At 45.3% G+C, this 72089-nt stretch overlaps 1 protein-coding gene across 4 annotated transcripts; it reads right to left on the bottom strand.

Annotated features, from left to right (window-relative positions):
• Nucleotides 1–17303: 17303 nt before the first annotated feature.
• On the bottom strand, nucleotides 17304–67207 carry LOC142803290 (evasin-1-like). Of its 4 annotated transcripts, XR_012894041.1 has the most exons (6): nucleotides 67178–67207; nucleotides 65266–65334; nucleotides 55595–55619; nucleotides 41145–41209; nucleotides 24552–24620; nucleotides 17304–17473 (listed from the first exon to the last, which is right to left on the bottom strand). XR_012894041.1 is itself a non-coding variant. In XM_075888417.1 (5 exons), exons 2-5 carry the CDS (start codon nucleotides 65318–65320, stop codon nucleotides 17321–17323), a joined length of 342 nt encoding a protein of 113 aa, XP_075744532.1. In that variant the 5' UTR covers nucleotides 65321–65334; nucleotides 67178–67194; the 3' UTR covers nucleotides 17304–17320. The 4 variants fall into 4 exon arrangements, 2 of the variants coding, with proteins under 2 accessions (XP_075744532.1, XP_075744533.1); XM_075888417.1 differs by lacking the exon at nucleotides 55595–55619 and having other exon boundaries at nucleotides 67178–67194; XR_012894042.1 differs by lacking the exons at nucleotides 55595–55619; nucleotides 65266–65334 and having other exon boundaries at nucleotides 67178–67194.
• Between the last annotated feature and the right edge of the window lie 4882 nt (nucleotides 67208–72089).

Raw genomic sequence — 72089 nt, 5'->3', positions numbered from 1 at the left:
CTCAGGTATAGGTTCATGTTAAAAAAACCCAAGTGGTCGAAATTTTCGCAGCCCTCCACTACAGCGTCTCTCATATTCATAAGGTGGTTTCGGGACGTTAAACCCTACATATCCATCAATAAAACCTCGCTATCTATCGCTCGTGTCTCTCAACTCACTACACTCCCCTAGTAGGGTTCCTAGAACGAATATGTATACCACCGGCAGCGAATAATGCTACCGACTGGAGAGTAAAGCCCCGCAAAGGGGGCCATCTTAGCAATTCTGTGGTGCAATTATGTACAAATTCCAAATCCGGACAGAAGCGGTCTGTTCCATTGCGTCGCACGCGATTGGCTCATTCGAGGCGTGACGTATGCTGTGACGTTCTCTGTGACATGGACCGAGGGGTCACGTAACTATTTTTTCCGGTTTTCGGATGAAGGCGAAGGAACGGCCGGAGTGACCGTCCGAAAGGAACCGGATGGATTGAAATGGCTGCAAGGTGGCATAGATTAGATTCAAATATAAGGGCTCAGCAACTTTTCAGCATCCGGGCACTTAGACAACATGGTGTTTCCCACTGCCCCGGTTTTTCGTCTCGCCTGTGCGGTAGCTGCAGCCGAGCAGAGACGACGAAGCAAGGTTAAGATGCATTTGAAAAGTTCTCTGAAGAAGAGTCCCGGCAATTTTCTCGTTTGTCTGAAGGAACAGTACATAGCTTGTGCGATGAACTTGTATCTATCGTCGAATGCCAGCGAGCCAGTGGCCTTTCCACAGATAGGAAAGTGCTGTGTGTGCTGCGATTTTGCATCGCCGGTTGTTTCTAGAGAAGTATTGGTCCTGAGGAGCACATCGGCAAGTCTCAGCCGGCCGTGAGCAACACTATCCATGAGGTGACACAGGCCATCATCACCGTGGCTGCTAGTAAAAAAGCTGGCGGACTTCCCACCGACAGCTGCTAAGTATATGAGGCAAGACGAAGTTTGTGCTACGCGGTTGCATTTCAGGCGTGCTGGCGTGTGTCGATGGCACGTTGGTCCCCATTCACAAGCCAGAGGGATTCGGACTGGCTGACATGGCAAGCTTCATGTCCAGAAAAAACTATTATGCCCTGAACGTAATGATGGTAAGTACCATTAGGATCCTTTCTTACTCGCCCAACGGAGCAATTGTTCAGTTGTGACGCCCAAGCTGGAAGAAGTAATCAAGCAACGAATATAAGAGAACCTGCTGGGAACTGGGTGAGAGCTAGTTGGTGGCTCGCAAAGCCTCGGTAATAAGTGGCAAGTGTTTTATGCGTGAGCCAGTTGCTGTTTTTGTACTTGCGTGCATGCGCAATTGAGGTTTGCATTTTGGAGGTAATCAGTATTATGGGCCGCAGACGTAGCAGAAATATAGACACGACAAGGAAGTATTTCAATCACGAAAGTGCTTACAATCACAATTGCATGAGCTGGCTTTGGCATTTACGAGTGTTCTTTCCCAAGAGCAAGGCGTAGGTTTTCACTTATCAATCATTCAGTGGAAGCCGTAGCCATGTGTACAGCAACGGAGTGGTCATTGCCCCCCTCCTCCTTTCTCAGTTGCTACACCCTTTGTTTCCTTCTAAGTGAAGCTTCTTGTACCAACGACTGTACTAGTACGCATTGTTACCTGCATACGCGTAGAAAAAAAGGATTTATTTGGAGCATAAATGCAGTACTATTTTATATCGCTCCTCATCGCAGGTGTGCACCGCGTAGCTGCGCATCCTTGTTATGAACCCATGATTCCCCTGTTCGTGCCACAACTCCTGGGTGTGGGAACACAACCTACTGTGCGCTCGCCTAGCTGCACATCTGCAGCCTGGCGAATATCTGCTCGGTAAGTATTAATGTGTACTAACTGGAGCAGAGTACTCACCTTATATGTTTCTATTGCAGGAGACGCATGGTATCCCCTCGAGCCATGGCTTCCAATTCTAGTCCCTGGCAGTCAACGCGCAACACCTCTGAAGGCCGATACAACAAGGAGCAAACATCCATGCGCAATGTGGCAGAAATATGTATCGGAGTGTTGAAGAGCAAGTTCCGCTGCTTGCAGCACTTTCGAACGATGCTCTCTAACCTTAATCGGGTAGCGCAAGTCATCTATGCTTGCGTTGCATGCGGACGACTGGACCTTGGACGAGTATGTTGTGGACATGCCACCAGCTGAGGATGAGGAGCCAGACGAGAACATCATGCTCACACCGCGCAACGTGCTGCTCAGAGGCCAGCAGCAGTGCAGGGCTGTCGTGGGCCTTTCTTGAAGTACACGGGACGGTGAGATTTCATGTTTTTATGTCACAAACATAATTTATCTATACTGATTCCAGTGAATGTAGGTATGACAGGGCTGTGTGCGAAGCAAGGTGGCAATGTGAAAATGCTGCATTTTCTTTAAATGTCACATGAAATATGCAACAGAAATACCCCTTTCCATATCAGTGATCACAGTCACAACAGACTAGATGGGAGCAAGCATATATGAGCGGCACTCTGTGCTGAATGTTGCCATTAAAAAATTGTGCGAACAATGCAGCAATGTAACACATTTTTTTTCTCACCAGAACGCATAAAAGTTGCGATTTTATTAGTATCATGTTGCATGAACACATGATACATAAGTCCGTCTCTTCTCATAGTCACTGACTATGAGCTAGCATTCAATTGTGCACGCCATGCTTGACGAGCAACTGTGCTTGTCAAGTTCTGCTGGTTTTGTGTTCATTGTCCTAAACATTATATAAATGTTGAAATAACTTTTCATTTAAACTATCGACAGCAGTCATGCTGCAATGCTAAAAAATACATAAATCAAGACAGCAAACAACAGGCGAGTTGTTTTGATAACATACAGCATGAATAATTGGCTCAGCAATCTCGTGGCTCCCAAACCATACCACGTTTAAAATTTATTCCCGCAACAACTCGTTTACAATTAAAGAGGGACAGAGAGAGGGAGAGAGAGAGAGAAAGGAAAGGCCGGGAGGTTAACCAGATATTGGCATCTGGTTTGCTACCCAGCGCTGGGGGCGGAGAAGTAGGGGCAAGAAAGAGGGGGTAGATAGAGAAAAAAAAACGCACGCGCACTTATAAGAAAACGAAAACACACACAGGAAGGGCGTCCTAGCTACAACCATTCAGTAAGGCCGGTCGATCGCAAAAAGTGTAGTAGTGCTTTCAGGGCCCTCTTCTGTGAAGACGCATTCTGTCGATACTGCAGAATTCCCTGCTCCGACAGAGGTTGATCATCTAACTTGTTGAGTTCATTGCGAAGGCATAGTCGTTGTTTACTATACGCTAGACAGTCACAAAGAATATGTTGGATTGTTTCCTCTTTGCCACAGTGGCCACAGGCTGCGGTGTCGGCCATCCCTATGCGGAAAGCGTAGGTGTTGATAAACGCAACGCCCAACCAAAGCTTACATAACAGGGTCTGGTCTGCTCGGCAAAGCCTCGACGGGACTTGAAGACTTAGCGTAGGGTCAAGCGAGTACAGTCGGGCATGCTTGAAGTGTGGCTGATTCCATTGTGATGTGGTTTGCTGGCGAGCAAGCCTGCGGAGCTTTCGTGCAGCATCTGTCCTAGAAAGTGGTAGTCATAGTTTATGATCTTTTGTGTAGGCTGAGCGGGCAGCTTGATCTGCCCGTTCATTGCCGATGATTCCGCAGTGACTGGGCAACCACTGAAATGTAATTTGGTGCCCTTTTTCAGTCAGGTGGTGTATAACCTCTGCTATCTACAGTACCAGCTGCTCGTGTGGTCCACGGCGTAAGGCTGATAGTAGAGACTGCAGTGCCGCCTTCGAGTCGCAGAAAATAGTTCACTTGCGTGTAGGTTAATCAACTACAAATTGCAACGCGGCACGAAGTGCTGCTAATTCTGCTGCCGTTGATGTTATTGCGTGAGATGTCTTCAATTTAATTGTCGTGGCCAACCTTGGTATCACTACTGCTCCTGTAGAGCTGTCCGGCTGATTTACAATGAAAACTAGATGAAATCAATCACGGGCATGTCGCTGTGATGATGACCATTTTCATTTGTGAAACTGCGACATGTCCATTTACTAGCTTAGTTCTCTCAAGAAAGACTCAAAATGTAGTTGTTGTACATTAGCCTTATTGTGCTGGAATATCACAGCGAGCTGCAAAACAGTGTGGGGCAAAAAGATGTTCCATTCCTACACTACACGGCAATGCTGCATAAAAAGCGCAGTGAGCTAGAAAACATAGTAGGGCAATACAAGTATAACAGTGCCAGAAACCTCTACAGAAAATTTCAACTATACGCTCTTGGTCTTCGTGTGAATGACTAGACACCTTTGAAAGGTGGGGAAAAAACACTGCCACTGGATCAGCTCAAACATAAATTGAAAACGCATATATCGAACATAAAAAATGCTGTACTTCTTGTACGAAGTAAATGGTTACCTAAATCTAGTACTATCTACTAATGCAAATAAAGAACGTATAAAAAACATGCACAGCAACACGTACCCATATCAAAACCACTAAACCAATAATGAATGATAAAAAGTTGAAACACTGAAAACATGGCGAAAAACAAACTAAACTATGTATATGTCTCCCGAAGCGTATAAAATTGAACATGAACAGCAACAACTACGTATCCTACGTATTCCATCTAAACTACGTATCCTAAACTACGTATCCCTTTCTCGCAGATGGCCCGCAGCCATGGCCCATGCCAAGAAATGGACCACCTGCAGGACACCCTCCTGCGCCGCTGTCGTCTTCTTCTGTGCTGCTGCCATACGCCGTGCTGCAGAAGCGGTGGGGGTGGTTGATTTTTTCATCCCCGCAGCACCAACGATGAGTCATCGTGGTGGAAATGTTTAGGTGAGCTGCCGGGAAATCATTAACCAACTCGTGACTGCAAGCTGCTGCAGCCAGGAATTGCAATGGGCACAACAATTTCCCCTCAATTGAACAACCACTGGCCTGATGACATCCTTTGAAAGTGTGAAGCTTCGTGTACAAGCTATGCCCTCTTCGTGCGGACCTACAAGCATTTGCTGGAAATGCTCTTTATTCATCTCGTCAAGTGCATCTCTCACCATCAAACAGTCCAGGGCTTACCAACCTTTTGCCCGGCAATCTATCATTGCAGATATCCGATACAGTGCCCTCAATACTATGCATGGTTCTTATTTAGAGCCCAAGTTGGTTTCACTTATCATAATTTAGCATGGAGAATGTTTACGCCCCTTATGTAAATGTGAAGAAAGGGTCTCTTCAGCTTGAGCACCTTGTCGCCCTGCTCAAGGCTCCGGTCCTGCGCTCAATACAGCACTAAGTTCTCAGATGCTTGCATGTTACTGTGTCACTGTCATCTGCAGCCGCTTCAGTCTCCTCCACCTCCATTTCCACCACAGCAGTGCGAACATCCTCCTGCTGGAAAGTGTCGTAAGCATGATCCTTCAGAAAATGGGTATTCGTTACTTTGGCTATTTTACAACCTTACGTACTAAACATCAGCAGAAATGTTCTGCAACTATTCAGTGATCAATGATACCATGTATTACCATTTAAGTGCATGCACTTGCCCGCAGACATTGCGTGTCTGTTATGGTAAACAAATACCATTTGTACTGCAGGGGCTGCAAACTGAGATTTTAGCTGATAAACCTACCTGCTTTTGAGTTCTTTCTCCTGCGCTATCTTATCGTTTAACAAGGTTCTGCTAAAGGCACGCCCTCAGATATCAAACTCTGTCATGGCACCGCTCAGGAACCCGTGATGCTAGGGTGGCAGAGTGCTTACCTGTTGATTGGTGAGGTCAGAGACGTCACTGAATCGTGTCATCCCAGTCAACTGTAGAGCCCGGCTTCGAAAGCCAGGCAGCCAACCCCCTCCAGTGCCCCTGAAAATATACACCAATGTCAAAGAACAAATCGCCCGTGCCTCTCGATGGTCACTCACGTTCATGCCTCTCCGATGGCGGTGGCGTCACGGCGGGCATCGTGCACTTGCCAGCACCACCAGGCCTGCCACTCCTGCGCAAGCCCCTCATGGTTCAGTGCGTCGCCGAGCTCTTGCCACAGCCACCGTCGTTCGGCGATGGTGACGCCGTGCCGAATCACGATGGCTTTCGCCGTGAGCTGGGGATGTTCGTCCGTAAAGGCGAGCACCAGCGCGCGCGGAGCCTCGGAAACGCGGATGAGCCGTTGCTGCTGTTTGCTACTGGTGCCGTTGCCCTTTACCATGATTGCGCCCGACTGAGCAAACGGCTTCGAAAGTTGCGCCGTTTAGGTTTGAATAGTGGGGGAGATTTGGGAACAATAACTGCTTGAAACAGGGTCTTATCTAGCGTCACCACTTACCATCCCGCTAAATTTAGCGTCATTTCAAAACAATAACAGAAAAAAATGCGTTTGCATTGTGCCGCATTCCTTATTCAACATTTGAACACTAGTGCCAACACATTTTGATAGTGAGCAATAATAGTCAAACATTTTTCAACACGTTACAAACGCTTTTCACTTTGCTATGCAGTCCCCAAGCCGACGTCAAAATGATGACGCAGGCCTCCGTTTTCCTCATTGGCTGTTCGCTTCCCTTCGTTTTCGCGACCCCTGCGGATCGCCTACTTTTTGACGTCACCGAACCAACGCCTCCGTCCAGCTTTGGAATTTGTACATAATTGCACCACTGTTGAAGGAAGATTGCGCATTGTAAAGCAGAGGTGGAGAAAGGAAGTAGCAGGACAGGAAGCCTACATATGCCACAGGGACGTCTGATATCATGCCCGTGAAGGTGCTGCCTCACAAATACTGGTGTGCAGCTGCGGCTTGCTAGCAATGTTTCAAAAATATAGGTAAATCTTCGGAAACGCTGAAAGTAAATAGTTTATCGGAACATAAGCTGCTCTCAAGTGGGATTTTGATGCTTTCGTCTTCTTTTTTCCTGTTTTTGTTCAGTGTGCTTTAAGCTTCGACAGAGGCATTATAAAGTGATTCGTATTAGAGTAATTTGACTGTCAGAGAGACAGTATGTTGCAAACGAATTATCGTAAAATGCAGGTATTCTGTTGCTTTTCACGAGGCAAAAAGTTGCTAACATAGGTTAGAGCGTGTAATGAAGGCTAGGCATTGTACGTGAGTCAGCCGTGTTTTGTTGTGAATTTGCTGCTCAATATGATATTCAAGAGAATGCCTCTGTGAAGCCACTGATACAGTGTCTTCATGACGAGGAAGTACATAAATTTTTAATCTTATACGACAAAGTGTAGAGCAAAAAACTAAGCTTGTTCTATTTTTAAAAAATTGGAAAATTTCACTTAAGTCAAATGCATGAAATTGGGTCAAGTGTGTTTTGATGTATTAAATTTAGAAGGAGCAATCTGATAGAGTTAGCAGCACTCGTTGAGCTAACTACTAACCAAAAATGTCGTAATGAACTATTGCACTTTTTGAATTAACACAGGTAGTGTAGCCAAATAGAAGAGACGCATAGACAACAATTTCCAAGAAAACAGTTCACTGGCAATAGCAAATTTATGGGATGGTAGATTATCGGTAGCCAACGCAACGCATGAATGCTGAGTAGTAATGTTTATTTTGCCTCAGAAGGTAATTCTGTACGCAAAGATATAGAGCAAGTATACAAATATTTGTTTTTTTTTTTGCTTGAATACACATTTTTTTCTCTGGAAATATTTGAACATATGCCAAATTAACATGGAAATAAAGCTCTGCTCCTTAGTGATTACAATATGCGCTCCGACTTTACACAACAAATTATAACAAATCTACACAAACATTTCGCCTCCTATGTGAGTGGCATCCTCAGTGTGCACTGGCCCCAAATGTGTGGAGGTGACCGAATTCACTGGTTTTCTCGTACGTGTCCACTTATCAGGATGGAGGTCGTGATTGTTGTTGATTGACTGATTAAAACTTTATTTCGTGATTGTTGTTGCACGCTGACTGGTCACGACGGTCTAAACACGACTCGAAAAGCGTTCTCTTCCCCCTCTTTTGTTCCCGAGCTAGCTTCATCTACTTACTGAAGTCGAATGCATGCCACATTTTCAAGCAGTGTTTGATGAGTTTTGTCTGAGAACGCGTGGTTTTTGTGATGTCCCCTGTGTGTTCTTTAAAACTTGTTGACCACTACCTGCCAGTTTCGCCAATATAAGTGGTGTCGCAGCCACCATACAGGAACTTGCAAACAACCCTGTTTTAATCATTCGCAGGAGTGCTGTCTTTGGGATTAGAGAGCACGTTTACCAAAGTGCAATGAGGCTTGAAAATTTTTTGAATTCCCAGTGGGCGAAGTGTATTAGAACATAGTCTGAAAAACCTTCAACGTAAGGTACAAAAACAATGTGTTTTGTGTTTTCTCGCGGCACGCTCTTTGCTCCCCTTTGCATGTGTTTCTGGGTGTCGTTGATAAACCTGCTCAGATAATGGCCTCATTACAATTCACCAACCACGTTTTCTATCTATATGACTCCAAGTGCTGGTGAGTGATGTATGCGACACCACATGAATGAATGAAACAGGCAGGAAGCGACCAACAAGGCTCAAAGAGCACAAAGGAGAAATTGCAAAAGCCACCCATGCAATGCATTATAATACAAAACTGGTCAAACACTGCTCGTCGACGGGACATGCCTTCGACTTCAGTAATGAGACAACGCTACCTCGGGAACAAAAGTGGGGCAAGAGAAATCTTTTTAGTTGTGATTCATTAGTGTGACAAGTTGGCGCGTGACAACAACCGCGGCCGCATACTAAGCGACATATGAGACAAGAAGAAAACTGTGTAACCTCCACTCATTTGGTTCCAGGGCATACTGCGGATGCCAGCTGCATACTTGGTGAAACGTCTATGTAGTTTTTGCTATATTTTGCTGTGTTGAGTATGAGTCTATATTTTTAATCATGAACTGGCCTGTCATTTGGAACATTTTACATCTGCTCTTTAGTTATAACTTTGCTGCATACTGTGGTGTACCAAAAACATGCTGAGAATTTTAACTTGATGTCTTGCATGAATTTTTTTTATATTGTTTCAGGTACATTAGCACATGCCAAAAGAAGAAAATGAGCAGCAGGATTTCATCTTACTTTGCCACCAATGCAGCTGATGAGGAGTGAGAGAAAGGAATACTACGCTGTAAGTGCCATCTGTTTGGTAAGCACCATAATTTATGGTAATTTTAAACTACTAACAATTTTCTTTGTGCATCATTTATATTATTTAACTCAATAAACGTTGCCACACTGAAAATAACTAAGTAGACTGAATATTTTTGAGCTGATTACCTGAATTAGGACCGTAAACAAACTCAAAATGTTGATTCTTTGCCATATATAATGAGTAAGGAGCCAATAAATCAGCTCAATTAAGCTTCACAAATTTCATCTCTGCACTATTTAGGATTCCTCACTGCTGTGTTTTTTCACTGCTGGATTGTTACATAGCTTTCTGTCAGTCCTGGCACAGATTACATAAGATGTTGCAGACAGATTTTGTCAGCCGATTCGGTGCATTTTATGAGAAGTGTTCCCATTTATACATTTTGTTTGCTTGATAAGCTACTTGTATGGGTCTAATTACTTCCTCTTCATAATACAGGCCCTCATTGCCAACCGATTGCCTCGCGTCATGTCTTGTTGCACAGTCGTCACAGCCATCACCCTGCAATTGCTGTTTGCCGACATCGTCGACAGTGTACCCCTGTTGGACGCACCCTGACCTGGCGAGCTTGTTCTCTCAAGTCGAACCACATTGGCAAAGTCTCGAGCAAAGACTGGCAACTTCAACGTGCAGCTCAGTTTGCATATGTGAACTCCACTGGGAATGCAAACTGTTGTGGCAGTATGGCTGTTAGTTGCTTCTTTTATGGTGATGCAGGTTGGTGTCCATTTGTCATTCATCTCTAAAAGATTGCATTTGCTGTGCCTGCTGCCGTTCCTGTGCCCACCCGTATAATTGTATGTGTATCCTTAGTGGACATTTATGCTGTTATATTTTTCTTATAAATAGGGTACTTGGTCATAATACTCGTTCTGAATAGCTTCGAAAAATCAACTTCCTTCCTAATGACTTCCGCAAGCAAGTGAGAGTACTTTGCTACTTCGAAGCTGCATTCACTGCAAATCCAAAAAAGTTGAAATGCTGAAGTTGAAAAAGTTGAAAACACAGAACACAAGAAATTCATGAATAAATAATACTTAACAGTTATGCAGAGCAGCGCATATAATCTTAGGATCACTTGAGCTCACCTCTAGATACAAATTAATAAAATCTAGACTGAATAAACAAAAATAATTGTTTCAAGGCAGTTTAATCATTCTATGGACAAAAGGACAACAGCTTGGTAATAAACTGAACAGAAAACTGTTGCATGTCTTGTGTATTCGTTTCGTGATCAATATTTCTCACTTGGTTGTGGCTGGGAGGTCACTGTTTTGTGCGAATTACACTGAGCAGTTGCTCCACAGATCGCGTTTCGCTTTTTCTGACCAGGTGTCGGCTACCTTAACTTTCAAAGGCATATTTTTATGTAATCAATCGGCCACAATTAATCCTGTGCTTTTCACTGAATGCGTGTCAGGCAGTAATCATTAAGTTCAGTTACTTTCAAACTGATAAGCTTCTTTTGATGTGCAACATGTTTTGCTACACAGATATCAGCAGGTTTTTCTGTTTTGGTAAAAACAAGTTCCTGTTTTGAACCTTTTAAGCTCCGTCAAAACAAGCTGTACCTGAGTGGGATGTGCCAGTTTTTCAATGCTGCTACATTGTCTCTGTTCGTGAAATCATGATATAGACAGTCAACAGTAGTGGCAACCATCATTCTATACAATGCATGTATCGCTGTTGGAAAAGTACCGATAAGGCAATGGCTGTCTGTAGTATTCGTGTCCTCCTATGTATTTAACGCAAAGCAGTTTCGCCAGTGTCCTCTTTCTTGCCTATTCACTTTCCCACTGATATTGTAAATACTATAGATAAAAGCTTTTTTCCTCAAACTTTTGCTAAGATTGTATAAAGAAGTTGTGTTTTCAATTTGTACCTGTATTCTTTTTTCTACGACCAAGCAGTTGACATTGTATAAAAGAAACTTGCAACGTGCCTTGTTCATATTTATTACTGAATGCTTGAAACGTGCTTTGGAACACTCCCACTCATGTCTTGCTCTCTTACAATGACAAATAAATAAGAAGTAAGCACTCTTCGTAAATAAATGTCTTCTTTTTTCTTTCATATGGCATTCGGGCACTTCGGCTTGTTCATTCCTGCCTAAGCTGTGTGACGGCATGTCATCATGGTTGCGGCAATTCTGCACATAAAAATACTGCACCCTCAACACATGCTCACTTATTGTAGTCATTGCTTACACAGAGCAAAGCTACATTTTTCAATGCTCTAAAAAATGCAGTATGTATATCGCATGTGTTGGAAGCTTTGGGATTTGAAAAGTCTTTTTTGGTCTTACAGAATGCACAAGTGTGTTTTGACATTTTTATAGCTTAGCTGTTCCAACATCACTTGTTTACGCATGTACGAATGCGTTAATAAAGAGCTGTTAGAAAACAGTTTTTGTGCATGGACAATAATAATGAAGTTTTTCACACCATACCGGTGCTTTTTTTCTAGCCAGAAGCTTCGGGGTGATTCCTGTAACAAGTTAACATGCCTTTTATTATTAACGCACACAATAGAATACATTTTCTGCGCACGTCGCATGAAAGTTAACACGTTATACAGCAATGTTGACATCACATTGCTGGTATGCTGTCATGACGTTTCTGATATGTTGACACTGCGTTACTGGTACGTTACGAAAACATAGCCATGATATTAAAGATGTGATACTGGACGTTGCCATATCGTCCTGAATGTTACAAGCAACGTTATCATGTGATCAAAAAAGAGGACGTTAAGCGCTTTTAGGCAACGTTGCTGGCTGAAATCTGGGCGGTTGAATTCAACGTTAATATAACATTCAGCGTTACTTGGGCAAGGCTTCGGGCAGCACTTCTGCAAGTTCTGCCATTGCAGCTTTGAAAAGAAGCGGACTTAGAACGCTTCGTTGGAGTACACTTCTGCTCATGTTGAAGCGATCGTTGTCTCCGTTATTGGTAGAATTGTATATTTGCCTGTTACGCAGGAAGTTGGCGATCCATTGAAGGATACGGCTGTGAAACCGTAGCAAGGTAAGCCCGTGCAGTACAGCAAGGTGGCTAACTGAGTCGAACGCCTTCTTAATATCTATGAACGCCGCAGCAGCCGTATTTCCACAGCTCGTCTCACGTTCTACAAACGTAACGAGGTCGAAGACGCAGTCTATGATGCATCGCCGTTGTCTAAAGCCAGTCATCTGTTCTGGAAGAGAGTTGTTAGCTTCAATCCACCACTATTATCTTCTGTCAACCATGTTTTCTATGACTTTAGATACACAGCTAGTGAGGCTGACTGGTCGGAATGAGTCAAGCAAAAGCGGTGATTTACCGGGCGTACAGTGAGACGAATTTGGCGACCTTCCAACACGTTGGAGCATACGCCTTCATCCACATGTCGTTACATATCCGTAGAAGAACTGGCATGCCGTTGGGTCATAGATATTTCAGAACGCTGTACAATACGTTGTCGGAACCGGTTGCCGTTTTTATGTGGGTTAGTGATAGAGCAGTACCCAACTCTAATAGAGAATACGTGTTATCCAGTTGAGCATGTGATATAGCGTATGCATCTTGGATTTGCTGCTCTACAGAATTAGGCAGCGCGGTTATGTTGTGAACCAATTGCCCAGTTCCAGTCAGAATTGTGTTAAACTTATTGGAAACATCACGTTCAGATTATCGAAGAGATATGGCCAATGCTCTGAATGCGTTTCGCTGGGATACTGGATGACTTAGAGCATTGATTGTTTGCCAGATTTTTTGAAAGGGAGTAAATGGGGTCAATGAACTGCAGAAATCGCGCCATTTTTTCCGACCTAACTTTTGCATGTGTTCGTTAGATTGGATGTGTGTGGTCTGACTCTTTTTTAATCTTCTAGCCACCAAGTGCGGTGATAGCGACGTTCTGCTCGTCTTCAAATTGCTCGTAGGCGCTCATAGTCTGCGTCTGCACTGAAGTGGCCTGCTGGAACAGCTGTAAACCTTGTCGCACTGGAGTAACTGCTTTTAAAGCAGGACATAAATGTATCCAGCTCATTAACTCCCATCAAGCCACATCCAGTATCTTCACGAAATAGTTTCCAGTCAGTTAGCTTTGAAATCAATGTGAACGTTTCCACTTGCATTCTTGGGTGTTGCATGAGAACTGGGTAATGGTCACTCCCTCGTGTATCGAGGTCTGTACACCAGTTCATATTTCGTGCAATGTCAGCGGAGGATATAGCCTAATCTAGACAGCTGGCATAATTATAACCCCTTAAAAGTTTACTGATCCATCATTGAGTTCAACAAGACCACATCGATCAATTGCTTTTTCAGGTGTTCTGCCACGTGAATCTGTATGAGTACTGCCCCATGTGGTATTGTGCGCATTATAATCTCCACAGATGAGGAGGGTCCCTGGGCTTTATCCAATAATTGAACCAGGGATGATTCGGAGATGCGTGTCGATGGTTGCAGATAAACACAAACTACGGTGATGGTAAGTTTCTGGAAGGGAACTTTGAACCCTACAAATTCTGCCATATCCGAGTCCTACGAGTATAAAACAAAAGAGGGTATGTCACGCCGTACGCATAACAGTGCCCTGCTCAAGTCTGGATTTCTTCTTGATGCATTTACGACATAATTGGAAATCCTAAAATCAGGGCCGACGTTGGTTTTATTTAAACATAGAACGGGGACGTATACTGAGCAACCAGCTTCCTGAAGTCTGAGCTTTTGGACCAGAGGCCAGTGGCATTCCACCGAAACACAGCTGTGTTGCGGAAACAGTTGCTCATTTGTGGAGCCATTTTGCTATACAACAATTTTTTTTGTACTGCTAGACGCTTTAATGAAAGGACTGCGCTCACCTCTGGAAGGTCATTGGCCTGTGTAAATACACGCAGGATTGCCTTCAAAACAAGGAAGAACATCGACATAACCATATCAACATCTTTTGTTTTCGGTGCACCTTGCTCTTGTGCCTTTGGCTTTGACGAGGTGAAAGGTGTAGACGCTTAGTGATGCTGAGTTGCTGACAGTTTTGTGTCCTGCTGTCGCTTGTCTGCCTTTGAACGCTTGGTGATCGTCCTCTACGGTCTGTTTTGGTTGTACTTTTGTTTCTCTGAGCTGAAGCATGCTTGGCTACCGTCGCATATGATAGTGGTGATGTACTCTTCTGTGATCTTGAAGATATAGGGAGTGGATAAGCAGTTTCAGGATTCGGACTAGGCGATCCTTTTTTGAGCTCTTCCGAGCAAAATTTCTCATCGCTTTCGTCGAGTAGCCGCCTTGTGTTTCGGACAACCAGCATACGAAACTACGTGGTCTTCATTGCAATTGGCACATTTTGGATGATTACTCAATGTACATTCTTTGTAATCATGTGCTTCTGCACAGATTTTGCAGCGAAGTTGGCCATGGCACGACTTGGCAACATGTCCATATTGTTGACAATTGTAACATCGTGTAGCGGGCTGTAGGCACTCTTCCACCAGATGACTTGTGAAGCCTAGGAGAATACGAAGCGGCAGTGACTTGTCGGGGGAGAACTCAAGAATTACACTGCCGAGTAAATGTGGCTCTGCTGAACCATCTTCACGACGGAGCCATTTAGCCTGTCTCCTGACAAATTACACCGCTGTCTCTTAAATATTGAAGCACTTGATCTTCACTGTATTGCACTGGTACTTGTCTAATATTTCCTTGGTTCCTCGCATACGGCTGCGGTATATACGGTGCCACTTCAAGACCAGCAACCTGTGTTAGCTCAAGAAGTCTGGAGGATGCAGTAACTGTAGAGACACTTACGGAGAAGTTGTCATCTCTGTTGACACGGAATGACTGCACTTTCCCTTCAGTAGCAGATACTAATTCAATGACCAGTTTGTTCGGATTGACTTTCCAGAATAAGGCGCTAGGACCTGTCAGCTTGAAAATTGCGGTTATCCCCACTGGTCGGGCTTTCTTGTACGTGACTCTTGTGAAAGGCCAGTCTTCTGCTTCTATATCGCAGTTAATTTCCGCGGAGTTGATTATCGTTGCATCGCTGCAATCCTCTTCATTATCAGTTCACGCCTCCTTCGGAGTAACACATTCATTGTTGGCGTTGGGTGTCGTCGAGGGGCCGTCACAGTCCTCCGCGGGTCCGCGAAACACGGGATTATCTTGCTATTCGGACGCATTCATCACTTTTTCTTCGTCTGATGGGCGCCGAGAAGAATGGCCGCCACCAGTAGCCGAAGCTTTCGGACGTCGGGGCAGCGTAACATAAGGCTTCGGCACCTTGGAGACGTGGCGCCTGGTGCACCGTGAGGGTGGTGGCCGAATCTTGGCAGTAAGATACAGAAGACCAGTAAGAAAACTTACAAAATTGGTGAAAAAAACAGCTGCACTAGGAAGCTCACACCCAGTGATTCTCCACTTCCTCTTCTTTCTTCAACAGTCATCTTTATTCGGAAACTAAGCCAGCCGTGACTAGGCTGGATTGTTCCATGCCACAGGCATGAAAGGCTGACGCACTTTGCTTCTAATCACATTACCAACGACCGACTGCAGTACTTGCCGCTATCAGTGTCCAGTGCGTAATGCTTGTGCGTACTTTCACGTTTTTATTACCTGTTCTCGCAGCGATGGTGTAGTGGTAACGGAGATCGACTTCGGTGCGTCGGACACAAAGCTTAATGTTCGATCCCCGCAAGCACCACCGCGCATAACAGCCTTATATTCCCTTCGGGCACAAATTATGATGCACCATCTGCGAATCCGTTAAATTAACTTGAATCCAAGACACTCAGTATTAAATTCAAAGAAACAAAAGGAATGAATGTGGTGTTTTGTGTGAGTTTGAGTAATTAATTTTGATTAGCACATACAGACGACTACGTTCCGCACCACCTCAACCAAAACTCTTATCCTATAAACTCTTAATCCACCCATTATTAGAATATGCCAACTTAGTTGCGTTCCCGGCAACAAAGAACCAAATTAAAAGGCTAGAATGGGTACAAAGGAAAACAGTTAAATTTACCTATAATAAATACACTTTGTTCGACTCACCCTCTGAACTGATCGCACGAGCCGGACTACTAACATTACAATGTCGCGCTAAACTCGCACGCCCAAAAATGCTCTTCCAACTTATTCATAGGCAGCTAAACATGGACAGCTCGAAATTCAGATCTACTTCAGAAACCAGACAGTCACGCCACAAACATCCACTAGCATTACAGAAATACCGTTTCAGCACCAATTGCTTCAAGTATTCCTTCTTCCCACAGTCAATTAGAGAATGGAATAGATTGCCCGCTTGTCTGACTAATTGCAAAGATTTGAATACATTTTTTACTTTACTTGAAAACCACATTCGTGACATTCATAGCTGAAATGATTTTTTTTATTCTTCTTTTCTCGCTTGTACAGTTCTTGGTTGTTTTTTTTAATATGTTAATGTTATCCGTGAATTACATATTGTAATATTTTCGTATATACTAGCCAGAAATAGGTTTGTGCTTTTATTTTCATGTAATATTAGAGAGTAACTGTAGTCGCGCACTTTCGCATGTAAGTGCAAGTGTATCTATTGTGTATTTTGTTGTATATGTATTTCTTGTGTATATTGTGTGCCCTCCTGCAGTAGTCTCTATGTGATTAGCAGTACGTAAAAATAAATAAATAAATGAATGAATAAAGATGCACATATTCTGCAAATAGTCAGATTCAATTCTTGCACACAAATAAATAAATGTTAGCAGGTCCCAGACGCAAGCGCAGTTAGTTTGGGGGTTATAATAATTTCAGCGACCAAAGTACTGTTGACGGCGGTTTGAAGCACGGCACATTGAATGTTCAACGAACATGGTAGTGTTCCCAGGAAAGTGAATCTCTGCAGTAATATGCCGCATAATGAAGTTTAATGAATGCTAATTGACCACTCAGAAAGATTTCACTAACGTGCACAGTGCATTTTGGGCCATTTGGAAAAACGTGCAATACGTGATGCACCTCCAAAGTTTGCCTGCATATAGTCACTGAAGAGAGTTTGAAGCTTCTTGGACTATATGACGCATGCTGGGTTATTGAATCAGGCGAACAAAGGCTGAAGAGCTTGTACTGTCATTGAAGATTTCGGGTGAACAGAGTACAGTCTTCATACATTCGGTCCATCGCACTTTTATTGTTGCTTGGTTTCCCCCAGCTGCTCATTACGTCTGTAACAAGTTTCATTCTTTCCGTTTTTAATGCAATCCCCATTACGGCATTCTCCAAGAGGGCACGTGTATGGAAGATGCGGTACCATCCTACGCAGCACGTCGTCACCAATATCCTGCAAAAAAGGCGCGTAATCATATAATATATGTTTACTTCAGTGTCTCTATTGTTTCTTTTCAGGCGGCAGAACCAATTTCTCCAACACAATGTATCAATACTATGGCGGTTTCCTAACACATTTCTGTCACCATACAATATGCGCCTTTGGGTCGATACGGAGACTTTCACTTCAGCGCATGAACCTCCAGAAAGTGAAAGGCTCAGTTACGGCGCATCAGTTGATTTCATGTCGGCTATGAGCAGTGGTATTTTTGGGGCGAAATTTCACCAGATAAGAATCCTTGACCTTCGCAAAATAAAATATTGCAGAAAGCACACGAGAGCAAACACAAAAACAAGGCGACACAAAACACATGAATGGGTGTAGTGGAGCATACGCACCAACGCGTATGCGCCTTCGGAAGACAACGAAAAGCCCGTGCTCTGATTGCGCGAGAACCTGTGCCGCCTTTGCCAGACTTGCTGTTCGCCCATTTTCCGTCGCGACCTTGTTGCGACTCCTCTGTTCGAATAAACATCGAACAGAGGAGCGATGATGTTTATTGCGAACAAAAATGCGATGATGTTTATTCGAACAGAGGAGTCGCAACAAGGTCGCGACGGAAAATGGGCGAACAGCAAGTCTGGCAAAGGCCGCACAGGTTCTCGCGCAATCAGAGCACGGGCTTTTCGTTGTCTTCCGAAGGCGCATACGCGTTGGTGCGTATGCTCCACTACATGGGTAAAGGTTCAATGTCTCAACAAACGTAATGAATACCAGCAGACATGAAGCCATGAACGTTTAGGGAAGATTCCTTTTAGTTATTTCAATGTACTGTAGTAATCATGATGTCGAATTGAAAAAGGTAAAGTGGACGGAAATACAACTTGCCACTGACAGGGGCCGAACCTTTTGCACGCTGCCAGCTGCTAGTTTTTTTTTCGGTCTCTTTACTTTTTCCACATAAATTTCATGTTTACTATAATACACTTGAAGCAGTACAACTAATGTCCCCTGTACCTTTATTTGCTTCATAATCTGCTGGTTTTAGTAGGGTTGTTTAAACAAAGAAACGAGCTCTCAATATTCGGCCATTCCGCGTGAGCAGGAAAGTCACACTTAGCCATAAGAAGTCTATAGCTCGCTGCTGCTTCGATGACTTTGCCTTACTCTATTTCAGACAACGTCTCCCTACCGTGGTTCGCGCAAATCATCCCTTGCTGCAAGACATACGGGGCAAATGATGCTGACGTGAATGCAGTTTGAACTGGTCATATAAACAAAAATTTGGCAAATCCACGCACCATGTGTATTGCTGCTATGAAAAGCGGGCGGAGGGAAAGTGACTGTGCTGTAATTTTTTATTGAGGGAAACTTTACAAAATGACGCTCAAATAATGCACATATGTTGTAAATAAGCTCATATTGTACTTAGAATATAACCAGTTGTTTACAGTTGTCTTGCTGTGTTAACCGCTAAACGGCTATTATGAAAAACAGATGCGGTAAGCTGATATGTAACACTTTTGCTTATGAAAATGGTACAATCCTGGCCTGTGCTAAAAAGACTATAGACCGAATCCTGTTGATAGCACTTACCTATAGATTGACCCTAACCCGACGTGACGCCGGTACAATGAAATAAAAATGCGATGTTTGTACCATTAGTTTATATCTATTCCTCTCTGAATTAACCATGCGTGCGTAAACTCAACATTTTCTCCGAGGCATCTTTTAGAACCTCTTTCCTCAACCTCCCGGTAACCTATGCCAAATATTAAAAGGACTGGGGCATAAAAAATAGGCATGGCAGGCATATAAACCGACCCATCAGAATGTTTCCTTCCTGCAAACCAATGCTGAACTTCACTTCATGAGCTACAATATGAACATTTCAACGCGCATTAGGCTTTACAATTCTCGAGCGCAAGGTTCGTGATGAAAATTAAGAAGTTCAAAGGCCACCTATGTGTAAACTTGCATCGGCTGTACTTCGTATTTGGTCATGATCCGAGGTACTCAGTGCGCTCTATAGTCTCAATCATTTCATTTTCAACACCGGTCAAAACAACGTGAAAGCCCTTGGTGAACGAATGCACAAGCGCTCAAACTGCCGGCGATTTTCATGCTCATTTACTTGCTTGCCTATTTTCAGTTGCCAGTTTGCGTTCAATATATGTACTACACACGAAATTGCTCTCAATTCACCAGTGTTCCAGAGCTGCAGAAAAGATACGCTATGAAACAACTTCAAAGAAGCCTCGCCGGACTACTACTTACTTTTGTGCCCAAACGCGTGAACGAAAGTGAGCGAACGTAGTTCGCGAATAAGAAAAATTGCTGCAACCTCCCCGATGGTTATCGGGATAGAGGTAACGCTAATGCGCTTCTTGCGCCGAGAGTAGTAATTTCTCATGGCGTAGTAATTTTAATGGCGTAAAGCAATGACGAGACAAGGATTTCTACCGCAATCAAGTATTCACGCTCAGGCATCAAACGGTCGAGAGTGCGGCGCACGCTCCACTCAATTTATATATAAGTACGAGCGAGCGGGCGGGAGAGTGTGGCGCAGGGAGGAGAGAAAGCAAATGGTGAAAGAAGAAGTGGCGAAGCACTGCTCCTACCCTATCCTACACTCTCTGCACGCACGCGGGAGCTCCGCCTGTCGGGGCGTGGACACCGACGGACGCCTCACAATGCGCGGCTTGCAGAATGCTTTCGCATTTTTCAAGAATGCCGCCCGCATCTTCCCACGGGGGGAACTCCAGCAGGTACGTCGGAAAAGGGGGAGGGGGAGTATCGCGTGACTGTTCCGCAATTGTGTATGATTTGGGCATGCTTCATTGTTATTTTGTATTTCTGATTCTTATAGTTATAGAATATTTATTGAATGAGAGAAAAACATTGCCTTCCACCTCCAGCAAACGCCACGTAAACAAGCCCTTGGCTGAATTCCGAACTCACGATCTAGTGCCTACGTATGCGGGGTGGCTAGTAAAAAAAATGTGCAGCACGAGCAGTCTTTCTAGGAACAAAGCTCATTAAGCCGTGGGTCGTGCATCCTCGATGTATGTAGTAGGAAGTGAACTCTCGTTTAGTTCTTGGAATGTTCGCAAGATGACGAAACCTGTATATAATGTTAATATGATAAAATGTTGCGAGATGGCGGTACTTGGAGTGTTCAGTAGACGGGCGGACGACCAGATATACAGACACACAGAGGGACCGATGAACATACGAACAGATGGGTGGAGAGAAGCACGGACAGATGGAAGGATGTTTCGCCCCACACATTATCATTCACTCCGAAGATATGCTCTATTTTTTTTTACTATAAGACTCTGCCTGCGTGGGCCTAGTGAGGTGAAAGAGACAGAGGAGAGCGAAAGTTTTGCGTATGTCTTTGTAGGCTGGCACGAAACGCGAGACATGAGATTGCGCAATAGGGGGGTGGATGGCACCGCTGCCGATGCCGCAGCATGACCCAGCTTTTCAATCGGGTCAAGTGAAACCCTAACTTGAGGGGCCTTGAAAGATATTGCGCTTCATCTCATTCTCCTTCGCAAGTCTTGGTGTACGCCTCAAGAAAAAAATCTTAGCATATTGTCACGAGGACAATGTCTCGTGGAAAACTTTGTTCTTTTTCAGCTACAGCTGGAGCTTGTGCTTTGCCAGATGCCCTTGTTAGCGGCGCCGTTTACCTTGTCCCGGGGAGCACGCCTTGAGGAAGAATGAGTGAACAGAAAGGGCCGCGTCTGGTCGGTCACTGTGCGCTTCGCGCCAAGGCAGGCACCGCGCCGTGCTTTGGACCAGACTGCAGAAATTAGGTGCTTTTCTCCTTCTTCTAACCACTGAGCCCCCACGCTTCAAACGAACGAGCCGCCGCTTCGGTCCTCCGGGGAGAAAGGGCGCCGAAATTTGAGCAATCGTTAGCGCGTCGAGGCCGTTTCGGAGAACGCGCCCGTTTCCAGAAGCGCCCACAGTATTGTGGCGAGACAAGCTTCAGGCAACCACATGTTGATTTGATTATCCTCGGCTGCCTGGTTGGTCCGCGCCACCGGGGACGCTAACAAAACCCTATTTAAGCAGCGACTCGGGCTCTTTTTGAAGAGAGCGGAGTCGGGGTCAACAGCGGATCTCACCACCGGACACCAGCCATGCAGGCCGAGGGGTATGCCACCATTTTCTATGTTTTGTCTTTGTGAGCTAGTGCATTTAGTAAATTGAAGTTGAGTTAGCTAAATAAACCCCTAATGAGTGCTCCCCAAAATCATCGTGTTGACTTCTCCGTGCTTGTACAGAAAATTGGAACTCAAGAGAGAGTCATCGCCTATGCCAGCCGCCACCTTAACAAGGCTGGGATGAACTACAGTACAACTAAGAAAGAATGTCTCGCCGTTGTGTACGCCTGCGGACGGTTTCGGCCATACGTCTCTGGTGCTAAGTTCACGGTAGTGACTGACCAAGCCAGCCTGGCTTGGCTAATGAAAGTAAGGAATCCGAACGGTCGTCTTATGCGATGGTCGCTGTTGCTTCAGGAATTCGACATAACGTTGCGACACCGCCCTGGCATCAAGAATGGAAATGCCGACACGCTTTCCCGCCTTCCTCATGATCCCGCGCCTGTAAGCGAAGGAAACCCCTTAACCGTTGCTGGTTCTGGATCAGGTGGATGTTGGAAAAAAGCAGCGGGCAGACCTCTGGATGAAAGAAATTATGCAGCACCTCGAGCACCCGGATGCGCCCGTTGTCAGGAGAACTGAAAAAATGGCACGGAGCTTTCGGTTGATCGACGGTGTACTGTATCGAAGAGCGAAAGGGTTTCAGGAGGATTGTGCGGCGCTCGTTGTCCACAAGTGCTTGAGATCTGAGATCTTAAGGTACTGCCATGACGACACCACGGCAGGCCACTTAGGTGTCAAGCGCACATGGGAGAAAGTTCGTTGCCGATATTTCTGGCCGAAGATGTTCTCGTACGTAAGCAAGTACGTTCTCTCCTGCCCCGACTGCCAGACATGAAAGCAACCACCGGGGAGGCCGGCCGGTTTCCTCCAACCGATCCCACCTGCAGGTCAACTTTTGCAGCAGGTGGGCATGGACTTTATTGGGCCTTTCACTAAATCCAAAGCAGGGAACCGCTACGTCGTCGTGATTACCGACTACCATACGAAATGGGTCGAGGGTGTCACGTGTCCAGCGGCCACTGGCGCAGAAGCAGCAAGAGCTTTCGTCGAACAAATCATCCTACGCCATGGTGCCCCGGAGAAAGTAATAAGCGATCGTGGGCAGCACTTTGTCGCCAACTTGACCGAAGAAATATTCCGGCTCGTGGGTAGCGAGCATGCCACCACAACAGCATACCACCCACAGGCCTTCGGCTTGTGCGAGCGTTTTAACCGCACGTTGGCTGACATGCTCAGCATGTACGTTTCCTCACCGCGACTGGGATGAATTTCTACCGTACGTTCTTTTTGCATACAATTCTTCCACCCACGAGACGACTGGATTCACTCCCTTTTTTCTTTTTCACGGACATGAACCGGCACTACCGGTGGATATAGGGTCGGGCGCGCAACACGGATTCGACTACACCCTGGATGCAATGAAAGTGGCTCGCAGGTGGCGGCGGGCTCGAAAAATAATAAATGAACGGGAGAAGTGTCAGCAGAAGAACAAACGCAGCTATGATGCTAGGCGACGAAGTGTTTTTTATCATCAGGGCGACTTGGTGTACTTGTGCACTCCCTCCCGGACGAAAGGGAAGACGACGAAGCTTCTTCACAAATATCACGGACCTTTCCGTCTTGTGCGCCGGGTAGCCGAGAACAACTGGGAGGTGGCAGACCAAACTGGGAAAAAACGTGACGTTGTGAATGTGGCGCGTTTAAAGCCCTGCCACGTTCGATTGGGCTCCGATGCCTACGACGCGGACGATGAATCTGATGATAATCATGAGGTGCGCGATCTGGGTGGTGATGTGCGTGAGTGCAGTGAAAGGAGAGATGACCGCGGATTGCATCAAAATGTTGTGCACGAGTGCGGCTCCAATGGTGATGTGCGCGAGTGCGGTTCGCGAGTGGGTCAAGAACTCCGTTTGCAACATTGTGTGCGCGGGACCCAGACCAGTGTTCTAGTACAGCAGTGCGAAGGCTACGACACGGACACTGAACTTTACTCCGACTAGAAGACATTTTCAAGTGGTAACAACGCACAACAGAATGTCAACGCTTACGACACGGACACTGAGTTGTATTGCAGTAGCGATGAGTTAACCTATATATTTCTGTGCCCAATGATTTTGTTTTGTTTTTTCATCCGTTGTTTTTATGTTTTTTTAGAGCTTCTCACCTTTTATACACATGCATAAGTGTCTTTAAATAAGCATCTCACACACTTGTTGAATGCAAAACCTTTTTATATATTTAGTCTATTTCTTGTCATGTTTTGCAGATAAAACGAGTGGGACACTCTTTTTCGTAGGGGGGAGGTGTCGCGAGGACAATGGCTCGCGGAAAACTTTGTTCTTTTTCAGCTACAGCTGGAGCTTGTTCTTTGCCAGATGCCCTTGTTAGCGGCGCCGTTTACCTTGTCTCAGGGAGCGCGCCTTGAGGAATAATGAGTGACCAGAAAAGGCCGCGTCTGGTCGGTCACTGTGCGCTTGGCGCCAAGGCAGGCAACGCGCCGTGCTTTGGACCAGACTGCAGAAATAAGGTGCCTTTCTCCTTCTTCTAACCACTGAGCCTCCACGCTTCAAACGAACGAGCCGCCGCTTCGGTCCTCCGGGGAGAAAGGGCACCGAAATTTGAGCAATCGTTAGCGCGTCAAGGCCGTTTCGGAGAACGCGCCCGTTTCCAGAAGCTGCCACAGTATTGTCGCGAGACAGGCTTCAGGCAACCACATGTTGATTTGATTATCTTCGGCTTGCCTGGTTGGTCCGCGCCACCGGGGACGCTAACAAAACCCTATTTAAGGATCGCCTCAAAATATTGGTAATCACACCATGCAGGTATGGATTTAACACATCATTACATAATTGACATTACTTGCTCGTAACTTTTTACAGTCGATATAAACCAAAACATTTCATACTTACAAAGCAGCGTGTACCGTTTTCTATGGTCTCATTTTTTCCATTGCAGTCGTGGCTACATGCAACAAGTGTCTGTAAAATGAATGGTGGCGTTCAGAATTATTACCGATTTTGTAGCCACACGACTGGGAGTGAACTGCAAGTAATACAATTTGAACAGAACGTTTTCATCAAATGGCTATTATGGCATTGCCTAAGATCTGCGCAAAAATTTCTGGAATATAAAGATTCAGTTATTTTGCAACCATGCAAAGATGGTGGTAATACCACAAATATTACCATTCTCGGTCACATAAAGCCAACTAATCCTCGACATCAATGCATGAGATCAACCAGAAATATTAGTGCATCTAGAAATGTATTCGGTTATATTGGCGGAAATGCTTACACTGGTGTTTTTTTTTTTTTTTGAGAGTGTATGCCTTTTAACAATAAAATAAGGCAGATCTCACAGACTATCGAACTGGATCTAATACAAAGCAGTGAGTAAAGCGCTGCATACATCACGCTGTTTGTTCCTGAGGTTAATGAAGACATTCATGTCATCACATCTCGTTCACAATTAATCGTGCGCCTATTATGATTTCATTTACAGTCCGGTATGTACCATACTATAAGAACATGTACAATGCATGACCTGTGATTCATGTTCGCTGGGCACTCAGGTTTGGCCTTATAAATTTTAGCTTAGATCCGTAAAAAAAGGTACTGGAGGGGCACCAAGGCTGTGTCAGATAATTCATTGCGTACATGGCAAGCAAGTCATAAATTCAACATTAGTGCGTCATATATCTTCGTCATACAGTCCCGTCCAGCAGTAGCAGTTTTGATGCATGTCAAGATGTCGAAACTAACGTCAGGGCAACATGAATGTGGCCTTACATCGTACCGTGCATGACATGCAGGTCATATTATTTATCTGAAAAATCTTTTTTTGTGTTCGTCATATAGAAACCATTTCGCTAGCTTTATGTCCACGAAGGATGCTAAAGCATCCTTCGTGGACATAAAGCTAGCGAAATGGCCAAGAGCACACCATGAGAGTGGCGTGCAATGAATGTCATGCATGACGTGCTAATAAATACTTTCATGTCATAATTACCTGTCAAACGAGACTGACGTACAGTCGCTGTGCACCGTACTAATTGTTGTACATATCAATCAAGCGAAACGGCTGTAAGCGGACCATGAGCGTGGCATCAAATTCATTGCACACATACGTCATTATTGTCGTGTTACCACCTGTCGTTTCAGTTATCGTACAGTCATGTCGAGCAATAACAATTTTTGTATGACAAACTGGTGAAATGACCACGAGCGCACTATGAGCTGGCACGGAATTCATGCTGTACACTGCATGCATGTCATGGTTCTCATCATAGCACCTATCATTCATATCTCCTATGACAATTAATTGATTGGTATCTGGGGTTTCACATCCCAAAACCACCATATGAATATGGGAGACCCCGTAGTGGAGGGCTCCGGAAATTTCGACCACCTGGGGTTCTTTAACGTGCAACCAAATCTGAGCACACGGGCCTACAACATTTCCGCCTCCATAGGAAATGCAGCCACCGCCACCGGGATTTGTGCCCGCGACCTGTGGGTCAGCAGCTGAGTACCTTAGCCACTAGACCACCGCGGCGGGGCCCCCTATGACAACGCATATAAATTGTGGTGACCTTAAAAGATTAAACGTCCGCAAGTGCCCGGCGCGATGTCATGTAGTTCATGGTGTACATGACGCGCTTTTGTTGCTCTGTAGTTTAGTACTTACCATTTATTTTCGTTATGCACTTGTATCATACCATAAGAATTTAGGTATACGTCAAGTTAACACAAGGGCTGCGAAAGTATTATTACTAAGGCGTGTAAATCAAGGTTGTTCATGACATACATATCATAATATTGTGTCATGACCTGTCATGTAGGTTTGTCGCATGATCGTGTTATGCCATACAATACATCGGTATACATCCCGCCAACCAAACGCCCTGGGGGACAAAATGTCGTACTCGGATTTCTTCTCGTCGTCGATTATGGCAATCCCGGTTGGCAAAGAGCCACGCTTTTATGTGAGCGGTTTCTTTCACGGTCATACCCAACCTTAATAGATACTAGCGACGCAGGAGGAGGAGTGCAAGCGCAGTCGCCAGTGACGTGTTACACTTCCGCAGCGGCGTGTGCAGTATATCTCCCTTCATTCATGGTGAGGAAGCTGGGAGTAGTGTTTTTAATCTGATATTTCAGACACACTCTAGGAGCGAAGCTTCTTAGGGTGTGGATTAGTCCCGCGTCCGTCGTAGTAGCCTCCTTCGCTTTTCCCAATGGCGAAGCAGAGCGGCGGGCGCGTTAAAGACGCTTGCGTTCGACTTTTTTGGCTCGCGTCTCGTCAGTGGCGTTGGGGTGCTTGCTGCGTCAATCGTTGCCAACCGTAGTCCCTCAAGTGGTGGAAATTTCTGGAGCCCTCCACTACGGCGTCTCTCATAATCATTTGGTGGTTTTGGGACATTAAACCTCACATATTACATCAGTCGTAGTCGTCGTAGTCAGAGTAGCCAGTGGCCATGCATTGCATGTCAATAAAAATGGTGTCCAAGCATATCCATGGAGGTAATGATGGTGAGTGGGGCGAAGCGTTCGTCCGTACGTCCGTACATGGGTTTGTCCGCCACCCGTCCGTCTGTGCGTCCGTCCGTGCATCCATTTATGCGTTCATCCTTCCATTTGTCCGTGCATGCGTCCATGCATTCGTGCATCAGTCCTTCTGCGCTTCAGTGCGTCCGTATATTTATGCGTCTGCTCGTGTGTTCGTTCGTCAGGACGTGCGTCCGTGCGTTCATGCATCAATCCTTTTATGTGTCCGTGCGTCCGTCCATACATGCGTCCGTACGTGCGTCCGTGCGCTCATCCGTTCGTGTGTACATTTTTGCGTGCGTCCGTGCGTTTGTGGATCAGTACTTCAGTGCGTTCGTACATTCATGCGTTTGTTCGTGCGTCCTCCCATCCATCCCTTCGTCTCCTTCACCCCACTCGTCATCGTTCACCTCATGGATATGCTGTGATTTTTTTAATGCGAAGCATTTGTTAGTGAGCTTCGGGTACTCTGACCGGATCAGTCTATCTATCTAGCACCCTATAGCTCCCCTGGCCGTTAAGATAATGACATCTTTACGAAAACTGGTATGCTATAGCAAGACTACAAGACAAGCAAAAGTGACTAGTCATAACATAAAAATCATGACACGCATATCAGGAATGTCATGATGTACAGTATGGTCCACTCTTGGAAAGAACACGGCAACACGTGGCTGGCTGCCAGCGTGGCGATAACTGGCGGCGAGGTTTGTAAACGCAGCGCATGCGCTTTGACGCGAAATGGTAAGGCTTGCCGTCTTTCGTAAGCTACTTTCCGCTTCGGTGCTTGCAGTGCGCTGGATACCGCGTTCGCTTTTCTTTGGTGCGATTCATGTCCCCGCCACTCTGCCTGCTCCAATGTTTATAGAACAAGGTCAGTTTTAAAACTTGGAGGAGGAGGAAAAAACCTTTATTGATGCTGGCTGTGCCAGATAGCCCTTATCTCCACCGGGCTGGTTGACATTCCTAGTCCGGGACGTCATTAGTCGAGGCCGCCACCCGAGCCCGCTGGACAAGAGTTCGCTGTTCCTCTAGTTTGCAGCTAATGAGTAGGGTCGTCTCCCAGTCCTCTTTGGTGGGGTTGGGAAAGGGGGTTAATTTTGGGTTCATTTGGCAGGCCCCGACAATATGGTAAGTGTTGGCCACTTTCCCACAGTACTGGCACTGTCCACTTATTTTTGGGTCGTAATATTTGAGTATGGCTGGACAGAGCAGCGTATTTGTCTGTAGGCGCCGCAGGATGCGCTCCTTCGTTTTCGAGAGTCCCTTCGCCGGTGCGGGATACAAGCGGCGTTGCTCAATGTAGTATTCTTTGATTTCTCGAAACCGTGTTAAAGGTGTGGGACATTCAGGTCTATCAGGGGAACGGGGAGTTTCCAGGGAAGTAAGCACGCGGGCCGCTGCATGAGCAGCCTCGTTACCCTGTAGACCCTGATGTCCCGGAGTCCATATAAGACGTTTTGGGGTAGGATCGCGGTTCCTGATGCTGGATTTTAAAAGTATATTAGCCAATGGAGAGATTTCTCCTGCAAGATAGCTCTCGCAGGCTCTTCGAGAGTCTGTAACTATTTGTTTTGAGTTTGTATGGGATACTGCCAGTGCAATGGCCACCTTCTCCGCCTTACCAGAGCTTGTGGCTTTGAAAGTGAGGCCGTCCACCTGCGTTCCTTGATGTATTACCGCCGCCGTGTAGTATCCCCTAGGTGACGGCCCAGCCGCATCGACGTAATAGTCCCTAAGGTGCCATCATCACCATCATCATTTCTTGATCACCGCGCCGCGCCTCTCGTGCAGCTGATGCGACAGCTCGAGCGGCGCGAGGATTAGAACAAGCTAGGCACTTGGTGTGTCGGACGTGGACAGCCACCGCGGCTCCGCTTGAGGCGTGGAATAAAGTGGCGAGAGAACGACACGTCCACGTTGGCCGCCGTCTCGTCTTCCTCTCTCGCTACATTGGTGACCCGGAGAACACGCCCTTCGCGAAGCGACCGGCGCTGCACTACTGCCACCGAGCTACGCGGCCATGCTCCAGTCAGCACAAGCCTGGCAGCCTCAATTCGACCCGCCACTGCCCCCGTTCCGGACCTCTCGCCTAGAGTCGTGGTTCGAGGAGTTTGCGGCGGCTTTGTATCACAACGGCATCTGGATCCAAGAGCTCATGTACGAGGTATTGGAATACCATCTTCCACATGACCTCAAACGCCACCTCACATACTTCTCCTGGAGCCCTCGCCCGTACGATCACTTGCGAGATGCCGTGCTCACGTTTTACGGCCTTAAACATGCTCCTCCTCCCAAACATAACACAACTGCATCTGGCTCATCACCTTCCAGGACTCCTCTCGCACCACAGCCAGTCCAGACCATTCCCCTGCCGGCAACTGGCCACATAGATTTGACACCGGCCGCTGCCCCGTACACCGTCGCATTCGCTGCAGAGACTTGGTCGGCTGAACTGTCTGTCCCGGGCGATTAGACGACCTCAGCTGGGCCAGCTGACCTTCCTGCAGACTCCCCGCCTGTCCCGGCACCTGTGGAGGCCCACGACACCACTCACATTATGGACCCAGAGCCCGCTGGGACACTGCACGCCTTCAGTTTCCCCTGCACTCCGGTGCCTGCTGCTCAAAACCTCGTGGACTGCCAGCACCTACTAACGTCATCCTCGATGTATCCTACAGAAGTTCAAGCCCCTGAGCATGCACGGCTGAACGTGCATGATGCTGTGACGATGTCAGGAAATCCCGAGGGCCGCACGCCTGGCTCACCACAGGTGGAGCACACCGTGCATGTCCCAACAGATGCGCAATTAAACTATCCGCCTACCACTACGTACGCGTGCTTGAGCATTTCAACGCCGTCGAGGGCTCATGACAACTGTGACGCCACATACCCACCGCTCGATCTCGCATCACCAAACGTCGGTTCTAGCTCGAACAACGCGACGACTCATCGGCGTACGCCTACGCGTTACACGTCGTCAAAGGTCGGAAAAAGCAATCTATCAGTGCCCGCTGAGCCAGCTCGTTATCACTGTAAACCATGTCGCACTTCATCGGTCCAAAGCGCACCGTTTCCAACTTATCTGCACCCTACTCGGCCGACCAGGCGGCCGCCGCAGCCGGTAATGTGCCACTGGAAGCGACGGTACCAGCACGGTAAACACACTACCAGGGTTTACCGCACTCCCCGTCGACGTTCACACCAGCTCCAACAAGGAAGTAACACTAGACCCTCTGGACTGGCCGTACTACGCTCATGCTACAGTCCATCATTTAAGCATCAGTGTCCGAGTGCCCGCGACAATCGACCGCACCGAAACGGCCCGTGTGTGTTCTCGGCCCTTGACCATTTTCGCCTTGTCGTTGGTACTCGCTATCGACAAAAGTGTCCCTTCATCACGACCCTCGCCCGCTCCTTCCAACAGCGTGCCTGCGTAGCCACCCTCGTCCGCTGCGCCATTCCCACTGTCACCCGCCAGAGACCCGCTGCTTACCGATGGCCCATCAACGTTGACAACCTGGACTTTCCAAATGAACACTTTATGGATTGTCGTTCATGTATATAGCTTTTGTCACTATCTTTTTTTTTCAAATGCCTTCAAATCGCGCAAAGCGCTAGCGGGGGAGATCTGTGGTGCCATCATCACCATCATCATTTCTTGATCACCGCGCCGCGCCTCTCGTGCAGCTGATGCGACAGCTCGAGCGGCGCGAGGATTAGAACAAGCTAGGCACTTGGTGTGTCGGACGTGGACAGCCACCGCGGCTCCACTTGAGGCGTGGAATAAAGTGGTGAGAGAACGACACGTCCACGTTGGCCGCCGTCTCATCTTCCTCTCTCGCTACAACCCCATTAAAACTTGGAAGTGTTGCCCTGCGCCGCCGCTCTCAGCTGCATCGATGGCGCTGCAGTCGCACCCGGCTCCCGCTCGGGGCACCTGATGGCGGCGGTCAGTGCGTTCCTCCGGATACACCCGCAATCGTTCGGCTAGCGTTTCGACTTCGCTCGTGTTATTTTCTTTGTGTGTGCGCGTGCTCCACCTGTAGATGGTTCGGCAAGCGCCATGCCGACGTGTTGTGTCCCCGGCTGGACGAGCGGCTACAGAGGAAACAAAACCCCAAGACACTTCTTCTCGCCTCCAAGTGATCCCGGCCTCCGTCCAGCATGGGACCGTGCCATTCCCCGTCTCGACCGCAGCCTTTCATCCAAATCGCGCGTGTGCAACGTTCATTTTTACCCGGATGACATAGCGAAAACGTAAACACATTTCATCAAAGGTGAGAAAGTGGAAATGGAGCGAGGAAAGTGGAGCCTCGTCGAAGGAGCGGTGCCAAAAGTACTTTCGAACTTGCCTCCTTATCTATCCGAACCCCCGGCAACAAAAAGGAAATTGCCATGTCGAGACCAGGTTGTTGCGCAGACCTCGTCTGCAAAGAAAGCGAAGACAAGCGCTAGTGCTGTTGCCGAAGAAAGTGCAGCAGATATAGACGTGCCGGCAGCAGGTAGCGAGCTTACGTTGACGGAGATGGCAGAAGTTTGTTTGCCATCAACGAACTGGTGAAAGATTGTCGACAGCGATGACGGTGAAAGTTACGTCGCTTTCTTTGTTCAGAAAGTGGAGGGCAAAATGCTTTTCGTTGAAAAGCGTGAAGTAATCGGCGAATTAGGAGCAGTGACAGTCATCACCCGCGGTCGCATTGTCAAATCGTGCAGTCGTGTCAACACCATTACTCAGTTATTGAGCCTGTTGTAGAACGTTTACCAACTAAGGGTGTGTGCAGGCTCTTCAAATGGTTCGGCTGGCAGCGCACTGAACGAACACAGAAGTACAAAATGTGAGCGCCTGATGAAGAGCCGAGTGTGGTACCTGCTTAAAGCTAAAACTTGACTTGAGCAAGCAACTCTGCCAGGAACCACTCAGGCGCAAGCAACAGAAGCAGAAGTTAAACATATTCCAAAAGAGAGGGGTACGGGCTGCTGTACGACGAACCAGGCTTTTAAGCAAGATTCAAGACCTTAAAACAAAGCTCACTTCGAACCCAGATGACAGCCTCATAGAAGCCATTGATGATCTGCCATACAGCAAGAATCCTTTCGGTCTACTTGACAATGCGCATACATCTCTACACTCGATTTCTTGCTGAGAGGAGCCAGGTCAGCGAGGAAGAAGGCTCGCCTCTTGCTGCGAGGAAGAAGGCTCGCCTCTTGTAAATTGCTCGTGCTTGTAAATACCGATGTAAATAGCTTTTGAGCATTGTTGCCGTGATATTATAATGAGGTAGCCTTCATGGTAAGTAAGCTGATGCTCGCCTCCTGTGAATAGCTCTTGCTGGCTCGTAAATACCGTTGTAAAATCACTTTTGTGCATTGTTACCATAAAATTGTAGCAGGGTAGCCTTTTTGGCACCGAAGAGGCTGCCGCTCGCCTCCTGTAAATAGCTCTTGCAGTCTTGTAAATGCTGTTGTAATTAGCTTTTTTTTTGTAGGTTCCATGGTATTATGTGGCAGCCTGCGAGCATCCGCTTCTCTGCTCCCCGCTCTGCCTCATCCACCGCGCGAAGCTGCTGACGTTCGTGTCTTGTCAATTAAAAACATCCACTGTCTTAGTTCTCTAACTGAAAATGTTTGCTGCGTGCATTTATTTCTAGGTTTAGCGGTTGAAACATGCAGCCGCCTCAGTAAGAAACGTAAATTATATTATAGGAAGCGGCAGACAATGCAGTAAACGAATGCGGAGGTTCAGACACAAAAACGCGGCCTTGCAAATTTGCCATGATTTGAAGCGCAAACACGGACGATGAATACAGAGTATACATCACAGGCGCCTGTCTTGTCTACTCTGTATTCATCGTCCGTGTATTTTGTTGCGCTTCAGCTCATGGCAACTATTCACCAACTAGCCCAGCAAATTCTTGGCCTTGCAAATGCATGCGGCCACTTCGCAATCGTTGTCGCTGATAGAGCGCCGTAGCTTCGGTAACCTGTGTCTAGATTTGCCGCTTACAAACGTAAATAGGGATTTATATTCATGGTGATCGGTATATCGCGATTTTCCTCGCAACGGCCGTGGCAGCTGCGGTAACCGCCTCTTTCGTTCGAGCTTCCTCGCCGGCTGCAGGGAGCCAGCTGCGACGGCTGCGCCGCCTGGTGCAGCAAGCAGCTTGGGCACCGTGTTGTGGGTTAGGCGGAGTCAGAGAGTTTTAAAACTGACCTTGTTTTATAAACGTTGGCCTGCTCCTCCACGGGTAATAAGCGCGATGAAAAAAAGTGCCGTTTGTTTGTTGTTTTGCTTTCTCGGGAGCTTTGTTACGATTCGATTCATGGCCACAGCAGCCGATTTCAGATTACAGGCGAAATGCAAAAAAAAAACCTTGTGCCTATAGTATTTAAAAAACGTTAGGGAAACACGTAATGGAAAATAGTTCAATGTATCCCACTATGGCGGGACACAAAATTATATAATTATTGTAGATTGCAATACCCAGCAAATGCTAGTTATAACTCGCGTTATATTTCGTTTTCCTCGTCGAAGCGAACACGCTAGAGCACCTTATTTGGAGTATGGGATAGCGCTCACTTTACCGAAAATCATTACGTTTCACCAAATCGCGCGCTGAAAAACGGTGTACGTAAAAAACTATGGAGTAAACAAAGAAAATTTCTTCCCTAAAACATTTGTGGCAGACAGGTCGAGTGAAGTCAGATCTGTAGCCTCGAAACAGAGTAATGCAATTGTAATGAAACACATCTGTGCCCTGTGAAACACAAAATCAAATGCAGCTCTGTGTAAGCAAAATAGGACTATACATGACAGAACTAGACACTAAAAGAGTTACATTTGTAATGCTCATGATTATGCTGGTAATGAGAAAGTGCTCTTTTCTTGATGGCAGTGACAGCACGCTGGCTGTATTCTTTGGTGTACTGCTCGACTATTCGAAGACTTTCGTCCTCAGGTACACTAGCCATGCCGTTGCTAATAACTAGCACTGCCGAAAATATGATGAGCGCATAAATACGCCCCCAGATGTGAAATACTGTGGAAGGGATAACGAAGCCCACCACTCACGTAGCATGTTTATGCCCACCAAAATATAATCGTAAGCTTTCTGAACGCTGTTCGAACCAGCCAGCCGCTTTTGATAAAAAAACGTGGAAATCGATGGTCTATGAAGGGAGCACAGCAAGCTTGTCGATAGCGCGTGGACCACGAACCGCCGTCCACGCGCACGCATATTCCCTTTAACATTTATATATCATTTGTGATATTTATTTATCATTTATTATATCCTTATTATATATTATATTATATAATATATTATATATTATAATATATATTATATATATTATTATATATTATATATTATAATATATATATTATATTATATTATATCCTTATTTATCATTTATTATAGCCATTTATTATATCCCTTGCGAAGAGACTTTTGCCGCACTCGAAAACAAGAAGTAGCTATCACAAGGCTGCGTTGCCGGGTACCAAATCTAAATTTCTATAAACACAGGTCTGCTCAGGCACCTTCGCCACTGTGCGCATTCTGTGATGAACTGGAAACAATAGACCATTTCTTTTTGACCTGCAGGCGGTTTAACACATTACGAAAAACCCTATTATAAATACCTTTGCGTGGCATTGGTATGGACTTATCTCTGCCTGTCATTTTGTGTTTTGGAGCTTCCATTTCTGGTTTCTCTAATGGCACAGTATGCGCGGCTGTCCGGGACTATATTGATGAAACTAATAGGTTGACTAATTAACCAGTTTCATTATCTTAACATGTCCACATAATTATATACGTATAAAATCAGAATATTGGTCTATTCTAAGAATAAATTTGTGTATGTAAATATTTGTATGCATTAGATTAAGCACCACACTTGCCTATAGGCTATCGGTAATCTTTCTGTTATACCTCCATCATTCTAAATCTGAACAGTAAATTTTAAAGCCACTCGATTCTTGGCCAATCCCCCACAGTGGGTATGCGCCACTAACAATAGAAGAACAACAACAACAACAACAACAACAACAACAGTGGACCATACTGTACATGTCATGGTCTTCCTGCTCTTGTGGTGGTTTCGTTCACATTACATATTGCAAAACTGGTATGGCATGACATGGCTGCATAACGAACAAAAGTGCAGGTCCTGACGTCGAAATCATGACATATATGTCCTGTAAGTCATGACTACACGCCAAGCTCATGGTGCGCTTTTCGCGGTCGTTTCGCTAGCTTCCCATATACCAAATTTGGCATTATGTGACGCGAAAGGACGACGTAGGTAAATGACACGTTCAAACATCATAATCAAGATATGCATGTTATGTAAAACATTACAACATGCTGCGCTCATAGCGCGTTTGTCGCCGTTTCACTAGCTTCATATATACCAAATTCGGAGTTACGAGACGTGAATAGATGACAATGGTATATGACTGGTGCAAACATGTTAATCATGACATGCGTATTATGTAAGAATATGACTACATGCTAAGGTGATAGCGCGCTCGTGGTCGTTTCGCTAGCTTGACACATTCTCAATTTTGTCTTGCGTGACGTTGGTGGTAGACGATCACAAATGCCAAGCGCAGACATGATCCTCATTACATGGAAGTCACGTGCCGCTTAATGTACGTCCACTTTTTAACATTGTACTGATTTCAAATTGACATATCAACCTTCCTCATTCGTGCTTCGCATATCATTGATTCCCACTGTGCTTGGGATCTACGATTTTTGAATGCGAAGCATTTCTTGGTGAACTTCGGTGACATTGAGCGTATCTATCTATCTATCTATCTATCTATCTATCTATCTATCTATCTATCTATCTATCTATCTATCTATCTATCTATCAAACTATCTATTTATCTATCTATCTATCTATTTATCTATCTATCTAAGTGCCGCCTACGACATTTAGCTATCCTGGCTGTTTGGAGGATGGTATCGATACCAAACTTGGTATGACATGACATGACTGCATGAAAAACATAAATGACCAATCATAACATGAAAATCAGGACATGTGTATCATGACTGTCATGAATGTGAGGATTTACATTTCATAGTCTTGCTGCTGTTGCCGTGGTTTCATTCACATGACATGTTGCAAAACTGGTATGAAATGACATGACTGCATGGTGAACACAAGCGACAGGACCCAACATGAAAATTATGACATTCGTGCCATTTAACAACACGATGTTCTCGCGGCCGTTTCGCTAGCTTCACATGTACCAAAGTTGGTATTATGGAACGTGTTTGTAGGACGAAGGTATGTGGCTGGTGCATACATAATAATCATCTGGTGTCCGTCATGGAGTAACATGACTACATGCTATGCTCACGATGCACTCGCGGCCGTTTGCTAGCTTCACATGTACCGAATTCGATATTACGTGATGCGAACGAATGACACAGGTAAATGACACGTCCAAGCTTGGTGATCATGACATGCGTATCATGCAACCACATGATTACGTCCCAGACTCATGATGCGTTCATGGCCATTTCGTTACCTTCACATCTGCTGAAATTTCGTATTACCTCACGTGAATGGATGACGAAGGTATGCGACTGGTGCAAACATGATAATCATGAGATGCGTGTTATGTAAGAACATTATTACACGCTACACTCAAGGCACCAATACTCTTCGACGTGAGCCAGTGTGCGTGCACGCCGGCGTTCGTCTCATCGCGGCACGCCGGCAATGCCACGTCAGCATTACTTTGACGTATGCGCGTTTGAGTGCGCCCGGCTTTCCTCCGTCACGAAAGAGTCTCCCGCGTTGCTGTCAGCGTTGGTCTGGCTAACGTCTTCGGCGAGAAATTCAGCATGTCGCATTTCGCGCCGGTTCCCACCGGGCCGCGCTGACGCACGCTGGTCGAGCCGGTCACGCAAGTCGTGCTTGGCGTCAGGCTATAGTGGGCTCGCGTTTTTCTAGCGTAATGTCACTGCACCCAGCCTTCGCACGCGTCAACGTTACGGCGGAGTGTATTGGCCCCTTCATGAGGCGCTCGCCGCTGTATCGCTAGCTTCAAAAATAAATTGGTATTACGGGACGTGAATGCTGGTTCAAACATGATAATCATGAGATGCTTGTCATATAACGGCATGGCTACATGCCACGCTCATGATCCGCTCACGGCCGTTTCGCTAGTTCCACATATACTAAATTTGGTATTTCTTGACGTGAATGGACGACAAATTTAAATGACACGTTCAAACATGATAATCATGTTGTGGATGCCGTATAAAACATGATTACATGTTACGCTCATAGATGACCGCGGCCGTTTCGCTAGCTCCATATATAGCAAACTTGGTATCAGGTGACGTTATTAGATGATGAAGGTAAAGAAACGTCCAAACATGATAATCATGACATGTAAGTCATGTATGGCACATTTTAACTCCCCTTGTAATGTTGTCCAGATTTTAAAGTGACCTATGAACCTTTCTCATTTGTGCTTCCCATATCTCCTATTCCCACTGCACGTGGGAACTGCCCTTTTTTTTTCAGGTGAGAGCTTTTTCTACATAACAAAGAGTTTGCCGCCGCCTTGAGCAGCTTTGCTGCTAAAACAGGAAGACGCGTCGGCGTTAGATCTGCTTATCTACTAATCATAGATGCCTAGCTTTCACCACGAGTCAAATATAAGAGCTATAAATTGATGTGAACTTCACATGATTAAAAGCTGTTAGATATGTCTATGTTTTGAAAATGTTTCTCTGTCAAGCTCGAATAATTCATAGGTATTATCTGTTGCACCTATATACTGTTGTTATATCTATAGATTGTTGCGTATATAGCCCGTTGTTTTATCTATAGAATGTTGCATGATAGACCTGGGGTCACTCGGGTGTATTCGCCTCAGATATCTATCGAATGTTTTACGCGAAGTATCGCATTTTAACGTCTTAAGCACGTTGTCATTTACTTAGCGAGATGATTTCAACTCCGCTTGGTCCTTTTCTAAAACTCGTTTCTCAACATTTGGCTCGCAAACGTTTTCCTCCGAATAGCGGAAGTGTCCGGAGTTTTTGTCAAGGTTCGCTCCTAAGGGAACCGATAGGCTGCCACAGTTCCTTGGCGGCCTTTTGAACGATGCAGTTGTTATGGCGGTGCCAATGGCAAAACTCTTTCGCGATTTATCACTTTGTGACAGCAATCGCCTAAATTGTGCTAGTCATGAAAAACCAAGGAATAAAAAAAGTTCACACAATAAAAGACAGCTTCGCCTCCAAGGCGGAGCTATGAATGCCACAGCGACAACCTAGATCCTATAGGAGGCAAACAGAGCGCGTAAATATTTTAGAACCAGTTCTCGCGTAAATCTTCAAAACGCTCCGGTTAAAGCGAGAGGTTTCGCGGCCGGTAGCGATTTGGTTGATTGATTGATATGTGGGGTTTAACGCCCGAAAACCACTATATGATTATGAGAGACGCCGTAGTGGAGGGCTCCGGAAATTTCGACCACCTGGGGTTCTTTAACGTGCACCCAAATCTGAGCACACGGGCCTACAACTTTTCCGCATCCATCGGAAATGCAGCCGCTGCAGCCGGGATTCGAACCCGCGCCCTGCGGGTCAGCAGCCGAGTACCTTAGCTATTAGACCACCGCGGCGGGGCTGGCCGGTAGCGAAGCCGCGATTTTTTCCTGGAAATCGCGGCTTCGCTGCTTCTTCGCGTTTCGTGTTCGGCTACACAGCCTTCTTCGCGTTTCACAACGCGAAGAAGGCTGTGGGGCGCTGCACGCATACGAGCAGTCAATTGATGCTTGTCGGAATAGCGTACGTGGCAACGTTCGAGATCATGCCCTCATCATTAAGTTCTTCAATTGCTGGTCAATGAAAACAGCTTCGTTCACTTCTTACGCCTTCTCGTGCTCATTCGCCCAGTGAACGATGGGCGGAGCATTTACTTCAACTTCACCTAGAAAAATATTTCAGGCCTGCTCACTACTCCGGACATGACCTCCGACATCACTCGCTCTGGATTCTCGTTTCCTGCCAAGTACACATGCGCATCTATGCTGCCGCCGTTCGAGAGTGCTACGCGAAGCCTGTTGTGGCGTGCTTTCGGCACCTGCAATAAGATGACGGTGTTTTCCTGCGTATGTGAAGTGCTGCGTGGTGTTGTCTTTTGCTTCGTTCGCTCAACGTTCACGTAGTCTACACCTCAAAGATTTCGCAATGAGGAATAGCTGCGGGCCCAACTATCAGCGATAATGACAACGCACCAAACGTGCAAGTGTTTTCATTTCTGAAGAACGACCGAAAAGCAAAATAGGAGCGTGCCGTTCACCGGTATGGCATCTATGTCCGTTTTTCCTGTGATTCGAAGGTATACGTGTCTGTATTTACCACTCGATTTGGAGTTGTTTTTAACACACAGCCCCTAACATGTTCGTTTCTTTCTGCAAAATGCTATGTGCGATTCTAACTTTTTAGCGTAAGCGTTGACGGTAGACACTTTTAGATAAGCCGCGCTCACTCACTCACTTTCTCCCACTATAACGTAGCGTCCCCAGACAGTGATAGCAACTGCATAGACTTCACGTTTTGGACGAGCGTGTTTGTCGAGACGCAATCTGCTTGGCTACAGAACGACGCCATAACAAGGTATACGCGCCGTCATGCTCCGCTCAACTGATTTCGCAAGCGGAGCCAGAGATGCGTTGTACGTCGCACCAGTCGCACCTCGAACACAGCACAATGAAGCAATAAGCGCGCGTGGTAACATTTTCCCAGAACAGGCGTTTTCCTTTCAGCGTCGCTAAACATTTCACCATTTCCGCATGGCACCGCGGGTTTAATGTAACATTTCTGATTAATTTGTTTAGAAAAGGCAAAGAGGGCTATTATGTAGTGTTGTGCATTTCGTATGTGCCACGTAGTATTTCTTACCGCTATAGGGCTTCCCCCTCTGGTTGCGGGTATCCTACATAAACCTCAATGATTTTCCTGTTTTTCTAAACTTGTCAATAAGCGACATGTCGACCACAAGGTCTATGATAAATCGCCTTCTATCATATTTTTGCATTCTGTAAGCTCCATTTTAAGCTGGAATTTTTTTAGGGATGACTGCCAAATACACCGATCCAACACGACAATTCAAAAGTAGTCACTGAACAAAGAAAACTGCAAGAGTTTGGCGCAAATGAATAGGAACACTTTCTGTGAATGTTCTGGATGATGTGGTTAGTGTGAGTGCGTGTGCTTAAATAAAGAAGGAAGTATAAAGAAGCGATATCGTAAACAGCATGTCCCTGTTTTCAAACTATCTGACTTCGCTGCTATAAATCGTTCGCACGTTTGATAGCGCACTAGAATTTCTTAGGTATAAATGAAATAATAATTGATTTACTAAGCAATCGCCAAAGAATTCGAAGTACAATATATTTTTTAAACCAGTGCTAATCAAGGTACAAACAGTGAAATGAAGCTGTTGCACATGTGAAGTCTCCACGAATGTTTTAGTTTTTCATACAAGATGGTGAGGACAGTAGCCTCAAAGCCTCCTGTGAGCGCTCGCTCGGTCAAGACGCGTGGTGTCTCGGTGAGCAGACCTGAAATGATTTGTCTAGATGACACTGGTTTACGCTTTGCTTGAAGAGCCATCGCCGGCAGTTCTCGTAGGCGGGGCGATGTCGTAAGCGCCTTTGGTGAGCACTTTTTAGACTGTGCTTCAGCCGCCTACGTAGCACGCAGTAATTCACGTCATCGTAGGCGGTGACGTGGACATCGACATTGCATGTGACAAGATGGCGACAGCGAAGATCTTCTCAGAGGATCGATCAAAATACGTCCCAATGAAAAGCACGCTCCTTTCATTGGACACGACCTACCATGGTTGTCGAGCATAGCTTAGTAGACGGCTGTGAAAGCGTACTAGCCAGATTGTACATTAATAAATACTAACCAGAAATCCAGTTTTGTTCTCCGCAACCAAAAATGGGCACCCGTCAGTGTAGTCTGAATAGTCACCTGAAACCATAAAAGGTAAAAGGAAAAAAGCTCAATTTTTGTGCGAGTATAGGAATTACGGTGATCAGTGAATCACTATAAAAAGTCTTAGTTTTATGAACCTGCGATATATGCGCGCCAGTAAGTTGGAATGCTTACATTTTAGGCAAGTCAATTTTTTTTTAATTCACAAGAACGACGCGAAAAAAGCCGGCTTGTCTCCAACACTTTCGTGACCACGAGAAGTTTATATGGCTGTCCTTGTGTAGCCAAGGAAACCTTTCTTTTTATCGCACCCAAAGTTACTGATGTTATCATAATGTCAAATTGTACAACTACGAGTTATGTTCCAAACACGGTCAGTTTGAAACCACCAATTTATTAACAATAGTTCAAAAAAATATCAAACAAAAAACATTCTAATTATGAACAAACAAATTTCATAGAACCATCATAAAGGCTCTCAACTAGCTAAGCATAAAAATAAATCGAAATACAAATCTTAAGTGCAAAGAGCACACATTATCATCCTGTAAATAAAAGCACTGTAAATACAACAGCTTTTGTGTACATAAATTAAAATTACCCCTGACGGCATATTGAGTGCTAAGAGACAGGGACATGAGAGAGAGGACTACACAATGCGCATCGTGTTGCCCTTTCTATCATGTTCCTGTCTCTTAGCGCTCAATATGTCGTCAAGTTCCGTTCACCAACACGCCCAAAAAATGGCACTGCTAACATTACACCTAGTGTCCTTCATGCCACCATGTGAAGCAGTTTCGCGATGCGGTAAAATACAGGCTTGCTACGCATGTTTCACAGAAAACACTTGCTTTCTGTTCAACTTTTTTTGTTCATAGCATAATTTACAGTTCCTGATATATTTTTGGGGGGTGGAGGGGGGGGGGGGGGGGGGGGCTGGCGCCGTTAGCTCTGAGGAGCGTTTCGTATAGGAGCATCAAGATGGACCGCGGAGCCTCCAGGAACCGTCTCTCTCGCTGTGCGTCGGCTTCTGAAAAATATGCGTCCATGCATATTTATTCGCGCTTTTGCATAGCTCTCCAATAACTTGAACAGAAAAAAAATCCACAGTGCTCACAAAGCGCCGCGTGGCACTATACACAACGCGGTTCCAATGTTCACTCCCGGCTGCCTCCGCGCACGAAACTGCACTCTCTGCGCTGCCGCCGGCAAGTAGTACCGCTCGATGGAAGTGGACGCCCTGCCTATAAAAGCCCTAACCATCAGAACACGTCCGAGCAACTTACACCGACGCGCGCCGGCAATAAGGCAGCCCGAGCACAAAGCTAAACTCACTGGTGGACCATCGCTAATGTTCGGGGCGGCTTGACGAACTCTCGTCGTCCGCACTGATATTAAAAGTGTTGATGTCGTCTTCCGAGCCTGTTCTGTTGCCGTAATTTGAATATTCTAACAGATACGTGAGAATCTTCCGGAACTCGCTGTTTTCGTAATGTGGTCACATGCGATGTTGACGTCATTATTGAAACTATGCATGCTAACTCTCGCGCAAGAAAAGGCGCTTTAAAATCACCACATGGTGAAAAAAGAGAAACACAGAAGTAAAACTGATAAAATATATTTTCTTTTACGTGTTAGATAACGCAAGTGGTCCAAAAGCGTTCGAAACAGTACAAGTATTTAAGTTGTACACATAGAAAGCATACTCTCGATGGGGATAGCGCGGTCACGAAATTATTAAGCCCTGCCTTCTACGAAACATTCACGTTCTCACTTTCCGACACGGTGATAATGTTTTCTTCTTTTACTTTTGCCTTTCTCTTCCTGCGCTCTCGCTTCATGTTCTTTTGTGTTCTTAATCCCTTTACTTCATACGGCGGAGGAGCTAGGCGCGTTAACACATGCCTGCAGAATTTTCTGTCACTCAATTAACAGCTTTATTTTTCTTGCTTATTTGATAATCTTGGAAAAACGAAGTGAATTTATCGGTGACCAGGAATCTTAACAACACTGATACCTGTTATTTTATGATTATTGGATATAGTGTCATTATTACTGAATCTGCGTGGTCATAATGTTTTTTTTTTTTTGCTCAACTGCTTAAAAGTTTGGGCCATATCACACTGGTGGTACTGAGCCTGAAGTAAGAGCGAACCAGGTCGGGTTTACTTAAACTACCAGTCAAGTCCACCCTGAGTACGGCCACTCAAGCCTAGACGTAGCCACTGAGCGTAGAATAATGCAATTCACAGGGATAAAGATCTGGAATAGTTTGCCCACTGAATTGAAGCCATCACACAATGCTGTGGTAAAACTTAAAAATCAATTCTTGAGCAAGCTGTAAATACTTCTTTTTCTCTTTGGTGGTAAGCACTTACATTTGTATAAATATACGCTGGTGAATCTTGTAAACCTAGCATTTTTTTCCTTCTAACTAAAACTTGTGATAGTTTGGTGTTCTTTATGTATTTTAACTGATGTTGTTGGGTGTGTCCACGAAGTTATCTGTCATAACTTTTTGTATGCGCACATGCAGTTTTGTTTGGTGTGACCAGATTGTTTAAGAAAATAAAGACTTCTCTACTCTGTATATGTGTATATTTACAGTGTCTGTATAGCTACATATGTATTATGTGTAATTGATATTTTCCGCTTCTGTCCAATACTTTTCTCATTGGACCCTACACTAGCCTCAGGCTATGGGTCCAATCAGTGATTGTAAACCTCATGCGACAAATGATAATAAACGTTCAATCAAAAAAAAATATTACGTAAACTAATTTAAAAAAATATGGATCGTGCAGTGACAGTAAAGCCACACTCTCTCATTTTATTCTTCTTTTCCTTATGTTTGTCTCTATTTCTGCCCCCCTATAGTTATCTTGCCATGATGATTGTGACAGCCTGAAAAGTGCGTCTTAGATGGGCAACGCTTGTCTGGGGATCACCGTGACCTCCTAAAGCAGCACACCGATCAGCGTACCGCAAAAAAGACGGGTCCCGTCCCGTTCGTTTCCTGATCGTTGCTTGTCGTGTCGTTTCGGAGCGCTATTACCCCAGTAGTCGGCTACGTGTTTGTGCGCCAAGGCTTATACCATCAAGGCCGGGTCGATTCTACGCAGTTTTTGAGGCTCCAGTAACCTGCTTGAGCCTCTATATGTACGGCGTTTGTTACGAAGCAGGCTTTCCTGATTACCGAACAGAAATTCTACCGGCCTTAGACCACGGACGATCGATCGCTTCACTTCGAGAGGTTTCTCGATGCGACTAGGTCCATCGAGCTTCACTGACGTTCATGGGCCAAGCAAGCCTGGCCACTTATTTGTAGACGTTTTTTTTCTAGGGCCTTTACCTGTTCATGTCCAAGTCTTTGTCATTTTTTTCACTTCACATTTACAACTTCTTTCCTCTACTTGTGCTCCGCTCTTCTTTTCTTTATCTCTTCCCTCCTCCCGAAAGAGTAGGCAGGCGTTCTGCCCCGCCAGGTGGCAGTTTTCAGCTTGCACTTTCTCTCTTTTTCTGCGTCCTTGCGTAATACGCCTAACAGGTTTTACTGTCTCCCACCACATGCAGCAACCTCGTCCCCCCTTAATGTCCCTCACTCTCGTTCGCTCGGCGCCTTCTTTCTGTGGTGTTCGCCTTGCCTCACACCTGTTGTTCTAGGTAGTCGGGCTTGCCCAATACGTATGACGCATACCCACCCGAGTTCTTGTGTACACCATAACACTTTCCTCAAGCTTAAACTGCACTGATTAAAGAATGGTCGTGGTGAAATTTCAAGAAAAAAACGGTGACACGTGGTCAAAAGCTTCAGCGCGCCTTTTCGAGGCTGCGTGCGAGGCTTGAGAGCGCTTACTGAGCACGCGTATAATTTTTTTGCGTGATGGCTTGCTCGTTCGAAACTTCAAGCGTTCTCGCAGCAGAATGCCACAGAAAGCTAAAATGTCACGTCTCTAATCACCACTTAAACACAAGCGATTAGCATGATGCTTGAAGTTTTTCGACGTCACGCTCAGGGAGTTTAACGACGTCACGCTCAGGGAGGCTGGAAGGTACAACACGACTGTAGACATCAAAGACAAGCCACTAGAATCTAATACTTTCCCTTCTGTACCCAAAGATCATGAAGCTTTGAGGCAGACACATCTGTCACGCATGTTTGGTGCTAGATTAGTGGCCATTGATGACGCAGTGGGGCGGAAGCTTGCCCTCAAGACGCAGAGAAAGTGCCAGCCGCTAGTCTTACGTGCGGGTGGCACTTTCATTGTAATATAACTGGTGGGCGGCAGCCCACGAAGTTATCTCACAGCATGACCGAGGCATCCAGCGACCATCCCGACACAGCCAATGCCACCCCCTCATGTTCGGCAGCTCGACACGGCCAGTCACGGCGTACTCAAGACAGACCACCGCGGCACACTCAATGCCGGCTGCCAGAGTCATGTTTCGTAGCTGATCATACCACGCCGCCGTCATGGCTGAGTTTACGGTTGACAGTGCCACCATGGCGCGGGTGCGCGCTAGGCTAGACTGCGAAGCAGAGGAAGATGGTGGGAGAAAATAGAACAACTTGTCAATCATCAGGCGTTGTGTATATTAGTTCTTTTACAATAGGTAGATGGATGGATGGATGGATGGATGGATGGATGGATGGATGGATGGATGGATGGATGGATGGATGGATGGATGGATGGATGGATGGATGGATGGATGGATGGATGGATGGATGGATGGATGGATGGATGGATGAACAGATGGACGGACGGACGGACGGACGGACAGATGGATGGATGGATGGATGGATGGATGGATGGATGGATGGATGGATGGATGGATGGATGGATGGATGGATGGATGGATGGATGGATGGATCGATCGATGGATGGATGGATATATGGATGGATGGATGGATGGATGGACTGACAGACGGACGGACAGACGGACGGACGGCTTCAGCAATTTTTTATGTATGCGTATACCATGCCTTTGGCGGTGTGATTGTATTCATTGCAAAATTTGCGGGATCACCTTCACTTTCTTTTCAAGCAACTTGATTATGGCTTATTCGATGCAAATGTCTTGGTTGAGCAGGAGGTACTGGTTACCCAGAATGACGATTTTTAAATCTGGATATTTTTCATCGTTCATAGAAGTTAAGACGCAGAAGAGATGCGGAATAAAAAAATTTGTCTCCAAGTAGATTTCAATAGGCATTAAATGTGTTTAGCCTTTCAAGTTGGGGGAGGAAGTCTTCCTGTGCAGTTCTCACACGCCTCATCATGGGGGCGAAAGACGTGCTAATGATGAAGCGGCTGACTCTGGGGCATCCTACATCTGTGACCGTGTGGACATCGAGAGAGTTAAGTTTAAAATTCGTCATCCCTCGTTACGTTATGGCGCATAATCAGATTGCAACTAGGTCGGCTTGACCCCCTGTGGTGACATTATGTCGTTACTTCGTCATTATACGGCGCACTTCATTTTTCTTGGCTTCGTGCAGATGCCAGTGTGTTTTTGTTACCTCCTCAAAATAAGTATTGCATTTCATCGACAATAGCGGATGGCTTTCGCTTCTTTAAAGAACAGGAACCACCTGTCCATCAGCTACTACTTTCAGTTTACCCAATGCTGACTTACCAGTCAGTTCCGAATTCGGTAACAGTATAGTCGACGCTGGGGTGACTGGTAGTGTGCTGGCTATTGTGAACGGGACTGGTTTCGAAGCTTTCTTTTAGTTGCGGTGAGGTAATGTGTAGTGTCCCTCTGTCACTCCAGACAATGTAGACGAGAAGACTAATTGTCATATCTCTAGGATATGAAATAAATACACGCAAAACAATGCAAAGTGGAAGCGGGTTTGAAATACGCTTTTATGGGTCATTTTCATTTTATACCTCCGAACCGACTCGGTAAGATGACTAACAAGGAAAGCTGCTATTCGTTCGTGAAACAAGCTTTTACTGTCGACAGTATCTCTTTTTTTTCAGTACTTTATCGCATTTACAAACCTACAGATTAAACCTAGATACACCAAAGTCACCCACAATACACAGTAATCTCATGAATCTTGACACATAAAGAATATTCACATTAGGCCTATACGCAAAAGCTTCTTTTTTTCGTATTGTGTGTTCACACTTAGAGCAAGTTACCAAATGATGGTGCATTGTATAACAACGGCGAAGCGATTTATAATACATGCTTCAGTTAAATGTCTGTTGTATTCAATCGTACTTGCAAGTGCTAAACTAATAACTTATATCTCAAAGTACTAATGCAATCATATAGGTTATGAGTATTAGTGCTGGTCGCAGACAACGATAATAAATGCTCAAATCCTCTACCTACCTTCTGAAGTGCCGACATTGCCTGAATCTGCACCAAAATACTTTTGTAGTATACATTATTAACCGTGAGCATGTTCAGTTATCTTCATGATTTAACATCAAGATAAGTAAAAGTACTTGCAGGAAATTCTACGTGTTCCTGTTGGTAGGTAAGCGATAACAAATTCAAGACAAGTATAGTAATCGTGAATCTATTGTTTTCTTGTAATAGCATATAGATGTCACTGTTTCCCTAAAAAATTAGCACTATTCAAAAAATTTTGTGCAGGTAGATGTTGCACGAAGTTTACCTTATGAGCACGACCAGGAAGGTATACGCGTCATTCTTCACCGTCGCCACGCACGAAGTTTTCATGAACGTGATTGTACGACGCCATGCAAAAAAACACTCAGGGGCAGTTCGTAAAAAGCGTGGGCGCATTTTCACAAAATGAAGCACAGTGAGACAGTCACGGGGTTGTCGGCTGTAAAAGCGTCGGCTGTAAGATCGATCAAGTACTCCCTCCTACGGTGCAGAAGTTGCCACAAAAAAGAGGTGCCACTTGCCCCTCATCGCAAAGATGCCATTTGCCCCTTCTGTTTATACATTTTCACGACATGATACCGTGGGTTATTCACCATTCTATTTGCTATTTGGTAGTCATCAAGTATTACCATTTCCTTCGACCAGACCCTTGTCTACTACATACGCCAGCGACGTCGTTGTTCGAGCACATACAGCTCGACAAGTCACTCATGACCGACTATCTTTGTCGCAAGCACAGCAACAAGATCGTTACGAGAGTCGACACCGAAGCGTCCACTTCACTCCGGGATCTCTATTACTCCTTTGGCCACATCAGAGCCGTCTACAGCCACGGAAGATTTGCCAAAAACAGACCGTCAAGTGATCTTGGTGCTGTATTCTCTGATAGAAGCCATCCGAACGATATTAGTCGACATGAAGACAGCATCTGCTCGAAGCGCACTTGCAGTATTGGATGCCCTAAGCCCAGTGCTTGAATCTCTCAACTAGGAAGATGGTTACTCACACCTCATCATTTCGTAAATAAGTCAAGGATGTGTCCGTCATTCAATGGAAGGCCAGAGGACTGAAATCACGCCTTTCAGGTTTTCGTCAGTTTGTGTTTACTAACGTGTTTCCACTCATCGTCATTTGTGAGCGCAATTTGTCGAAACCAATGGGGCTTTCGGGGTACGAAGCTGTCATGTCTTCAACAAACGGTGCGTGCAGAAAAATCATCGTCTTTGTTCATTGTGAACTTTCGTATGTTGTGCAATTAATTGCGCCTCGAGATGACAATTAGTACGTCTGCATCACTGTGAAAAAGAACAAACTCATGTTTACTCTCATAGGCGTTTATATATCGTCGTCGACTAACCTTGATTCCAGGAGATTAAAGGATATCTTGAGAGTGTGTTCTGCACCATGTGTCATCATAGGTGATTTCAATGCGCACGATCACGCATGGGGAAGTACGCGCACAAATGCAAGAGGACGCAGGTTAGCAAACATCGCCTATGACTATAGCCTTACTCTCCTGAACGACGGTAGCCCCACTTTTCTTCTAGGGGTGACATACCGCAGCTGTTTCGACCTTGCTTTTGTATCCAACTCCCTCACGAGACACGTCAAGTGGTTTCTAGATGTTGGGACACGAGGAAGTGATCACATTCCAATCTACCCTACCATCAAAGGCTTGTCTAGCTGTGGTCCACGGACGACCATTCAAGCAGTCCAATGAACCAACTTCAAATCTGACGTGGAAGATGCTTGCAGCGATGGACTGCGATTTGGGTTAGAGCAAACAATTAAGAGCACAATGCAAAACGTCACTCTCACGGTGACAATATTTTCCAAACGAAACGGCTTTGACATAGAGTTGGAATGACTCCGAGCACTTTTACACCGGGCCGAGCGTCGGTATCGGCGTACAAAACCAATTCACGATCATAGGGCAGCCAAGAGGATGCAAAAGAAGATCCGGCGTCGCATAAATAGATTAGCGTCGAAACAATAGACAACGTTTCGCCAGTCACTAAAACCTCGCAGCCACTCTCAAACATTTGCAAAACGTTGCAAGGTCTGCGTCACCCTACGGAACAGCGTTTTCCATTCAAAGCGCTCGCAACATTTCAAGGGAGGCAAGACATCGATGTCGCAGAAGATTTCTGTGCACAGATCACCAACCAAGCCACTCGTCCAGATTCTCCAGTGAGAGGTGACGTCCTTCGTTTCCGTGACTACCACATGGACCTTCCTTTTACAATGGAGGAGCTCGAGGCAGCACTAGCTCTCTGCAGGCGTTCAACTTTTCCGAGCCCAGGCGGTATTCCGTACCGAGCCTTGTGACACCTTGGGGAAGGTGCAAGGAAAAATGTTGAGCCTTTGCAACATCTCGTGGCAGGATGGCAATGTTCCTGACGACTAAAAGTAAGCCGCTAGTTACCCATCTTGAAGTAGAGCAAATCCCACTCTTACTCGCCTCATACCGTCCAATAGCACTGGCCAGCTGCGTTGGGAAGATTATGGAACGGATGATACTAGGCCACCTGGAGTGGTATCTTGAATACTAGAAGATTTATCCGAACTCCATGGCTGGTTTCCGATGCTACCGCTCTTCCATTGACGATGTCGTTGATCTAGTTTCGTACGTTCAGCATGAAAGATCCCGTAAGCGACTATCTACAACTTTGTTGTGATAGTTGTGATAATGTACTACATGAAGCAATTTTGGGTGCTCTTGCGGTGGTTTGCCTTGGTGGTCGAGTCTTTCGGTAGATTTCAAGTTACCTGACTGCAAGATCATTCTTTGTGTTCACAGAAGATGGCCCAACTACGCGACGCTAAACTTCCAGGGGTGTTCCTCAAGGCGGAGTTCTTAGCCCAACGCTATTCAATCTTGCACTAATTGGCCATGCTGAATACTTGCAAAGTATCATTAAAATCTCAATATACGCAGATGACATCTGTGTCTCGACTTCAGCAGTCACACGTCCTCAGATACGTTCCTGGCTTCAAAAAGCAGCAATTATGATTGCCAACTCTTTGTTAAAACAAGGTCTCAGCATATCACCAGAAAAATGCGCGCTGGTGGCCTTCACTTGCAAAGCAATGAGCCCTTATGTCATCTCAATCTGCGAGCGACTGATTTCTTACACCAGAACCCACCCGTTTCTCGGCATCATCATTGATAGGGACCTCTGTTAGAGTCCGCATGCGGCCTATATGAAGAAGCTCCTGACCGCTATTTCCCAATTGTTCCAGTTCCAGACAGGAAATACGTGCGGGATGTCAGTAGACGCAATGATGGAACTCTACAGAGCCATGTTTCTTGGTTTCCTGAGATGTGCGTTGCACGGGCTTAGCAATACCTTCAAGACCAATGTTCGTGTTCTACAAGCAGTACAAGCCCAAGCACTGAGAGTGTACCTTGGTCTGCCCAGATGTACGTCAACAGAGGCAACAATATCCATTGCTGGTGACCATCCGATACAAACTCACATTGTTGTAGAAGTTCTGAGAAAGCACATCAGACACTTCGCACGTGCTCCCTGTCATCACCTTGCACTGTTGCCTTCAGAGAGGCGCCAAGCATCGTTCGCTAAAAATTGTGAAGTACAACTAGAAACTTCCCTCGGGCTTCACTCCTGAATCGATCGGCAGCTGTGACGTAGTTGATTAACGCAACACGTCAACTGGTGAAGTCAGTGGTTCAAGTCCCATTGCAGTTATCACTCTTGCATCTAAACCATCGATACCCCCTTGGTGTCTTATTCAACCCACAGTGCAACTTAGTGTACCAGGAATCCGGAGGAAATTTAAGCTTTCATCGCCCGTGCTGAAACAACTGTCTCTTCTTCTTTTTCACGAGAAATATTGAGGTGTACATATATATACCGATGACTCCACGAAGCGCCAGTGTTCGTCAGGTGCAGTAGTTGCCCCAGCAAGAAGTGTTACCATCAGCTTTATGACTGGTCACTCCACGGCATCTACAGCAGCGAAACTAGCTGCTTTACGCGCTGCACTTTGTGTGGTCAATCTGGAACCACCGCAACAATGGTGAATTTTCAGCGACTCAAGGGCTGCCCTACAATCTGTGCTCTCGGCACTGCGTCGCGTACCGTACGAACACCTTCTTTTCGAAATTCGATGCCCCTTCTCCACACTTCACACGAGAAAGGGCATCATGTGACGTTTCAGTGACAGGCAAGTCACTGCGGCGTCATAAGGATCGAACATGCCGATACTGCCGCGCGGGCAGCTCTTGAAGGAACACGAGAAGAAGCCATACCACTTTCGCGGATCGATGCAGCCGGTAATATTCGACGACTTTCGCGTGAAATCACGTTTTCACTATGCTGCCCACCAAGCAGCGAGACGAATCGTCAACACCACCTGTCATCTTTGATTGCTCTCCGCATGCCTACTGGGCTCGACCGAAGAGAAGCCACCCTTTTTCAACTCTTATGGCTAGGAGTGGCATTCATAAAATCTTATTCCTTTGTTTAGGAATGGCCGTCGAGGCTCTCTGCGATGGCTGTGATTGCGAAGAGACGCTACACCACATACTGTGAGACTGTCCGTTGTATTACATCCAGAGACAGTCACTCGCGTCCGTTCTTGCGCGAATCTACAACAGCCAAGTGTCTGTGGACATTATTCTGTCAAGTGCCCGAGAGAAGACATTCCAACAGAAGGCGACAAAAGCTCTGTTGAAATACCTACGCGACACAGACTTCAACAAGCGGCTGTAACAGCAATGTCACACACTGCGAAAGACAAGACTGGAGTATGAGTGTGCGCACGTGTGCTGCCGAATATGCTGTGTTTATCTCTCTTCCCTCTCTGCTCTCTATCTTTCATCTCCTCCATTCCACTCCCATGCGCAGGGTAGAAAACCGGCTGCTTATAGGCTGGTTGACCTCCCTGCCGTTCTTTTGCTCCTATTTTCCTTCCCTCCTGCCGCCAATGCGGCTTATCCCAGAATCTTCTCTCCCGTTGCAACGGCACCTATAGAGTACTCCGCCGACTCAGCAACGTCGATTATGAGATCGCATCTCAGGACTCAGCTTCTTCGACCACGTCACCCCAGACAGACATCGTACACGTTTCTAGACTGAAACCATATTGCCCTGCTTGCTCTTCATCGCCTTGGAAAGCCCCGCGACGGTGCTTCCGCCGCAGGAAGGTAATGTTACGGTGCGACACAGACATGAACCAGGGTGGTGGTCGTCGAAGATGAAGACGACGAGCAAATGTAGTGCTGGCGCGTGTTACTTTTCGGCTATGTCGTCTGGCTGATGATCAGCTGTTTGAAAAAACCCTAGTTCCCGCCTCCATCACGATATATATATATATATATATATATATATATATATATATATATATATATATATATATATATATATCAAAAGCTAACCTCCCAACACCTACACAACGAAATAAAGTATTAAGATTGAAATTTTTCTTTCAGTTAGTTAAAGATTATTTTAGGTTAGAATTATCACATATACTTCATTGGTCCACAGAATATACCACAAGGCAGAGGCATGCCTTTACAATAACCCCATTTTCCACCCGTAATAACACATTCAAGTATTCGTTCTTCCCTAGGACAATTACCGAATGGAATAACCTTAGTAACGAAGTTGTTTACCAGTCATCCTTGAACCTTTTTGCTGCGCAGCTCTAGCAGCGAGTGTCTAATTTGTATGACATGTGCTCCTGTTGGTCATTTCAATTACTGTAACCATGCTCCACTTGTGATCATCTTGAATTTAGCGCTCATTTCTCTATATGTTCTTATGCCGGTTTATTACAAACCACTGTTCTTTTTTTTCGTTATGAAAGTGTGTAAATGCCTTACCTGTTTTATATTTATTTGTTTGCCGATTTGTAAACTCATCAAATGTATATCCACCCTGCCAAAACACTATGTTAGGTTTGCAGTATTCATAAATAAATAAATAATATATATATATATTTATATATATATATATATATATATATATATATATAAAGGCGCATGCTGAACCAGAACCCTCCTTACAACCACCAAATGCTTGCACGGCAGATATAGAACTATGGCAATGGTTAATTTACTACATTTACTACATTTACTACATAAAACTAGTTTCATGGAAACTTCTCACCACAGCTAAAAGAGTCATCAACCGACACATTTATACTGTGCGAAACAAGACGTGTTAAAAAATGCAAGTCGGAAAGGACATTATCATAAAACTGGCGGACAAGGGTGCTGTTATAGCAATCCGGCTCCAAGCAATATATAAAGAACGAAGCTATCCGACACCTGAGCAACAACACCTACTAGCGAAAATTAGTCTTGAAGAATAAACAGCAATAGCATAAAACAGATCATAACAAATTTTTTAGCTAAGTAGTCAATCACGCCCTAAGAGCAACGTTTCTTCATGTCCAGAAACAAGCAAGCAGACCACTTCTACCTTGTCCAAAATGATTCATAGGGTTCTAATAGATGAACTACTTATAGTGCACAACTCAGACAGGCCTATAGTATCTAAGAAGAGTACACTGACTGAGTCGTCAAGAAAATTTTTGTTATTCTCATAAGCCATCTACTGCCCCGCTGCAGTGGTCTAGTGGTTAAGGTACTCAGCTGCTGACCCACATGTCGCGGGATCGAATCCCGACGGCGGCGGCTGCAATTCTGATGGAGGCGGAAATGTTGTAGGCCCGTTTGCTCAGATTTGGGTGCACGTTAAAGAACCCCAGGTGGTCGAAATTTCCGGAGTCCTCCACTACGACGTCTCTAATAATCATCTGGTGGTTTTGGGACGTTGAACCCCTCATACCAATCAATCAATTTGCCATCTACTCTACTGTCTATCGTTCAAAACTCACCTAATTTTTTTCTGACTAATTGATTACATTGACGAGGCACGAACCATCGTAGACTGGGCCGTTGAGATAGAATTAGATCCGTCCTCCTTGTGTACAAGTGTACCCACCACTGCAGGGATAAAGCCAATAAAGCCTACCACCTATCTGCGCTGTATAGACAACACATTAACTATATGGACTCATGATATGGGGGCTTTGAAACTGTTATTTAACCACCGCAACAAGTTTGTCCCCAGCAATAAACTGACCGTGCTCCACTCTACTAAAGAAAATAACTTCCCAGACATGACACTATCTATTGAAGCAGAGAGCCAAGGACACACAAAAAAAAGATAGGCAGAGAGGTTAACCAGATGCTAGGATCCGCTATACTGCCCTGCACTGGCGTTGGGGAATAGAGAGTTTAAAGAGAGATAAAAAATTCACAGGAACGAAAAAATTCACGCCCACACAAAATCAATCCACTAAGAGTCGTCCACACAGGTAACTAACAAGAGATATTTGATGGACAGGTGAGGCGTATAAAAAAGAACTGTAGCGATGACGGTGACTACGCTTATCACTTAAGCAAGCTAAATAAAACATTAGTTGAAAGAAATTACACGCAAGACACCGTTGACAAGGTTTACAACGAAGCATGTAAACTATATGTAGGAAATCAGCCCTCTCTAAAAAGGAACCACTAGAATAGCCAAGCCAGCAACCGCAATTTATGCCCAAATACTCAAACGCACTCCCAAGCAAAAATGTACCATCTTGCTACTAGCGAGCAAGGACAGCCCTATAAAAAACCTTTCTCGAAGCACCAATGGTCGTGTGTCGCCACCATAAAAGTTTAAGGACACGGTATTGCATGCAAAGAAAACTCGCATTCTATGGCCCGTTTAACCTTTTCCTCCCGTTCAATGTATGCAAGACTTGCGAACACCTTCAAAATGACTTTTTAATGAAGACCCGGAAGTGATTACGTCCATCGCATAAAAACTTGTTGACCTGCACTAGTTCAAATGCTATCACCATGATCAAATGTTCATATTGTCACAAATGGTACATTGGCGAAACGAGGGAGCCTATTAATGTTTGATTCAATGGTAATCGCCCGCACATGGCAACAAAGTTACCGAGTGTAGTGACAGAGCATTTCAATGTAGCAGGCCACAACTTCGACGATCCCAAACATACCATTTTTCCGTCGAAGTTCCGGTTTCTGTGAGAGAGAAAATATACACTTATAACTTACTCACAAGCTCAATACACTCTAGCCAGCAGATAGAAACAGTGCTAAGAGGTCTCTCGAATCCATTAAATATCGTGCAAGCGAAAAACGTTCAATAAAAGTTGAAGGGAGTGTTTGCCATCCTTTACTGCTTTTCTGTTTTGTGTAGCAATAAAAAGCGAACATACTGAGGTATCCAACCTTACAGCAGGTTGTCAAAAAGTGTGAAAAGTTTTAAACATAATTTTTCAACCTGCGCTATGTGTCGTTCCATCGGTGGGAGGCATGCCCCCAGCACTGGTCGCTGGAGACGACGACAATTGTACTGCCGGTGAATGTAGAAAACTGAAACGACGAGCGGTTTTCACACGATTCATCAAGTTTTGTTTATTAATAACAAAATATCTTAGTGGTAGTTTCAGACACGCCCACAATTTGTTATTGTTCTCATTTACGTGTTTCCCGTGCCCACGTTTCTCCGCCGTTTGCAGGTAGGCACGCCAACGAACACATCCCCGGCAGTGCCAACGGGCGCCTCTTTGAACGCGTGATAAAAAAAGCAAGAATTTGTAAAGCTACCTAAAGCACGTAAAATACAAATTCAAGTTATATATGTTTGCTTTGAAGCAAAATCAGCCTGTCTGCGAATATTTCTTTCCTCACCAATGGTCAAATAGCTGTTGGGTGAGGCTAGCGGTCATTTTATGTCGACTTTAAACGCCAAGGTAAATATATAATAACGTTTTCATAGAAAAAAGGCACGCTCGTTCCTGCCCACGTGGTAAACCATCCTTTCACTTGCGCCACAATAAGAAAAAAAAACTCCGAGTGGTAGAAAGTCCTGTTAAATCCGGCTTCTAGAAATAGCAAACCTACCGTTATTAACCGGTGATTCTTGAGACAACCGTGATTCAGCGAAATGTGTACTATCCTACCTTGTTCTGCTCGACTTTCTTTCTGTTAAATGAATACATTTTCTTTTCTACTTTTACATTTCTTAAGTATGAAACCCTCCCACACCCCCTCATCTACAGTTTTTCATTGTTCCTTCTCTTTTCGGTTAGGAGGACAGAGCAGAAAGCATACATGCTACGGCTAAAGAAATCGGTACAGAGTCTTGAAGAAGAAAGGTCTATTTGTCTAAACACTGTCTCGTGCACACACCATGTCTTTTCACATTTTTTAATTACACATGTAAATAACGCCTAATTGATTTCTTTTCAACGACGTACATTACTAATTGCGCGCTCAGTTCTTTCGGTTGATAAACAAAGGCACAAAATACAAAAATTGACGTCACGCCCTCAGACAGGCTCGCAGTAAGTTTGCACACAGAAAAAAAAAGATGTATCGCTCAATTTGTCGTTCCCAGTTTCGGGAAACGTACTTCTTTCACTTTACATGGTCAGGCAGTATTTAAAACAGCATTCCAGTTGTGCTGGCAATGAGAAAAGTCAGTGGTGAGATCTCTGTAGTATTTGTGGTGTACAATTCATTGAAAGTATTTCATGCAGGATTGTGACGTGTGTTTGCGCCAGACTTGTAAACTTTCCAATTTGCGAAACCCTTCTTTGACAATGGTCAAGAGTCAAAATGGTTGCTTGAAATAACCTTATTCGATCACGCTGCGGTCTTTAGCGGTCGATGAATAATCACATTTTCGTTTTCAGATTTAACGGGCTTTTTTTTCGGCCAGTAAAAATAAGAGGGCGATTAGTAGGCATAAGAAAAGACCCTGTAGTACGTTACAGCCTAAAAACAAATGTAAGCTCCACCCACTACAGTCACTGCCCCACCCAGGAAGAATTTTCGTAAATGCTCCACTAATTGCACTCGCGTATTTCGCATGACGTCACGTGCATTCTCGTACTAATAATTTTATTTATGAAAAGTGCCTTGCGGGCCTTTTAAAAGCAATTCAGTAAGGTGTGGCATCAATATCTACATAGCATAAGGAATAAGGCCAAAAGTAAAAAAAGAAAGAACGGGAAGGAAAAAAAAAACAAATTATAAATGGCAAGGTGCAACAAAGTTATATTAGCAAAATGCAACAAAAGTAGGTTGTCACAAAAAGTTTCAAGATCAGAAATGGATACAATGTGATCGCGAAGCCCGTTGCAAAATACTAAGGCTTGAAGTATTCGTGATGGGTTAAATGCATATGTGTGACACTTGACCCTAATTGTGCCTGAACTTACGTGCACTGTGAAGGCCTCGAGTTGTGCAAAAGCAGATGCAGCGACAAACAGTGGGATTTGTTGCTGTAGCTGTACCAACTGAATAAACATAAAAGGGCCTCGACGAGGCCTTGATACCGTGGTAAAAATGCAAGGTCCTGTTTTATTAGGGTGATACTTGAATGATAGTCGTAGGTAACAGTGATGAATCTTGCTGTCCTATTCTGAACTACTTTCAGCATACTGAAAACATAATCTCGATATGTTGATCATGTGGATGATGCCTAATCAAGCTGGGGGTGAATACAAATAAGATATGATTATGCGCAAACGTTGGAAGCAGCGTCGAGCAAGTTTCTGCGCAGAGAGCCGAGAGACTAGGAGGCTTTTGATAAGACACTTTAGAAAAACGCTTATTTAGACTATGTACAGACCCCAAAGTTTCATGACATTTCAATTATAAGGAGACATACATTTCGGCACATCTATGTGTTACGACAAACATCACTATGTTGCAGTGAATACATCTTGGTCTATAGTACACATGACAGTGTTGGCATACATGCACACAGGAACTCAATGCGATGTCATGATACAATGATATAGCGAATCAATAGAAGCAGGGAAATATAATTCTTACAAATGAAATCGTTCATAACGGCTGAACCTGCACTGCTTAGCACCACGTCAGTCGAAAAATTGGTTGTACGCTTCCGTATTCTACACTGACAAATGAGCATGAACAATGCCACAGAAACTCCTGCTCCACGACGAGCAAAAGCTCATTAAAGAGGAACGCGAGGATCTCTCGGCTCATTCACCCTAGTATCAGCCGCAAAGCACGCCGGCGGCAATTCGCAGCCATGGCCTCGAATTGGTTCCGCCAAAGGCTGAACAGCCCCGCAACTAATAAAAGAGCTGAGAAGCATCCGCGTGAAAATTGGCTGCTGGACAAGTATCTTCGCACACCCTGTTTTCGAAAACCAGTGCAGACCGCTCGCCAAAAACGGCAGGAGACCACACATTCAATCATCGCATGTTGATTGGTCTCAACCTTGACGCAGTTGGGGCAAGTGGCAATGCGAACCACCTGCCATTGCTGGAACCAATCTCGGGTGTGGAGCAAACCCCAGCCCAACCGTCAGATTAAGTCCCGGAGATGCCCTAGCCGCAGTGCTGCAGGTATTGTTTTTCAAGGGCGGTTAAATATAGCTTGACAATGCTGGGGCACGAAGGGCCGTAGAAGGGCACACACTGTCTCTACCGCGTCAGATTTGGCCTTCTCTTTCTCTGGGCATTTACAATTCATAATATGCCTAGTGTTTCCATTATCATCGAAAAAGTGCCTATGGTTTGAACGAAAATCATCAATCATTGCCCAGTTGCACAGGCGAATCACAGGCACGCTGCAATACTGGTGGCGGAGATGATGATGATGATGACAAACAATAATTCTGTAAGTTATGTACAGGGAGGGTGGGGAGTGGTCCTTAAGGCGCCACCCCATAGAAATACTAGGGGGGCACGCCTTTACGGGAGCCCACTGGCGTCGGCCACGGCCCGGGCACACTCAACCAAGGCTTGTTGGGCCATCAGGTCAAAGCAGCCAAGTATGGCTGCCTTCCAATCCTCCCGGGAAAAGTTAGGTAGAGGGGTGAAATTGGGATTTTTCTGACATCTCCACACCATGTGAAAATTGTCAGAACTTTCCTCACAGTTTTGGAGCTTCTCCGTGCAAGCGGGTTAAAATATTTCAAAATTGCCAAGCACAATAAAGTTTCGGTGTAAAGGTGAAGGAGAGTGTGACACTTCACCCTGAATGCATGAAATTACGTGCACTGTATATGCCTCGAGCTGTGCGCAAAAGAAGATGCAGCGGCAAACAGTGGGAGTTATTGGTGTAAATGTACCAAATGAATACACATAAAAAGGCCATGATGAGGCATGGATATCGTAGTATAAATGCATCTTCCCTTTTGTGTGGCCATTAGAAATTTTGGGATAGATCTGATGGCTGAATTGATATAACTGAGTGACCTCCTTAAATTCATAAGCGCAATAAGTTAGAGGTCCGAATTGTAAGGACACCAGGATGATTCCCGGAGAGTGAGCGTGCGGGCAGCGTCCTCGGCCGACTCATTACCATCGAGACCCATTATAGGTGGAGTTCAAATGACCATTCGGTGCATGGGGGCACCTAGGTACTGGCTGTTCTGCGAAACATTGTACTCGAAGTACGGAACGGAGCCCTGTTCGATATTACGGCAGGCATTCTTGGAGTCGGTGACACTGAGTTTCTTCGACTCCTTATCTGCGGCGGCTAGTGCGATGGTGATCTCCTCCGCATGCGTGATGTTTTGTGAACGGAAGGTGACTTCGTTTAGTGCGGTCTTTTGTTGAACGACCACAACCGTGTACCAACCTTCGTGGTGAGGGCCGGGGGCGTCCACGTAGAATACTCCGAATTTGTGACCGTAGGGGCGAGCCCAAGCTTCCGATCACGCGACGCACCGACCAGTCGTCTCGGGGTCATGTTAGCCTGGAAGAGGGCGCACATCCATTGAGTATTTTCAAACTTCTTGAATGCGTACGAGCTCGTCCGTGCGTATTCAGTGATTCATGTGTAGTCGGGCAAGGAGGCGGTGACCCTACGAGGTATTAGAGAGCCTAATATATTGGTTTGTAAGTGCGCCTTTTGTAGTTCCTTCTATGTGTTCACCATATCCAGGCCCAAAAGGCGTTGGTTGGAAGTGTTCACCAGAATGTCGTAGACGCGCTGGTAGATTTTTCTGAGAATGACTTCCAGGGCATTCTCACTTAACTTGCGTAGGAGGATATATGAAGCGGAATACTGTACACGGCTGGTTACGAATGCGTAAGTCAGCTTAAGGCATCTTTGCATCGTAATCCCCTGCGCTTGCTGAAATGAAGTTCTTTGACTACCAGACCCGCGCTTGCTGGAAATCTGGCAGACCATACGACCCATCCGGTTCCCTCCTCCCACTTTACGCAATTGGGCCAATTTTGTGTCCACTCTGCGATTTTTGTGTATGAAGAGACCCAATACTGTAATTTCGTTCCGTTTAGATATGGGACCATTGTGAAGAAAAAAATCAATTTTTGGTGGTTCACTGTGGTGATGCGCGTATGTGCACGAATTCTCGTTTACACGGGGAGCACTGAAGGCTGCAGCAATGGGCGTAGATGTCAACGATGCCCACTGCTTGCTGAAGATTATCCTCAATGTCTCCTGCCGAGCCGTGTGATGGCCTTGTGATGATATCTGCATATAGCACATGCTTTATGCATTCAAATTCCACCAGCAGAGCGGAAAGTCCTAACATTGTCAGAATGAATAGCAGGGGTGAGATGACGGCTTCTTGTGAGGTCCCTGTCGTGTCTAATTGGTAAGGGCCATGTTCATTGTCCTAAATCCGAATGTGTAGTTGTCGGTTAGTGAGAAATCGTTTCATATAGTTGAAGGTGTGTTTCCCACAATCTACCTGTGGGAGATGAGTTAGAATCTCCGTGGGTCACATTACCAAAGACCTGCTTCACATCTAAAGCGAGCATAGTTTTGTAATTTTGGTGATACTCGACAGATTTACAATCTCATGATCGAGCTGAAGCAAAACTTCCTGCGCTGACCAGTGCGGGCGGAACCCGAACATGGTGTCTGCAACTGTATTTTTGGTTTCTAGAAACTTGGACGGGCTGTCGCGCAGCATTGTCTCCATTGATTTTAGCGCGTACTTATTCTTCGGTTCTACCCGACTGTACTGAGACATGATTTGAAGTTTACTACAGATGCCTTGTGGACATTTCTATGAATACGCGATTGCGTGAGTGGTGGTGGGGTGGTCAAATACTTATTAACCAATAAATGGTTACAGAAAGGGGATTGGGCTGGGGCCTTATTGGCCTCCTCTTCTCAGAGCACTAGGTATAGCCTCTATACCAGAGCTCTATTGGCAAGACGCGGCCCGCATCCATTGAACCAGGGCGTTTTGGCCATTCACGTCCTGAAAGCCGCGCAAAGCCACCTCCTAGTACCCTCTCGTATAGTTGAGCTGCGGAGTATAGATGGATTTCAGCGGCAGCCGAGACTATGTGTAAGGTTTCAGCCAACTCTCCACAGAACTGGCACGTGCCATCAAAGGACGAACTGAAATGTTTTATTGCCGCCGGGCACAGTACAGTATTGGCAAACAGTTTTTAAATGAGTAGCGTTCGTCAGCGCGATGCAGTCCCATACAAGGATCCGGATAGCGCCGGTGCTCCTCCTTGTAATATGTGGTAATATCTTTGAAGGTAAATACGGAGGGATCTGATTAGAGTAGGCTTCCAAAAACAGACAGATAGCCGGGGAAGAGCGTACGTGGGTGGCCTAATTGGCCTGTTTATTCCCCTTGAGTCCTTGGTGGCCCAAACGAAATTACGTGGAGTTTAATGAACGTATCGGACAATTGGTTTCAGTATGTGCTGAGCAAGCGTGGGACCCCACCACAGCTCGTAGTTCCGACAAGCGCCTCGCGGGTCGGTTTATGGAATGTTTCGAAGAGGGTTGGGTGAGAGCCCGAGCAACGGCAATCTCCTCTGCGTGTATTGCGCTGTTGGCTTTGGAAAATGAGCCCGTTTACGGTGTTTGTGTTGTGTACGACTGCGGCCGCATGCCATCCCCCTGCTGTGTTTCAGCAACATCCACGTAGCACACGTGTTGGTGTTGACCAAAGTGTCGCTGCAACGCTTCCGTGCGCGCCTTGCGGCGACCGCTGTGGTCTTCTCCGGGCATGTTGCCGGAAAGGCGTCGGACCCTGAGGGCGCATCTCGAAGGCTCTCGCACCCTCACCCTTTCCTAGATGTGATAATCACGTCTGATGTGTAGCCAGTCCAAAAGGTAGTGACTGGAAAGGGTCTAAGCAAGACGCATGTGTTTGTTCACGAGGGGGGCTTTTCGGAGTTCCCAGCAGGTATTCCCCACGCCTAAGGCCAGAATTTTCTGTTTGAACCTAGCGATAGGAAGGCCAAGAGCCCGCTTTATGAATTTTCGGTGTATGATCTCTAGTTGGCCATCATCGGATTTGCACAGTTCAAGTAGGGAGTCGAGTATAGTATGCTACCCATTAAAGAAGCATGGGAGTGCCGTATTTCATCCCTACTTCGTAATTCACCCTCTTTTTTGGGGCCTGGTGGGCCATTCGGCCCACCTGGTCTCCCACCATTCGAAGATTGGCTGTTGAGGGGTCAGCCCTGCGTTGATGGTGTATGAAGAGGCCAAGGACGTGGATCTCTCTTGGCCTCAAGGATCGGTCCCGATGGGAAGCTCACGTGTAGCTGAGTTGTGTCTCGAAAGGAGGGACTTTAGTGCACAAATTCTCACTTAGCCAGGCACACTGGAGTCGGCAGTAGATTGCTTAGTCGTCGACGACAGTCGCTGCTGCTCTCAGGCATGACTCTATGTTACCCAAGTTACCTTGCGTGGCCAAGATCGTAATACCATGTGCTCAATCAGCGTGATGTACCCCTGGTAGAAAAGCTAATTTGGAGGTAAGATGAATCATGGCTAAATTCTCAAGTTACCTTGCGTGGCCAAGATCGTAATACCATCTTCGCAATCAGTGTGATGTATCCTTGGTAGAAAAGCCAATTTGGGGGTAAAATGAATCATGGCTAAATTAGGTAGCAGGGGAGAGAGGACCATGCCTTGCGATTTTCCCCTCGAGCCGATGACGTAAGGGTCATGTTCCTCATCGTGTATGCGTACGTAAGCTTGACGGCATGTAAAAAACTGTCTGATATACTTTTTATTGTTTCATAAGCCCAGTTGGTATGATCGAAGTGGTCAAGGATTAACTCATGCTTCACGTGTTCGAATGCTCCTTTAAGATCCAAAGCCAGGAATACTTTGTCACTGTAGGGACATTCGGCAGAATCTACCATGGCATGGTGGAGCTGGAGAAGTATATCCTCGGCTGAGTTCTGAGAGCGGAAACCGAACATGCTGTCCTCAAAACTGCGCTGTATTTCTGGAAAGTCTGAGAGTTCGTCGCGCACCATCGTCTCCATCAGCTTGCCTACACAAGACGTGAGGGAGGTGAAGCGAAGGTTCTCTAAGTCAATATGTTCACTGACCTTCAGGATGAAAGTCACAAGAGCCGATTTCCAATCAAGAAAAAGAGGAGCTTATCTGTCTCAAATGCTATTGATTCACATAAAGAGCACGGCGTAGGCTGCGCCGGGAAGAGGGGTCAAGAGTTTTACCGTAGCCAGGTCACGCCCGGGTGCAGCGGCACGCCTCATCTTGCATAAGTCCACCCAGAGGTAGGGAGCTGAAAAGAGGTGTCCAGATGTGTTTTTTTTGGCTGCGTACGAGTAGGCAGCCTTCCGAGGATCCTTGGTGATATACAAGTATGGATACCTGATCGTGTGTGCCAGCTATGTTGTCGTTACTATAAATTTGTGCATGACCTTATGTAAGAGACCTTGATTTACCGTGCGTCTTTAGGTTGTATCAATGACAGCGCTGAACACTGCAGGTGCCCCGTGTTGCGGCTAGACGTCTGCCCGCAGCACTGTTGCATCGGTCCGGCTCAGCAGCATATTCCGCAGCTTGCTCCGTGAGTCAGTGTAAGGACTTCTTGAGGCGCCTGTTATGTTTGTGTTTTTTGCATCACTTGGTGAGGCTGCGACGAGCCTCCCAAAGTTGAAGGAGGCGTTGGTTCTCGTCCGTTTGCGTTTCCGTGAGCCGTTCGTGTTGCTTGAGTGTAGACGTCAGTGATTTGGACCGGGTGTCGCATCCCTACTGTAGGGGGGGGCACGACAGGTAGAGATGTGCGGAAGGTCATCCAGCCTGGGACATGGGCTTGTGTTAGTGAGCTTTAACAGACACGTAGAGACCATTGCGTTTACTATACACAATGATCACTACCGAGTGTGTTCTGTGTGTTCAATTGATTGATAGATATCTGAGATTTAACGTCCTAAAACCACCATATTACTTTGAGAGACGCCGTAGTGGAGGGCTCCGGAAATTTTGACCACTTGGGGTTCTTTAATTTGCACCCAAATCTGAGTACACGGGCCTACAACATTTCCGCCTCCATCAGAAATGCAGCCGCCGCAGCCGGGATTTGGTCCCGCGACCTGCGGGTCAGCAGCCGAGTACCTTAGCCACTAGACCACCGCGGCGGGGCTGTTCTGTGTGTTCAGCGAGTCGGCATGGCGTGTGTTGCGTGTGAATGAGAGGTACGGGAAAGTATCTCGTTGAACAGAGTTGCCTACATGCGTTCGCCTGGCGGGATTAATACTTGTCGAGTTATCAGTACAGTTATTTCTATTTAACAACTCTCATTTTAAATAAAGTAACACGAAGGCTATATGTACAAGGCTTGCCTCACGTAATGATATATATATATATATATATCAAGAAAAAAAGTTTCAAACATCGAAGTCTCACTTACCGCTAGCAGCCAGAGATGCTAAACATAGAGCTGTAGCATAGACGAATGTTTTCATGACGCTATTTAATCCTGTAAAACGAAAAAATTTATCTGCGATATTTGCTGCATGAAGGCATAATATTTTTCCGATATAAGAATTCTGCAAGCAACTACGCAACGATGACGACCTCTTAATCAACGTTTCGAATGTAGCAGACGGTAAGACTTTAGTTGTGCAGAAAGAGCTAATGGTATAAGCGTCTGCAGCTGTGGTACATGTGCAATGCAGCGCATTACATATTTATACATTCAACAAGAATTAATGAGTGTGATCACTCATGGCTGTGAGCATAGTCATCAAATTCTTAGAAAATGTGCTACGCAATGTGCGTAGAACAGGAAGATTACGGAACGACACTGAGCCTATTTGCTTCTGTGTCATTTCTCGTTCTTTTCGGTGCTACTTTTATTAACCAAACTGAGGAAAACGGCCGCAAAAAACTTTCTTGCATACGCTTTCAACAAAAAACGGTCGCCAACGTGATAAAGTACGTAAGAAATTGGGCCAATGCCGTTACTCACCTCTGGTTCACGGAAACTAGGGAAGGTTGTGGATGGATGGCGTACACCAATAAGGATTTACAGGAATAGCAGCCGTAATTATGAAAAGCTTTAAGTATCATTCAAGAATTCTCCGGTAATAAACACAGCGGCCACGTGTTTAAGCTTCCCTGAAGATATGCACGGCTTGTTTCGATAATACGTATAACGAGAGTCTGGAAAGGCAATGGTTGGTGCGAGAAAACCTCGAATGTATGGGATTGCTGTGGCAACGACAACGTGTCCATGTGTATACAAGGTAGATGTGAACGCCAGCTTTCAGCGCGAGTTGTATCTCTAGAGGCTGAACGTTCGTGTCACGTGAGTGACCATCTGTGGTTCAAGTCATGCTTCTTAGCACTGCTAAACAACGTGAAAACTCTCAGCATAACCTAAATAAAGCTTCGCAACAATCTAAAAGCCACCACGTTCTGAATGCTCCAACTTCGCAGGTTCAAGCCTTTAGAAGCTTAATGCAAGTCATTTTTTGGTATGTTGAATGCTTCCGAAATTCTTCCACCAACCGAAGAAACCGTCTTTTGTGCTTTCGAAATAGCCGCAGTCAAGCTTTTGTTTACCGCCGTCGAAATGGTCAATTCCTCCTCATCTGCCTCAGCTGATAGCAAGGTGCCTGATTAACCTAGGCTTGCGCTTCGTGATCTTAGTCGAGTCATAGGCACTTTAAGCCCACTGCCTTGGCGATTCTGCTGGCGGCTGACCCGAACGTTGCAAGTTCTATCCTGGCCCTGGTGGTCGCACTTCAATGGATGCAAAATGGTAGAGGCCCGTGTACTGTGCGGTGTCAGTGCGCGTTAACGAACATAAGAAGGTCAAATTTTCAGACCCCTCCACTACGGCCATCTCGTAATCGTCTCTTGGTTTTGTCACGTTAAACTACAGATGATGATATTACTGATTGTGATGGAGCCAGACGAGGACCAAATTTCTAAACAGTGATTAGATTCCTTATGCTGCTTGCTCAAGGAAGCCATTCGCAATAGTGAAATTTGATTTAGTGAGGTGTGATAAAGCGCACCTTACCTAACAAAACATAGAACATCGACTGCGAAGGAAACAACTTTACATATGACTCGTACCAATAATGCCATACGGCTGCTTTGAGGTTTATGGCCGCGAATTTACTGCTTTCCAGGGCAGTAGTACATACTTGTCTTTAACCGTAAGTGTCTATCGCGAATAATGTGCTTCAAAATGTAGCTAAATAAAAGATTCTTAGAAATGCTTTAACATTAAGGATTTGAGGATATCACAATTGCGGTGATATTTTTTTCCGTAGATATGTGGTTGTACGAGCATATATGAGGTTACTTACCGAGGACTCGACTTCACCACTTCGAAAGCCTGAGGCATCACGCTATTTTATACTTCACATAAAAATTCAGGTGCACAGATTGGGTGTTTTTCCTACGTTGATGGAAATGGCACTTCCACAGAAATGCTTGACAGAAATGTTTTCCCCATGCCGGATGGGGAGTTTTGAACTACATATGCGTCATGTTTGGTGCCATTTGCAAAGTGCCATGTATTCAAACATTCCTTGTGTGTTTGCGGAGTATCTGGTGAAGTACAAGATAGTTTCTGTGACGCGAAATAAAGCGTTCGCAAGTCTGTTTCCGGTAAAACAGAGTGGCGAACGTGTACGCTTACACAAAACGAGATAACGTGTACACAACGAAGAGCACAGAGCTACTTGGAAACTTAAAATAATATGATGGCAAGAGTTGTTACTATTATTCAGTTCCATAAGTAGGTAAAGAAGATCTGTTGTGCATATTTTTCAGCTTACAAATTTCTATACCACACTTAAAATAAGAATAATTTCTCTAGCAAAAAGAAAGGCAATTCCAGTGAAATAAAAATAAATAGGTTATCGAAACGTTTGTAGTGGTTCTCTACCTTTCAAACCATTTGTGTAGTACGTCGTGAACTCCATCGCAGTGAACAACGCGTACATTCGGAACAAAAAAAAAGACGAGATTCGGCGCTGGCCCACACGCTCCAGTTTATAAACTGGTGAAATATACCCACACGTTGTAGTCACTTGCATAATAATTTTCCCTGCCATGTCTTAAGCTCTACATCCCTGCAGCATAGTGAATATTGCATTTTCCTAAGAGCATATTGAAAGTCATTCACCAACCAGAACAACATGATTCAGGAACGTGTTGGCATCTCGAAATCTGCCATTGTATATTTGCCTGTGTAATTTTGTACGAGTGCAATCGCTGGAGGGAAGTTACATTTTATTTTTGTGACTTTTTTAGGACAAGTAATACTTGCGAAGCATATAGGCATATATATAGGCATATAGGCATATATAAGCATATCTATATATTTATCTATCTATGTATCTATCTATCTATCTATCTCTCTATCTATCTATCTATCTATCTATCTATCTATCTGTCTGTCTGTCTGTCTGTCTGTCTGTCTGTCTGTCTGTCTGTCTGTCTGTCTGTCTGTCTGTCTGTCTATCTAACTATCTATCTGTCTGTCTATCTATCTATCTATCTATCTATCTATCTATCTATCTATCTATCTATCTATGCACCTAAATCTTGGTGCTCTTGTGATTGCCTCCTATACTTGGGGTGAGCCGAAAACGGTATGTAAAAGAGCAGGGTTCAATAAGTATGAGTGGCTAATCATGACATAAAGAACGTAAAAATGATATTGCGTACGTCGTCAAACACTTTCCTCCCGAGATGCGGAGCATATACCAGTATCACCCCATACAATAGGACTCAATAGATGCCTTTAAGGTACTTGTAAATAAAAAGGTAAATAACTACCCAAATAAATAAATAACATGGGCCATGGTATGCACTCATGCGCCGAAGGCGATGGACAGTTTATACAGGGAGTTTATTTAGCAATACAAAACTTTCCCTAAAAACTAATATAGGTTGGACTTTTTCGCCATTGTTTAGATCTCTTAAGAAATATTAATTGATAAAGTTATTTGAACTAACATTCTTATTATTTATATGGTGAATATTTAAATGGCAAAGTTGTTCTACCTCACAAATTATGCCGAGCCTAGTACTTAAAAAATTGCGGGACTGCTTCGCTTTTAAGAGTTGAACGCGATAGCAAAATCCGGCCCCTAGTGCGCCCTTTAACCAGAAAGTGCATAATTAGATGTTTTGTTATACACACAACACACACACACACAACACACTAACGCACACAACACTAAGAGAGACACAACACACACGCACAACGCACACACAACACACACAGCACACAACACACACAACACACAACACACACAACACACTAACACACACAACGCACAACACACACAACACATACACACACAACACACTAACACACCACACACACACACACCACACAACACACACACAACATACACACAACACACACACAACACACACACACAAAACACACACACACATGCAACACACACACAACACACACACACACAACACACATAAACACACACACACAACACACACACCACACACACACGCACACACACACAACACACACAACACACAAACGCACACATATGTCTCTGTGTCTGTTCGTTCACCTATTCAACACTCCAAGTACCACCATCTCGCATCTTTTCATCATACATTCCTCATATAGAAGCACCGCATCCAGCGGACATTCCAAGGACTGAACGAGAGGAGGCACACGCACACTTTTTTACTGCTTGCGCTCCCTGTCTACTTCCCACCTTTAACCACCTCGAGTTCATGGTATAAACTAGTTCACTGTATTCATGGCACTGCGGCCCAACGCTCGCTAAACCTTTTTAAAACCTAGAAGTTTACGCCCAGCGAGTATAACGCAGCAACTCTTTCTTGTCTTCTGTGCGTTGTTGAACAAGAAAAAATTCGCAGCGTGCGCGTTATCTAAAAGCCGAATTCTCATGTCTCTCATTCCCCCTTATCAGCCATTGGCGTGTACATTGAGCACTATCTTTTATTGTTCAACAACGCACAGAAGAAATCTCTCACCAGTACCACCTTGGAGGTCAAATTGTTATACTTGTTACACACTACTAAAACGGCTACGAGGGACGAACGGGTGTCGCTATAAAGAGCTTCACCCCAAAAACAGAGGCATGGCAGCTTTGTTGTCAGATACCTGCTTGCCGCGCGAACGGCCTAGGTTCGATCCTCAATAGGACCAAAAATTTCATTCTTTTTTTTTGCTTCTCTCTCACTTTTTTTGCTCACGGACTATTTTTTGCTTACAAACAATGGTGCCGACGCCGACGGTGGGATTACTGCGCCACGAGCTCTCTAACGCTATCGCGTTAAAATTGAGGATATCCCGCGTGGTTTCAAAAATTCATCGTCGAATTATCAGACCGCGGAGCTGGAAAAATCAGGTTAACACGCTGAGTGCGTTCGTTTTGACGCACTTGGCTGCTTTTGCGGCACTCGGCAAAATCAGCCAACAAAACAAATAAGCTCAAAGTTTTTCTTTTGTTTAAAAAATTGTCCGTGCCCGCTACGGCTAGAGGCGATCTTTAGCGCCCCAGCAAACTCCGAAAGGTTTGCGTTGCCAATCACAAAAACAAGTCAGAGTTTTGCCGCAAAGGTGAAGCAACGAACGTGATAGCTACCATTCAAGGGTCAGGCGAAAAATGGCATGCAGATAGAACCGCGGCTCGCGTTTCTCACGCACAAAGGAGACACAAAATGTACGCACAGATACAGATAAACACGAATAAGTGTTTATAAGCCGGAGTCCTCTCCTGAATTTTTTTATTGCGTTTTATATCAATATATACGTATACATAAACTGTGAATGACGTCGATGTCGACGCCGGCGGCAAAATCCTGCCTAAAGTGCCAATGTGAGTTCTATCGCAATAATAAACATGAAAAAAGGGCCTAGCTCTCGGAAAGGGGAATGTAATACGAAACATGACAACCAGTGTGTGCCATGGGCTTCCCGTGTTGTCTCGAATATTGCAGCGAAGTGCCGATTAGTTCAAGTCGCACAGACAGCCCGATGCCTTAAAACTCCTACTTTTGAGACCATAAGAATAAATTGAGTGCCAAATAACTATGGGTCACATTCAGCTGCCTACTCTAACTAAGGCTTGCAAGTGCACGCCCTTTTTTTCATATAACTGCTGTTGTGTTGGGGTACACAGATGATGCGGCTCGTGAAGTTAAAGCATTGCTTTTCATTTTGAACACTGGGAAGTGTTGTTTCAGCTCTCCTTCAGGCGCGTTATCGCTAACCCAAATCAGTTTTATAGGAAATGGGCAGATAGACGCTCTTAGGGTTTTGTTGTTGTCATACCTTGTTGCTGTAATTTTGGTGTTAAGATGTTAGACATTCATTGCCAAAAGTTTCCTGTGTTATTTTTCTCTTTCTCTTGCCATTGCGCATGTTGGCTAGATTCTCAAGTGTGATTTAGGTCATTTCTTTTCATGTTACTTTTTATGTTTTGTCTAATAAACCCACCACTTGCGAGTAAGCATTCGTACAGCTCACTTCTGGTTTTGTGGTTTGCGTTGCTTTTGAACGGCCACTCAGCAGGCCACGTTCAAAGACGAGGGGGTCGTTTTCTCCTCTCCATCGTGGACGCTACGCATCCTCCTTGCCACTTAGTTCCTGAAAGCACGTGATCATTGTGAGCACGAAGCACTAGAGCCTGTCTGGATTTCTTGCTTCTCGGCCACACGCTGTTATCGCCGCTTGCGCTCGTTTCATACTCTATAAATGAAGTTTGATCTGTGGATTACGCACGATATGTGCATGCACGTACATATATTTTGTGCATTGCCCCATTGCGAAATGTGCTCTCGCGGCCTGTGTGTTACCTTTGAATAACTAATAAATAATTATTTATACAAGACAAGGAAGAACAGATGGGCAGGTGCAAGGCAAAGCAAAACAGGGAAGCAACCGCATTTGACATTTTGCTTATATGGACCAACTGAGAGCATGTACGCTATAGACGTCCCGGGAACCATTGTTCGCTTTACAGTATTGCGCAAGAACAACAGGTCGTAGCAAAAGAGACTATTGCTGTGTTTTTTTTTCTCTAGAACCTAATGAGTAGACTTCTAAGTGTTTTCAATAATTATTTATCAATATCTCTTTTCGCACATGACCGAACAGAGCACCATATTTTTTACCAAAATGGTGCAACTGATACAATATTATTGACAAAGTTTGAGTCAATGGTTAATCAATATAAAACTGTGCATCTCTTATAATATGACAAC

Source organism: Rhipicephalus microplus, chromosome 3 (genome assembly GCF_043290135.1).
Source record: "Rhipicephalus microplus isolate Deutch F79 chromosome 3, USDA_Rmic, whole genome shotgun sequence".
Taxonomy (NCBI): Eukaryota; Metazoa; Arthropoda; class Arachnida; order Ixodida; family Ixodidae; genus Rhipicephalus; species Rhipicephalus microplus.
The sequence above is the reverse complement of the archived record's forward strand: the minus strand, read 5'-3'. Positions and strand labels throughout refer to the sequence as shown.

Excerpts from the sequence above, each read along its gene's own strand:
- LOC142803290 (XM_075888417.1), bottom strand. The coding sequence starts at position 65,320 with ATGAAAACATTCGTCTATGCTACAGCTCTATGTTTAGCATCTCTGGCT. Across the intron at positions 41,210-65,265 it reads AGCATCTCTGGCTGCTAGCG|GTGACTATTCAGACTACACT; the intron begins GTAAGTGAGACT and ends TTATGGTTTCAG. Across the intron at positions 24,621-41,144 it reads AGAACAAAACTGGATTTCTG|ACACTTGTTGCATGTAGCCA; the intron begins GTTAGTATTTAT and ends TTCATTTTACAG.